This window comes from Anastrepha ludens, chromosome X, assembly GCF_028408465.1.
Source record: "Anastrepha ludens isolate Willacy chromosome X, idAnaLude1.1, whole genome shotgun sequence".
Taxonomy (NCBI): Eukaryota; Metazoa; Arthropoda; class Insecta; order Diptera; family Tephritidae; genus Anastrepha; species Anastrepha ludens.
The window spans coordinates 33,959,739-34,031,827 of NC_071503.1; positions in this window are offsets into that span (position 1 = coordinate 33,959,739).

The window sequence follows — 72,089 nt, forward strand, 5'->3', positions numbered from 1 at the left end:
CAAACGAAATTTCAGACAGAGTGACTCGTTGTCGTGTGACTTCTTCAACCTGATATTGGAAAGGCTCGTACGAGCCGCAGAACTTAATCGTTCAGCCACAATATTTTATAAGAAAGTACAATTGTTGGCGCATGTTGATGACATTGTCATCATCGGCCTTAACAGCCTTTCCAAACTGGATGAAAAAGCAAAGCGAATGGGTCTGGTGGTGAACGAGGACAAAACGAAGTAGCTCCTGTCATCAAAGAAACAGTCGGCGGACTCGCGTATCGGCACCCACGTCACTGTTGACAGCTATGATTTCGAGGTTGTAAAAGAATTCGTATATTTAGGAACCAGCATTAACACCGATAAAAAGGTCAGCTCAGAAATCCAACTTAGATTCTCACTTGCCAACAAATGCTACTTTGGACTAAGTAGGCAATTGCATAGTAAATTCCTCTCTCAACGAACGAAGCTAAAACCTTACAAGGCTATAATCATGCCCGTCCTAACGAATGGTGCAGAAGCGTGGACGATGACATTATCCGATGAAGCGTCGATTGGAGTGGTTGAGAAAAAGATTTTACGGAAGATTTTTGGACCTTTACACGTTGAGGACGTCGAGTATCGCAGGCGATGGAGCGATAAGCTGTATGAGCTTTACGACGACATAGACATAGGGCAGCGAATGAAGATCCAGCGGCTGCATTGGCTGGGTCATGCCGTCCGAATAAATACAAACACGCCGGCTCTGAAAGTATTCGATGCGGTACAATCATGTGTACATATACATACAATATTATTAAAATGTGTAAAATGCCTTTGCTAAAGGAGGGCTGAATCATAAATTCGCTTTGATGACGACAGCAGATGGCGAGACAGGGCACGCTTTCTGGGTATACCGCGAGATGAAGTCAACAGGTGACTAGTAAACTGCTGCTACAACAAAATTCACCAGGAGATACGAGCTGCCACTCTACACTCCGACTGCCGACTGTAATGAGTCTGGCAAGGCGTCTCTGCTTTGCGCGTGCTTTCTCCAATTTGGGACACCAAGGGATGATCCATCGGAGGCATGGTCTTCCCCTGCGTTGTTGTGCCCTAGCTTGGCAACACCCAACACCTTCTTTCCTGGAGCTTCTGCTTCCATACGCTCGACGTAGCCCAGCCAGCGCACGTGGAATATTTATGTGCTTCACTACGTCTACATCGTTGCGGAGCTCACATATGGTAGCTCGTGGTTCATTCGACGGTAGAAGTTATCGCTAAGCCGAAAAGGACCGAAGATTTTCCGAAGTATCTCTCGAATGCTCCAAGAGCTGCTGCATCAGTCTACGACACAACCCATGCTTCAAAGCCGTAGAGTAGCCCCGGCAAGATGAGCGTCTTGTAGAATGTTAGTTTTGTAGGGCGAGAGAGGTCTACGCTACACATTTGCTCACTGAGATAGTAACCTACTAGCAAGCGTGATTCCTCGGTTTATCTCTTCAAGCTGACATCGTTTGTTTTTGTGACGGCGGTGCCAAGATATTATGTATAAATTTCCTGAGGATAGTATAGTTGTCCGCTGAAATCCTGGATCCAAAACGCCGTATATCTTTCCTAGTGGACAGCATAGCTTTTCCATAGCGGAATATAGTGGTTCTCCTTGTCTGAAACCTCGCTTGGTATTAAAAGGTCCGGAGGTCTTTTTCTACCTTGACATAGGTGAGCATGTTGCTCAATGTCGTTATGCAAAGCTGAATCAGTTTTGCGGGAATACCGGACTCAGACATTATGGTGATCTCTTATCGGGCTATAATCGACAAAGAGATGATGAGTTATGTGCTTATCTTTCTCATGAGTTTTTTCCAGGATTTGGCGTAGTGTGAAGATCTGGCCGATGGTGGACTTTCCAGGTCTAAACCCATATTGAGCCTTTCCCATAATATGCTCGACAAAATCGTATATGAGATGGCGACTAGACCCGGTAGCTGGCGCATATAGTAGGATCGGATATGATAAAGAACTCTCAGATTCCAATCATTGGGCAGTATTCTCCTAGCCATATTTTACTCATAGCTGATGCCTGCACCGAATCAGCTCATTGCCGCCGGGCTTGAAGAGTTCTCCCGATGATTTATTGTTCTTCAGTCGGTGAAAAGCAAGTCTGATCTCGTGACAGCTATGTTGGGGAATATCCACCCCGTCGTCTTCAAATGGTGGTACCGGGTTCATTTCCCTAGCGGCAGTATTGATGGTACTATCTTCTTCTGTTTTGCTTATTCGTTTACGAATGTATATGCATATAGCGATCATACTATACAATATTTTATGTATTTTTGTGTCTTAACTACATTACTCAAAACAAGGCGTTTTTCAATAGGTGCGCTTCAACTTTTTTCCGATAGGGAGGGCGAACGACGCAATATTTTTTATTTTTCGCTTGTCATTTGTAAACTTCATTAGTATACATTTCATCATGAAACGCTACACACTTGAGCAACGATTGCAAATCGTGCAAATTTTTTATGAAAATAATCGTTCTGTTTCTGATACTTTAAATCCAAATAATTCCAAAAAATCATCTTCAGTGATGAAGCTCACTTTTGGCTCAATGGCTTTGTCAACAAGCAAAATATGCGTTACTGGGCAGAAAGCAATCCACACGTGATTCATGAGGCACCGTTGCATCCCGAAAAAATCACTGTTTGGTGCGGTTTACATGCCGGCGGCGTAATTGGCCCATATTTTTTCGTTGACGAGAACGATCGCCACGTTACTGTGAATGGAAATCGATACCGCGACATGATAAACGATTATTTTTGGCCGTAATTGAATAGTATGGAGTTAGACGACATGTGGTTTCTACAGGACGGGGCCACAAGTCACACAGCACACGCTACAATTGATTTGTTGAAGAGTGAGTTCGATGAGCGCATTATTTCCAGAAATGGACCGGTCGAATGGCCGCCGCGCTCGTGTGATTTGATGCCTCTAGACTATTTTCTTTGGGGTTATGTGAAGTCATTGGTGTAGAGTAACAAGCCGGCGACGATTTGTGAGCTCAGAGCCAATATTGAACGCGAAATTGCTGGAATTTCGGCCGATTTATGCAAAAGAGTGGTCGAAAATTGGGTTCAACGATTGGACTTCGTAAAGCGAGCACGCGGGGATAATGCAAAAGAAATCGAATTTCATACTTAAATGTATATGTTCAAGCTCGATAATAAAAAAAAAATTAGTTAAAAAAGTCAAACCGTTTGTGTTTTATTCAAAAAAAAAAGTTGAAGCGCTCTTACTGAAAAACGCTTTATATTAATTTATATTATTTATGATTTCTTTATAAATACCTCTATTTTTAGCTGCATCCCATAACTCTGAAACATTGCATATGTCCGTATGTATTTCGTAACCAAGATAACTGCTTCCGGCCAACATATCGTCTCCATACAATTTTTCTTTCCAGTATTAATTGTAACATGTGGTATTCGGTGTTTCTCATGATATGTCCAAGATAACCTGTCTTGCAACGTTCCATTGTTTGTAGAAGTTCACTTCCTCGCTTAACTGGTCGTAGAACTTCTAAGTTAGAAACCAGATCGGTACACGGAATTTTCAAAATTCGCCTAAAAATCCACATTTCGAAGGCCTCGAGTCTGTTCATGTCAGAGACTTTGAGTGACCAACATTCCATGCCATATAAGAGCAGAGACCACACATAACACTTTGCAAAACGAGTTTTAAGATTCATATCGAAGTCATGGCAGCTTAAGATCTCTCTAAATTTGCAAAGTGTAGTTAGCACTATCACCAGCCAGCAATTTAGAGAAATGTTGCCTCGATAATCTCAGTGTTAGGTCCGCGTCTGTAACAAGACTTCCATTTTCATCTCTACAAAAGGATACTCTGGGCATTTAACCTTTGGTCAGTCTCTGACCTGTGATACAATGTTTTGGCAATATTTCTGTCGCGGTACACTTCGAGTACCTCTCGCTCACGCTCTTCTTGCTCGCGCTTTTTCCAGGTGCATATTCTTAAATATGGAAATTACGATAGTTATTAAGCATATGTGTATAAGCCCAGGTGCATCCGCATGGAGTATTCATTTGGAAATTGAACTTGTAAGCGAATAAATGAAAAGTAATAGTCAGTCTTAAGCTAAGCTTGTACACTTAAAGTAAAGCAGTTAAACGTTGGAAATAAGGTAAAGCAAGCATGTTACCATTATTTTGTGCTTTTATTTAACAATCTAGTGACCGAACTTAAAGGAGTTATAGTAAGAGATTTATTTGAATTTTATCGTAAGAAAATTCGTAACAATATTTATTCAAAAATTATACTATTATAAAATAATAATATTTATTCAGAACAATGAAAAAAAAAGCTGTAATGAATGGGACATAGGTATCCCAAGCCATACTTTACTATGATGGTAACCATAAAGCAGAGAACCAACTGGTGTGGCCAAAATACGGCCAATTTGTGTCACAAGTGGGATTGTTGAATAAAGTTCCAAGAACAGGATCGTAAAAATTGTAAAGTTGAGCCAACTCACGCTTCAGCGGCTTAAGAAATAATTGGAACAGCGTGCCTTGCTAACTCCTGGGAACAAGGCAGAGTAGAGTACGGCTACACGAGGCTATGAAGGTAGAGGGTGGTGATGTAGACGAAGATATGTTCCAGACAGAAGCTAAGCAGTCATCGTCAATAATGGAAAAAAGGCAGAGCCTACAGGGCCTTCACCAGGTATAGGCATGGAGTGATTATGGCTGGATTTTCGCAAATAGAGTAGAAAATTTCTCAAATATCAGTGGAAATGGCATCGCAGGTGTCACAAATGTCAGCCGAGTTGTCGTTGAAGTTAGAAGCGCAATAGTTGAAGTGAGAAGCTGAGAAAACAGGATGCTGTGAAGACGAATAAGAGGTCGGGATTGGAATCGATTTAGACTTAGGTAGATGCAATGAAGACTCGCCTTTGTAAATTGCAATTGAATCGTCCGAAACAACAACAAATCACTAGAGTACTTCAGACAAAGTTGCTGCGATGGTTGTCTCGCAGAAGGATTCCGCCGCCGAAGTACTGCAGGTAGTTCCAAAATCTGATCGGGGCAGACTTCGTTGAGAAGCTGAAGTGCCAGGTATTCATAAGAGGTAGACGTGATCCGGGCACGAAACAGGCTGCGTACTCAAGTGGTGTTTGCTGAAACAGTGTCATTTGCGCTGATACAGGAAATAGAAGCTATCTTAAGTAAGCCAGCGCACAAAGTCCGATTAATGTTGAAGAGCCTATCTGGATGAAGGGAACCATGAGGAAAGTAATAAGAGAGTCCTTTTCTCAGCTTATCAGCATGTGCTGAGAAGACTCCACTGGAAAACATGTTTGACCTATCTGGATGAAATCATCATTATGGGTGAAAATTTTAGCGATCATCTGAAAAATTTGAAAAAGTCTCTCGTCGCACTGCCTCCGCGGGATTGCGACTGAATCCAAAGGTAACAACCGAGGGCATCAAGACGAACAAGGAGAAAATAAATGCAGTAAAAGATTGGCCACCACCAGGAAATGCGCGCGAAGTGCGAAGCTTCGTCGGCCTGTGCTCGTATTACCTTCCTTTTGTTCCAGGACTCGCAAGTGTTGCCCGGTTTCTCCACAATCTCAGTAAGAATATTTGTACGTTTCTGTGCAGGAACAGGTGGAAGCGTTTCAGCTATTGAAAGAGCTTCTTTGTACTGCGTCTATGATAGCGTATCTGGTCGCGTGAGAAAAGTTCGTTGTGGATACAGATGCTAACTCATACTGTCACAGATCATAAATGGGTAAGAAAAAGTGATCGGACACTACAGCAGAATCCTCGGAAAGCCGGAGGTGAATTACTGCGTGACCAGGCGAGAACTGTTAGTTGTGGTTGAGTCCGTAAAATACTTGTACTGTCAACGATCCCAGTTATAAGCAGACCACGCAGCATTCAGATGGTTACACCAGTTCCAGCATCTAGAAGGACAAATTGCACGGATGTTGTCGTTGTTATGGACTACCTCAGTAAGTGGCCAGTAGTGTACTCTCTACCAAACTACGAGGACAAAACCATTGCTGAGATTTTTGTGTAGAATTGGGTGACTCGGTTTGGAGTACATACTGAGTTGCATTCAGCCCATAGAAGGAACTTCGTTTCTGCAATGGACGAAGGTAAACACTGCAGTATGACATGGAATAAATACAGAATACATAAAGAGTAAAAAGATAAAGGACAAATTTGACCGTGCTGTGAACTCCTAAGGATTCAGCGAGGGTTACTTGGTACTTCTTATAATCCGCAAAGAAAGAAAGGGGTTGCTCCAAGCGTCATGCGAAAGTCTATATAAGGTAATTAAAAGATTAAATGATGTGGCAATGCAAAACTGGCCAGAGACAAGACAAAGTAGTGCATTTGGAAAGTTTTACTCCATTTAGATCGTACGATTTGGTCTCTGATTGGGACGATCAGACTTAAGCGGAAGGCAGTGTTGCAATAGCGAAGTCTCGCGAACCGACTGGCAACAATAGCGAACAAGAGGTCAAAACAAATTCATGAATTCGCTTATAAGGTTCTAGCGAGTGTATTGGGTGAAAATCTGAAGCCCACCATCAACCAACTGATTGGACCTTATGGCTTAGACCTGGAAAATTCACCATCGACCAAATATTCGCAATGCGGTAAGTTGTGGAAAATACTCATGAAAGGAGAATCGACACAACCCTCCTGCATTCGACAGCATGAAAAGAAATTTCTTATATGGCGCAATGCCTGAATTTGCCCGCAAAACTAAGCAAAGTGACCTTGCTCAATACCAGTAGCGTCGTCAGAATTCAGAAGGACCTCTCCGAACCATTTGATACCAAACGATATTTCAGACAGAGTGACTCGCTGTCGTGTACCTACTTTCAACTGATGCTGGAAAAAATCGTGCAAGCCGTAGAACTTAATAGGTCAGGCACAATTTTTCATAAGAGCGTACAATTGTTGGCATATGCCAATTTTTTCAAACTGGATAAAGTAGCAAAGCGAATGGGTCTAGTGGGGGACGAGGACAAAATGAAGTACTTCTTGCCATCAAACAAACCGTCGGCACAATCGTGTATCGGCACCCCCGCCAGGGTTGACAGCTATGATTTCGAGGTTGTAAAACTCTTCGTTTATTTAGGAATCAGCATTAACACCGATAATAATGTCAGCCTTGAAGTCCAACGTAGAATCTCTCTTGCCAACAAATGCTACTTTGGACTAAGTAGGCAATTGAGTAGTAAAGTTCTCTCGACGACGAACGAAACCAACACTTTATAAGGCTCTCATCAGACATCGTAACGTAAGGCGCAGAAGAGTGGACGATGACAACATTCAATGAGGCGTCACTTGGAGTGTTTGAGAGAAAGATTCTGCGGAAGATTTTGCATGTTAGCGACGGCGAATATCCACAGGCGATGACAGCTTTACGACGACATAGACATAGGGCAGCGAATAAAGATCCAGAGGCTACGCTGGCTGTGTCATGTCGTCCGAATGGATACAAACGCTCCGGCTCTGAAAGTATTCGATGCGGTACCAGCTGGGGGTAGCAGAGGAAGAGGAAGGCCTTCTCTGCGTTGGAAAGATCAGGCGGGGAAGGACTTGGCTTCACTTGGTGTTTCAACAGGGACCGGTTACTACGAGATAGAAACGGCCGGCGCGATTTGTTAAACTCGGCCAAAATCGCTTAAGCGATTATCGCACCAATCAAGAAGAAGAGGATGGTATCATGATAACTTCGGCGAATTTCTGATGCATAGGTATATAACATACTTAAAGCTGAAGCACTTGTTAAATAAACTGGTCGAATTGACAATGCAATTTTTTGGCAGATTACGATGGACTTCCACCGTGTTTAAAAAAAATCTTTTTAAGCTTCTTTTTGTTTATGTTACCAACATATTCTGGTGTAACTGGAGTGATATATTCATCGTACTGAGGGCAGTTTCCAATAGGTTCCACTTCATCAGTGCCTTCATAAGGGCTTTAGGGCCTTTCCCAATGCTCAGCGACTAGATTCGATTTTTGCTCGCGTGTCTTAGCGCAGTTTCTCTCGTGAATTTTAACAGAAGCGATGTGTTGCATTGGTCTATTCACAAATGTAGTCTCTTTCCACAAGGCAAAATGTTTCATCTTAATGATGTTTTTATGTATTTCTGATTCAAGTAGTGCTTCCACCCCTTGTGTAATTTTCAGGAGGTATGGTACAAGGAGTAGTTTTTAAAATTCAAATACGCTTCTTTCGTGAAATGAGCCTCAGTGATTAAAGCAATGTCGATGTTTCGTTATGAAGAAATAATTCTAGCTGATTTTTGTGCTTGGATAACCATTAGGAAGCTTATTCGATTTCTGAATAACTGAAACTGAATAGAAGTGTCATACGCTTTCGGAAAGATTAATTTTCAATGAATTCCAAAATTTCAATTTGCTAATTTGACTAGAGTCCTACAGTTACATGGTGTTCCTGATTTTTAAGAAAAAAAAGCTGCAGAAAATAATGTGGAAAGTGAAAATAGTATAATAAATTTTGGAAATATGAGTATTCTGAACATTCTTAAAAGCTGATATAAACTCTAAACATAAAACTTCAGAAGTTAGAAATAATGGAAATAATATAAGATTACATCAAATAAGGATTTGGTAGTTATATATCACAGTTTGTGAAATAAAACATTTCATTTATAAAAAATAAAAATATTAATTGTCTACTTATCTGATTTTTCCAGTACTGAGGACATCGGTGATTATTAGAGTTGATGAGTTCCTAATAACAAAATTTAGAGGTTTTATGTTTACCAATGAAGAGTTAATGATAGCAACAATCAAACTGCTCGATTATTAGCACTGAGGCGCATATGATGACAACAATAATCATAGAAATTATTAGTTGCTTTGTTTTTAGAGCAGTATGTACATATTTCGTACTTACATACTCGTATATGAATTTCTTGAAGCAGTATTGCAATACCATAGGTCAGCTGAGGCACTCATATATTTTTTAATTCGCTTCAACATGACATGTGTAATAGAATAATTTAGCAACATCGGCAACAAATTTCAAATAAACTTCGATAGTAAAAAAAAACAAGAGTATTCGATTTTAATTCACACTCTGCTGGCTTAGCTACATAAAAGCTGATATTTCGAGTTGGATCACGCGCAAGCTAAAACAAATTAATATTATTGCACACTTTTTTTCTTTGCGGGATGTTGCTCTTCACCGAATGCACAGAGTAAAAGGAAGAGGTTTAAGAAATAGTCCTCCGCATTCTACTATCCTGACTCCAGTGGCAGACTGGGAGTATCATTCGAGCGTGGTAGGAAAAGGCGATAGCGGGGAAGAGGTGCTGACGGAGATCCAGAGGATGCGAAAAAATTCGAAGACCTCGAGATAATCACAATTTAAAGCACATATCACTTCGAAACTGCACGCATCAAATTTTTTTGAGTAATTTGGTCAAGAATGTGTCTGGATCAAACTTATGTTTCATGCTGAAGTTAAAAATTAAATAATTGTCCTGGTAGTTAACTGAGTGGACATCATTCCACGATTCACACACAACTCAGTGTACTAAGAGTGTCAAAAGTTGAAGTAGTTGAAGAGTTACGTGACGGAAGCAGTATATGACTTGATTGAGCATATTCTCACAACTAATGTGTTCCTAGTGGCATAGAGTAAGCTTTAACAAATTTTGGGTGTGCTTGGATACTTCAAAGTTCCTTAGTTTGACAGCTTTGAGTAGCCAATATGTTTTCTCATAGAGTAAATTATATGTCGGAAGTTATTCTTGGACTGCGCACATTTGGCTAACTCATATTCAATTGGGTGAACTCGAGCCCATAACTGCCAGGGAATGGATTAAAAAAAAATAAAAATAAATAAATAATTGGCGCGTACACTTCTGTTAGGTGTTTGGCCGAGCTCCCCCTCCTATTTGTGGTGTGCGTCTTGATGTTGTTCCACAAATGGAGGGACCTACAGTTTCAAGCCGACTCCGAACGGCAGATATTTTTATGAGGAGCTTTTTCATGGCAGAAATACACTCGGAGGTTTGCCATTGCCTGCCGAGGGGCGACCGCTATTAGAAAAATGTTTTTATTAATTTTGCTTTCACAGAGATTCGAACCAACGACCTCTCTGTGAATTCCGAATGGTAATCACGCACCAACCCATTCGGCTACGGCGGCCGAAATCATGAAATCAGACAATGATTTTCCCACACTCAGTGAGATCTTGACGTTTTTAGACAAAACATGGATCATGTTAGAAGCTGTAATATTGATAAATATGACACATACGGGAAGGCGCAGTTAAGGCAGAGAACGTAAATTCATAGAGAAGGTGCAGCCCGGCCCGTTCCTCATTTTAGGCTCTAACAAAACACGGTTAAGAAATTCAACTCAGAAATTACTTCACCACAAGTTAACAGTAGGAAATTAATTAATATGGCTGCCGGCGAGAAATGAGAGGGAAAGAGTGATAAGCAAGTGTGAAAAAATGTAGTTTACATTAGCTTACATTTGCTTGCGTGGGGCATATAATTTGTATGCATATTTACATATTAGATTTGTTCTTTTTGGTTTTTTTATGACAATTGCGTGAAATTGTATGTATGCATGTTTACACATATATTAGCATACGACATACATAGTATCTATATTTGGTATATGGTAAATATTACCACACATTTTTTCGTTCATATATATTATAATAATAAATTAATAATAAAAATCTTAAAATAACTGGTATTATTAACAACTTGTCACTAATTATAAATTCGGTAAAGATGATGATGATACATTGGTTTTATTTTAAATTCTTCAAGCATACCAAATTAATAATCCTCATAAAAAAATGATTCAGGCACACAGGAAGATGGCAAATGCCAATACAAATATGTGATTTTGTATGTATTCATGTGCGCATATATATATGATGTGTGTATGTATGTATGTGCCCTTGCCACAGCAAAAAATATCACTATATTATAAAGGTTGTCAAAAAAGTCTTGCGGTATTTTTATTGAATTTTCAATTATTCATAAAATTGGTTATAATAATGCGATTTAAGTCAAATATGCGCCGTTTTGTTCGATGACGAGTTCCCAACGAGATGCCAACTTCATAATGCCTCTTATAGAAGCTCGCTTCCCTATTGTCAAAAAACTCGGAGAGCCAATTTTCACAGGACTCTCTTGTGGACAACTTCCGACTACCAAGCTCGTTCGCCATGGACAGAAATAGGTGGTAATCACTTGGTGCGAGATCCGGACTATACGGTGGATGCAAAAGGACCTCCCATACGAGCTCCCGGAGCTTCTGGCGCGTCACCAAAGATGTGTGTGGCCTGGCGTGATGGAAGACAATTCGGCCTCTGTTGATCAAAGATGGCCTCTTCTGCATGAGTGCTGCATTCAAGCGGTCCAGTTGTTGGCAATACAGGTCCGAATTGAGCGTTTGGCCATAGGGGAGCAGCTCATAGTGGATGATTCCCTGCCAATCCCACCAAACACACAGAAGAACCTTCCTGGCAGTCAATCCAGGTTTGGCCACCGTCTGGGCAGCTTCACCGCTTTTCGACCACGACCGTTTGCGCTTCACGTTGTCGTAAGTGACCCACTTTTCATCACCAGTCACCATCCGCTTCAAAAACGGGTCGATTTTGTTGCGATTCAGATGCGATTCGCATGCAAGTTAAGATATCAGATATCATTTCTGCTCTCGCAAAATATTTTGCGCTCCCATGAATTTTTGCTAACGTAGTAACCAGTCAAATTTTCGTTCCCACAATGTGACTGCATTCCTTTCTTGAATGCAACGTGACTTTATGCTATAATTATGATTTTTGATAACAAATGAAGGGCAGTGCTAAACGGACTATTGTAACCTGCAGACGAATTGAATTAATAAAGGTGAACAAATCTTAATAATGTGTTTTTTTTAATAAACAAACAAATAAAACAATTAACTGGGGGCTCAACCGGGATGCCCTACCGTGTAATATCCTGAAAACAAAAAAAGTAAGGATTCGGTAGAGACGCCAAAAAAAAAGAAATAAGTATCCCAATCAGTGGAGAAAAAAAATAAAAAATAAAAAAAATAAATATTACTTTGGCTGAGAATAATAAATCTCAGCGCCACTTAAGAAAAAAATTAAAAGTTAAAGATTCAAAGTGTGTGTGTGTGTGCCAACTTATCGCGCCACGCCAAAACGGATTACGGGCGACTAACGTACATTGGGATTATCAACAAAAATACAATAAAACCACAACAGCAAGAATAAAGTTATTTTGCAGTGATTTGGAAACTGTAAAACTGTGAACGATTTTTGGCAAACCAAAAAAAAACAAAAAACAACACAGAAACAGAAATTAACAAAAAACTGCATAACACTGTGTGTCAGTGAAAGCCAATTGAAAAGCCGTAGAAGGATGACCTAGTGTGGCCAAGACACTAGCAACGAGTGAAATAGACGGGACGAACATCGCAGGAGCCTGGAGAAAATAAGTATAAGACTATTTAAGTAAGTTCACTATTTATTAGAAGAAGAATTAGATTTGCCACCAGACAAAGTTTAACTTTTAATCAAAGGAAGAATGGCTACTCATGAAATCATAGGTAGGCTAATAGAAAGCTAGTTAGGTCCCTTGCAAAATAAGATAGACGAGCTAACTAGGGAACTAGAGAAGTTAACCAGCATAAACACTGTTTGCGAATATCAAACACAATCGATTGACGATTCGATTAGATGTGACGAGACGTTAGATGTGATTAAATCACTACCTATATTTGATGGAAAAAATTCTTATGTCAGTTGGCGCGAAGCTGCTAACAGCAGTATGCTATTATATAATAAAGGAAGTCGGAAATATTACGCCGCATTAACAATCTTGAGGAATAAGATTATAGCAGACGCTAATGACATGCTGACTAACCATGGGACAGTCCTTAACTTTGACGCTATCCTCAGCAGATTGGACTTTGCCTATGCGGACAAAAGACCATTGCATATAATAGAACAGGAATTAAGTGTAATGAGGCAGGGGTCGCTTTCCATAATCGATTATTACAATGAAGTCAATAAAAAACTGACTTCACTTATTAATAAAACAATTATGACTCACGGGTCACGGTCAGAGCTCACAAATGAGCTGAATAAAAAGAACAGGCAATATGCGCTTAGAGTTTTTATTACTGGACTGAATCCACCACTTGCAAATATTATTTTTTCACTATCCCCAAGCGATTTGCCGAACGCACTAGCTAAGGCACAGGAGTTAGATGCAAATAATGTAAGAGCAAATTTCGCGTTCCAATTCAACAGAAATAATTTGAATAGAAATCAAAATCACTTAAGATCTCCCCAAAATAATTTCCCAAGAATACGAAATAACCAACCGATACACATTGAAGCAAAACCTGAGCTAATGGAATTAGGAAGTTCTGCCAACATAATTCAGAAACCTCCCCAAAATAATGGATTCCGAAGTAATTTCCGGCCATTCGCACACCATCAAACATTCTCGAACGGAAACTATCGACAACCATTTACAAGCAACAATAGGCCAAATTTTATCAATTTTCAACAAGGCATAAAACGCCAATTTCCAGGTAGTAAACAATTAAGCTATCAACCTGAGGTTAAAGCCCAAAGAATAAATAATCTGAATGAAGACGTTTTTTTAGAAGAGGGATCGAGCAGCCCTACATTTGGATGACAGCCTCATCAGGAAGAAAATGTAGGATTCTAATTGATAGTGGCGCTACTAGCTGCTATTGTAGCCCTGGAGTCCTTACAAACAGAAAGAAGTTAGTTATTAAGAAGAGGGTAAAAACCATCAACGGTTTCACCATCATTAACTTTTATTATGAAGCATCTATCTTTGGGATAAAAGAAAGATTTTATGAAGTTCCGAATCTTGATGCAGACATACTCTTAGGGTATAATTTTATGAGGAAAGCAGATGTAAAGTTGAATTTTAAGGAAGGTACTCTGACGTGTGGAAAACACGTTGAAAAATTTGTAGACTTTGAATCAGAGAATTTGAAGCATGAAAATGAAAATAGCGAAAACTTTTTGAGTAATATGGAAAATGAACAAATTAATTTTACCAGTGAAAGTGAAGAAACCTTGAAATTATTAAAAGCAAATGTAGTTAAGAATGTAGAAGAACTACATTCAAATATAAATTTAAACTTACCGTTTAGGACGGACATTAAAGCGGAAATTCGCACAATTGTTGAAGCGCCAATATGGAGCAAGCAGTATCCCTACCCGCTTTCTGCAAATAGTTTTATTAACAATGAGATCAAAAAGTTATTGCAGGACGAGATAATTCGTCCTAGTAAAAGCCCCTTTTAATTCACCCATATGGGTAGTTCCAAAAAAGGGAACTAATGACGATGGCTCGCAAAAATTACGTATGGTCATTGATTATAAAAAATTAAATGAGCAAACAATACCCGATAAATACCCTATTCCGGAATGTAACGTTATTTTATCAAACCTTGGCACAGCCAAATACTTCTCAACAATTGACCTCGAATCTGGATTCCATCAGATTCTTATGAGTGAGAAAGATATTGAAAAGACAGCATTTTCCGTCAATAACGGGAAATACGAATTTCTCAGGATGCCATTCGGACTTAAAAATGCGCCGAGTATTTTCCAAAGAGCCATGGATAATATATTACGTGACTATATAGGAAAGATATGTCATGTCTACATTGATGACATCATCGCATACTCAGGAACTTTGGAAGATCATTTCAACCATCTTGAAATTATAATTAATACGCTCAAAGAAGCTAACATGAAAATTTCTTTAGAAAAATCAAAATTTTATGGCAAAGAAATCGACTTTCTAGGTTACGTTGTAGGTCATAAGGTAATTAAAACTGACCCAAAAAAAATAGAAGCAATACAGAATTATCCCTTACCTCAAACTTTAAGACAACTAAGGAGTTTTCTAGGAGTTGTAGGATATTATCGCAAATTTATTAAAAACTACGCAAATATAGCCAAACCGTTGACGAAATATTTGGCAGGCGATAATGGCAAAGTATCGCAATATATGTCCAAAAAAATTTAAATACGTCTTGACGAAGAAGGTATCCTTGCCTTTAATAAATTAAAAAGTTTATTGTCCGAACAGGTAGAACTGACCCAACCTGACTTTAATAAGAAATTCACATTAACGACTGATGCTTCGGCAGCCGCAATAGGAGCTGTTCTCAGTCAAGAAGGTAAGCCAATAACATTTATATCAAAAACATTAAATGAAACAGAACGAAAGTACGCAACAAACGAAAGGGAACTTTTTGCGATAGTCTGGGCTCTAAGGACGTTAACTAACTACCTTTACGGTACAACTAATCTTGAAATTCATACAGATCACCAACCATTAACAGGTGCAATCTCCACAAAAAATCCAAATGCGAAAATTAAACGATGGCGCTCATTTATTGAAGAATTTTCACCAAAAATGGTTTACAAACCAGGCGCAAGCAATGTTGTTGCTGATGCTTTTTCGCGCCTGTGCCTAAACAACATTTCCGATGAAGACTCAATACGCAGTACCCAACATTCCACTGAATCAAGTGATGTTTCTAATATCTCTGAAACATCCAAACCTTTAAATGAATTCAAGCAACAAATACTTTTGAGCAAATCCAATTTTACAATTCATGAAATGATAGTGACATTTGGAAGGACAAGACATATCATTGAATTCGACACCAGAGAAAACCTAAAAACAATACTTTTAGAGTTTGTTCAACCAAACCTGGTTACCGCCTTGCACTGTACGCCAGAAGACCTTTACGATTTCAGAGAAACTGTTAAAGGAGTTTTCACAAATAAATTTGTTTACACCAGAATATTTCCTTTGGACATAACAAATGAGGATGATCGACAGGACATAGTACAATATACCCATTGTCGAGCTCATCGAAATTCCAAAGAAAATCATAAACAAATTTACAAACAATATTATTGGCCAAAGATGCTAAACTACTTTAAAGAATACATTAAACAATGCGATATTTGTAATAAGAACAAGTATAATCGTCACCCACAGAGAGTTCCAATTGGAGAGGCTCCAATTCCAAAGAAGGAGGGGGAGTACTTGAACATAGACATTTTTTTCGCAGAAAACCTAAAATTTATAACTTGCATCGATTCATATTCAAAATTCATGGTCATTAAAAATATAGAAGGAAAAACAAATTTAGGAGAAAAGGTTTTAGATGTGTTACAAAGTTTTTTGAATGCCAAGAAAATAACACTTGATAACGAGCCAGGATTTTTGAGTGCCCAATTTAAATCACTAATGCAAAGATTACGGATTGAATATATTATTGTACTCCACGACATAGTAACACAAATGGCCAAATTGAAAGAGCCCACTCAACTTTAGCAGAAATAGCTAGATGTCTAAAAGAAGAAGCCCATCTAATAGACAATGTTGAAACATTCTACAGAGCAGTTACACTCTACAATCATACAATTCACTCAGTTACACAGAATAAACCCGTAGACATTTTCTTTAATAAGACCCCACACAATTTAGTTGAAATTTTGAAAAAAGCACAAGACCAAATGATTTTAAAAAATAGTCCAAGCAATATAAAAACTTACCAGCCAGGAGATGTTATTTACGAAAAAATCATAGGACAAAGGAATAAACTACTGCCACGTTACAGGAAACATAAAGTCAAAGAAGATTTAGGCAACAAAGTCAAAATACAATTCCGTGACAGAATAATTCATAAGGAAAATATTAAATAGGTTTTACCATTCCTTCCTCTACAGGAAATGACGAACGTTTTTGTAATACTTCTTGCAATTCTTAATATCTGCAATTCGGAAGTTCAAATATTGGACTACTCACATTCACAACTAATTTCAATTCACCTCGAACAAGCGCGACTACAAAACGGAAACTTTAAGCTTATTCATGTTTTAGAGTTGACCGGGTACAAAAGGACTATTGACGACATAGAACTTGAAATTCAAGAAAAAGTACTGGGAAACAGCACCGTATTGCCTTTTCTTTTATATGACATAAAGCAGCTTAGAGATGCTCTAAAAAGGATTACTCCAAGGAAGAAACGTTCAATTGACATCCTTGGAACAGCGTGGAAATGGATAGCTGGCACCCCTGATCACGAAGATCACACTGTGGATGTCAAAAAAATTAAAGGTTTATTAGGTAACAACGAACGACAGAAAGTAATTAACAAGGACACCATCGACAGAATTAATTTACTAACTAACAGAACTAACAATATACTGAAGACATTACAATCACTTCAAGAAGTTAGAAGAACAATAGAGGAATCAATTGCCAATAAGATAAAAATTGTTAAAGACGAAATAGTCAACATCGAATACGCTCTACAGTGGGCTAAAGTAGGAGTTATTAATTCTTTTTTATTATCAGAAAAGGAAATGGGAGAAGGAAAAACGTTTCTAGATTTCGAAAAATTCCCCTAAAATAATTTAGAAGAAGCATTAGGTTTCGCTAGTATAAGAATAGCTACGAATGAAAACATGTTAATATATATTATAAATTTGCCAGCAATAGAGCAATTAATTTGTGCAAAATTGTTAATTAAGCCTGCAAAACGAAATAATGCAATATTGAAAATTGATTCAGAATATTTTTTAAAATGCAATAATGATTTATATGAAATCAAAAAACAATGTAATAAAGTTAATGAATTGACTATTTGTAATAGGGATAATTTACTAGAAGTAAGTAATTCTAATTGTGTGAAACGGATTCTGAATAGCAAAAATCATAATTGCACTATAATAAACAACCAACACGTACCTTCAGTACAAGAGCTTTTTCAAGGAACGATCTTTTTGAACCAATTCGAAGGGTTCGTAGAAATTTCAAGGAATAAATCGTACCAACTTTCGGGAACGTATCTACTTCAATTTCACAATGAAACCGTAACAATAGATAACAGAACTTACATTTCAAGAGAAATTTCATCTTTGAAACCACTCCCAGCCGTATTGCAATTGACAGCAAATAAATCTAATATTGAAGAAGTCCTCTCTTTGGGGATGATGAAAGAACTTCACTTAAATAATATAGAAGAAATAAACTCAATACCCACTAAAGAAAATTTAACACTGTCATTTAATTTGATCATGTCAGTAATAATATACTACTTTCCTGTGTGTCCGCAATGTTCTACAAGTTGAGGACCAAACCAAAGTCAAAAGTTGAAATAACAAATATAGTTAACGAAGGATCAGAGATGAAGGCATTGAATCCTGATGAACCCTCTTGTCACAAGAGTAAATGCGGATTCCGCAGCATTAATGATTTACCGGTCTACTAACAATCGGGACGATTGATCTTACGGGGGGAGGAGTTAAGATATCAGATATCATTTCTGCTCTCGCAAAATATTTTGCGCTCCCACGAATTTTTGCTAACGTAGCAACCAGTCAAATTTTCGTTCCCACAATGTGACTGCATTCCTTTCTTGAATGCAACGTGACTTTATGCTATAATTATGATTTTTGATAACAGATGAAGGGCAGTGCTAAACGGACTATTGTAACCTGCAGACGAATTGAATTAATAAAGGTGAACAAATCTTAATGTGTTTTTTTTAATAAACAAACAAATAAAACAATTAACTTGCATCCATACGGGCAAAAATGTTTTTTTGCGTCAAGTCGTGTGGCACCCATACATCGAGCTTCTTTTTGAATCCAAGCTTCTTCAAATGGTTTATAACGGTTTGATGACTCATGCCCAGCTCTTGGCCGATGCTACGGCTGCTACTATGCCGGTCTCTTTCGATCAATTCAGCGATTTTATCGCAATTTTTGACGACAGGCCTTCCGGACCGTGGCGCATCTTCAATCACCTCTGCACCAGAACGAAAACGTTGAAACCATCGTTGTGCGGTGGAAATGGAAACTGTATCGGGTCCATAAACTGCACACATTTTATTGGCAGCATGAGATGCATTTTTGCCTTTATCGTAGTAGCAGAGAATGTTAATGCAATGAGAAGGAGCAAATGTTAAACGAGCTTTTTTCGAGTTCTAATTTGTAGATTCATAATAAGGTCATTTCAAATTCAACTTTGCTCACGAGTGGCGAATTGCAGATATTTACCACGCGAGTGGCGCGAGTGGAGGGTTTCTATATTTACTTACCACGCTAGGACAGAAATTCAGATTTTTTCTGCGTTTACCATACTACTGAGGAAGTTCTTAAGATTTTTCGGCACACTACTAAGGAAATCGAAGCGAATAAATTTGCGATTAAGAAGGCCGTGCGGCAGTTAATTTGTGGTGCGGAAGCTAAAGTCGGCGGAGTTATTCGTTTTGTTTTTTGGCACGTATTTAATTCAGGTTCAAGTCCTGAAGTCGAATTTTTTTTTCTTGCACATTTTATTTTACAATTCAAACCAGGAAAGTTTGGTAAAATTTTTGAGTTTATTTTAATTAAAATTTCTTTAAAATACTGTATTTTTTGTATTTTATAAATGGAAATTTCTTTTCGGTATAAAATAGTTCATACTGGATATGACCTGATTTTTATATAAATCAATCAAAACAGAAAATATGTACATATGTCTATAATCTATTTCATCAAATCCAAATTATATTGATGAGAAAATATCATTCTAATATCCGTCCAGAAAGCCAAACGCGCAAACACACATACATATGCATATAATTACGCATACAAACTTTCAACTAACGCAGAATATGTGCATATAAAACTGCGAATCGAATAAATGAGTGATTTAGAAAAGATCATTAATAATTGTAGATTAGCGCAATCGTTAAAGACGTGTCGTGTAGGCAGTACATCGTCTCATATTTGACTCAGGTTCAAATCCTGTGCACAGTGTTTTGTTCGATATTTTTATTTCATTTTTTATATTTGGTTTAATTAGAATTGATTTAAAATAGTGTATTCAGGTTTTTCTAATACCTGTTATTTAGAAATTTATTTTCTATATAACATTATTCATACTTCATTTGAATTAATTTATATGTAAAACAGCCATAAAGCCAATCATATGAATATGCATTCCTATATTTAATCTCTTCAGTCAAATCTGAACTACTTACATACACATATTGATGAGAAAATATTCTAATATCCATCCAGGAAGCCTAACGCGCATACTCACATATGTGTATAAATATATGTACAAACTACCACCATTCTAACAAACCCAGAACACAAGCTTCTGCGCACACTTGACACATGGGATATGTATACCCTATGAGCAAAAAGAACCGGGAAGGTGATGTTGACTGTTTCCTTCGATTGCCAAGGCATAGTCCACCATGAGTACCTTCCATCGGGCCAGACAGTCAATAGAGAATATTATTTATCCGTTTTGAAACCTTAGAGAGATGCTGTGTGTTGCAAACCGCCGGAAATGTGAGCAACCAATCCTCAGATTTTGCATGATGATAACGAGCCATCGCACTGATCAAAGAGAATACAAATCGGCCTGCCGGGGGTGTTTGGAGGACTGGGTTAAACGTTGGCACATGTGTGTTGCTTCAGACGGGTCATATTTTGAAGGAGATAATATAAATTTGCCCTAAATTTAACTCTGTTTTGTTTAATTTAAACATTCCCGGTACTTTCTGATCATAAGGTACATACATGCGGCTTTGCGGACAGCAATGTGTGATTCGCTGGAAGTCGCATTAACTCGCGACTGTCGCACAGTTAGAAGACATATTTACATACATATAAGGCTGCATACATACATACGGAGCCGCGGCCACTCGACATGACAAAAATTTAAGATTTATCAAATATTGGCAAATAATTCCACGCGAAATATTCCAATATTGACTATTTTCGAATGGTCGCGAAAATTGGCATATGGGCGGCTCGTTTTATGAATGAAATTGAAATATGAGCTCTAACTTATGAATGAACTCCTTGTTTTTGTTCTAAATTGTTCAGCGCCGTCGCTGATAGAATCATGGCCGCTGCGACTGCATCTACGAATGTATTTTGTTTTTGTAGTCGCTAGGCTTAGATTTTAGCTTTGGGCGACATGCGCATGTGAGGTATGTATGTGTTTTTGTTGTGTTCTAGAACATTTTAGAATGTGTGGTGGCAAAGCGGCCATCGCGTTGTGCTTGCTGTTGCTTTTGCGTCTATCAAAGTATTGTGTTTTTGTAAGTACAATATTAGGAATATCGACTGGTGAAAGACAAAAGTACACGGAAGCAAGAAGGGAGCGTTGTGCTCGCGCATATGTATATGTATGCTTGAATGTATGAAGGTGCATGGATGTAGTAACATATGAATACAATTATTTTGTAGGAAGTTTAGAAGGCAAGTAGGTATATATGTATGTATGTATCTATGCTAGGACATAAAGTCGGTATATATGCATACATAGAGCAGAATTGTTTTTGCACTTGTTAGGAAGAAACTCGTTCACTAGTGCGTATGTGTATTTGATTTCTTGTAAGAATGTGATGTGGTATGACATGTGTACATACATAAGTCAAGGTTATTTGGGCATACTTGCATATGTGATATGATGTTCTTGCGCTTGTGCATTATTGTTTTTCATATACAAATGTACATACATACATATGTATGTAAATGCTGTCGAATACATAAACTATACATTGACATACAATATAAAATAAGTGTTGATTTATCTTAAACCGTTCTTTTTTTCTGAATGCAAATACCTCCTATTGACATGTACATACATATTATGTACTTATGTATATTTCATATACCATCATTTATTTACATATGAAGTATACGTTCATTTATGTACATATGTGTGTAATGAAAAATGAAGTGAATTACTTTCAGAACTTTATTAAAATTTATTCGCGTCGCGCGCATGCACAAAACCTTTTGTTCACAGGCGCAGAAATAAACGCTCTGCGTATTTATCCTCCCCACGTGACTCGCCATCAATTCTCGGCACAAATTTTTTTTTTCGTTTTTAATTTTTTTTTTTTTTAATGTAATCGTAAAAAAATTTGTAATACATTTTATGAATCCGCTTATCATTTCAAAAGTAACAAAATGGTCAAAAAATAAGCAGTCGAAGAAATAAACGCACCGCCTATTTTTCCTCGCCACATGTTAGACTCGAGTTCAATTCCCGGCGCAAACTTTTTTTTATAAATTTTTATTTTTAAATCGTTTTTCTTTTTAATGTAATTGAAAAAAAAAAATATGTAATAAATTTTACGTATTCGCTTATTATTTCAAAAATACGAAAATAGTAAAAATTTAATTGGTTTAATGTCGAGGTGAGAAATGTGTTGTGTGTTGAGGTGAAAAATGTGTGGTGTTTCTAATTTTTGTGTGGGCAAAAGTCAGTGAGGTGTCTATAAACTCGGTGTGCTAAATGACCTTACTACAAATCTTTCAAATCTCAATTGTACTAAAAAAAGCTCACAGTAACATTTGCACCTTCTCATTGCATTAACATTCTCTGCTAGAACTACGCGCTTGCAAAGACAAGCTTGCGGAAATACCGCAAGACTTTTTTGACAACCTATATTAGCATTCACACATTATCGCCAAATATAACTAGCGAAAACTGTTCGTTTTTGCTTAATGGAGATATTACGCGATTGAAATGCTTATAATTATTTATCTTATGATTAACTTAATTGAAACATAATAATTTAATTTGAATGGAGTTTGTAGAATTTTCCAAAGCTTTTTATATCCTCTTCGGCTTCTACTTTTACTTCGCCTTGTATATACTGAATACATTTTACATACATGTAATTTTATCAAAAACTGTGTGTTGGTTTATGTTTGTAAATTAGTATATATGTAAGTATTTCATGGTTAAAAAGTGTAGATAAGGGAATTGAATTGGAGGTTGAAATATTTTGCAATCATACTTAACTATATTTAGGTCATACAAAATTGAAGGTTATCTGTTTTAGCTTTATTCTTATATTAAAAATTAAAATAACTTATGTATTTATTTATACATTCTTGAGTTTATTACTTAATTATTATTATATAGTATTTGTATATCAATTTTGAATAATTCTACAATATTTAAAATTTTTTTTATTTTTAATGTATTTTATGCTGATTGTGCTTCTTTTTATTATATGTAGGTGTTCCTATACGGGTTATATAAAGCTACTGGGCAACCGCAGACTATACACTAGCCTCAATGGTGGTGTGGAAACTAAAAATTCCCAATTTTTGTTTATAAAATACCCGTTGAATGTTTTTCCGGTTGCATTACTGGCGAATGAATAAAAAATTCACATTTTTCAGCGCTCTCACGAGAAAAAGAGTTTCGCATCTAGTCATCTATGGGCACAGCATTGTATGCACAGTAACCTTCAAATATGTACAGTAACCTTCAAATACTCTGATTTCAGAGTAAGTTTCTAACCTTGCAGATATATGCATATGTTTTTGTACACTTTTTATCAATTGAAGAACTACATACGTAAAGTAATATAATAATTAACTATTTGCCTACTATCTCTTAACATAAAATAATTGTTTCGAAATTTTTGACCTAGGATTGAAATGTCCGACATAGAACTTTTTTATAAGCTATTTACATATGTAATATATATTATTTTTTAGTAGGTTTAAAGTGTAGGTTTATCTGAATTTGTTTATTAACTGTTTCAATAACGATGTGATTATTTTCATCCGTAACTTTTAAATGCTGTAAAATTTCTTGACAGTCATCGTCGCCCATTGTGCCAAATAGCCATTTATTTGTTGTCCCGACAATATTTAAAAGTCCTCTTTTTGAATCGGTTGAATCTATTAAATGTATTACGGTAATTGTTTCGTTTATTACTTCCACTTCTCTTAATTTAATTTGAGTGTAACCTGTTTCTTCCAATATTTTGTTGACTTGCAATGTCCCTTGAGTCCCTGTTACCAATATCGCTATCACCAGTACGAATGTTGCCACCTGAAAATTTGTTTGGCCTTTTGATATTGGATGTATGAATATTTTGCGATTTCCTTTTTATAAATTTAGGTTCTTCTTTATGCCTCAAACTTTTGTAATTTTTTATAAATCCTTCCAGTCGATTCTCTGAATAGTTTTCCCGTTTTTGGTGTTGTTTATAAATTGTGGTTAACTTTGATCTTTCATTTCGATTTTTTATTAATTTGTGATCAACTTTGTAATTTTGAACTTCTTGTGGAGTAGTTTTTATTGTACTATGGAAAGAATTGTTATACAATTTTATGGCCTTCTGCATTTGAGTTATAACTGGGAGTTTTTCCTCTAGGTTTAATATTCGAATGCGTTCTGTTAGAGTGTTATTTAGTCTCTCAATATCAGCATTTCCTGTATGACTGTTTGGTTTAGTTACGTGAAACTCAATTCCTTCCCTAGTTAAAAAATCTCTAACATTTTTGGAATTAAATGAGTGTCAAACACAAACTTTTCAATTGAACCCTTAATTGAGAAAAATTCGTTTATTTTGCCAATAATAGTTTGATTTTTCCTTTCGGGTAGGTAAAAAGCCACAGCATGTTTTGAAAATTTGTGAAGAAAAATTATAAATGAGTGTTTACTATTAACATAAGTATCGACATGAACAATTTTATTAGTAGAAGTAGGAGTCTGGGTTAAATGGAATTTATTTTTTATTGGATTTCTATCATATTTTCCTCCAGAGCATATGTCACAGTTATTTATAATTTCATGTATTTTTATTTTTAGTTGAGGATGATAAACCTTGTGCTTCATGCCCTCGTAAGTTACTAATATTCCAGAATGCCGAGTTTCGCACTTATGAAACAGAGATATTTGCTTTCTTAACTCGCTTTCATCCTGAATGTACTGTGCTAAAGAGCTACATCTTACAAATCATAACCGTTCACTACTTAAGAAATTGTTAATTAAAATTTGCTGTGATTTGTTGTATTCAGGATCATTAATTTGGGAAAATATCGCCACTTTTCCTTTATCAAAATTTCTTCGGACTATATTAGTTACATTGTCAGAGTCAATATCTTGTTTATCGATAAAGATTCTTTTGTTTTTGAAAATTTTCATGACCTCAACTTCCTTGTTATTTACTAAAATTAGTTGGTTTTTGAACCTATTTACTATTGTATCTAAAATAGAAATATGATGATTGAAATTCTCTGCCTGAGAATGTACGGTTTCAAGGGAATGGTTGGATTGAACTTCTAGAGATATTATATATCAGATTGATTTGATGATTCTTCAGCATTTAGATTTTTTATTATAAAAGTTTCGTTAAGAGTGATTCCTAAATCATCAGAATCTAACGCGTTTATTTCACACTTTTCGCAATTAATGCGGCTGAGAATAGCAAAATTGCTGGCGTCAGAGATAAGCTTAAAGCGCTTATTAAAATTTGGATATTTTAAAATAGGCGGATTTGTTATTATACCCTTTAGTTTTTCAAAAGCTATAATATAATTTGGGTCTCTTATGTTGATTTTAGCAATTTTCTTTAAATATGCGATTATGGGGTAAGCTACTTTAGAATAGTCTTTTATAAATTTTCGGTAGAAACCTGTTATTCCTAAAAATGATTTAATCTGCTTTTGTGTTGTCGGAAGCTTCAATTTTTGAAGCTACATTTACCAGTTTTAAGTCCTGCTGTTTTCAAAGTTTGAAATATTATTGTAATATTTTGTATATGTTCTGATAAAGAAGTACTTAATATTAAAATGTCGTCTAAATAGACAACACAAATTTTATTTATATACTGCCGAAGGACTGAATCCATAAGTCGCTGGAAAGTCGAAGGGGCATTTTTAAGCCCAAATGGGATTCTTATGAATTCGTAATGGCCAAAAGGTGTAGAAAAGGCAGTTTTCTTTCGATCATTTTCATCTACAACAATTTGATGAAAACCTTTGGCAAGATCAATAGAAGAGAAGTATTGAGCTTTGCCCAATTTATCAAGAATTCCTTCCATATTGGGAATTGGAAATTTATCATTAACAGTAATTTCATTTAGCTTCCGATAATCTACAACAATTCGCCATTTTTGGATGCCAGAATTGTCGATCTTCTTTGGCACTACCCATAAAACACTATTATAAGGTGAATTGCTTTCCTTAATTATGTTTTGCTCTAACATTTCTTTGGTTTGTTTCTTTATTTCTTCTTCGTGAATTTGGGGGTAAAATTTTTGAATATACAGCTCTATCAGTTGATGTAATTATTTCATGTTTAATTTCATGGGTTGCAGAAAGCTTATCACCCTCTTTATAAAATAAATCTTTGAAACTGTGCAATAACCTCGTTATCAATTGGGTTTCTTCCGAATTTAGATGCCTCAGATTCAATTTTTCTAGGTCGCTGTGTTCAAATGAGCAAATTTCTACACTATTGTATGGATTGTAATTTCTAAACGGTATATGTTTATCTAGAATAGTAATAAAATTATTCTCTACATCAATCTTAGCTTTAAGAGCGATGAGAAAATTTTGACTATTATTGCTGAATAAATTTTGCTATGGAAATCAATAACCTTCCAAGAGAAGGTACCAGAGATATTAAATTCTCTAGGTATTGGGGTAACTAATTTGTGTGTCACTTGGTTTATTCCGTTATGGTTCTGTAAAAAAGGGGCGAATTGAGTTGTTGAGTGGGAAAAGTGTTCCCAAGGACATTAGGTTCAATTATGCTTGTTTCTGATCCGGTGTCTATGAGACATCTAATTTTACAATTTCCAATTGTTACTAATATTATGGGCAATTTTGTGGAGAAGCCGTCATATAAAAATTTACGTCCTCCTCATCTTTTTAATTACTGATGTCCGTTGGCTCTGGTTCTTGTTGATACGCATTAGTTTGGCGTTGTTGCCTACTATGATAAGATTTTCTAGTTTGGGAAGTATTTGGTTGATTGTACTGAAATAATTTACTGGAATTTAATTGCTGTGTTGAATTTCTGCTGTAATTTTCAACTGGAAAATTATTGATTAATCTGTATTGTGACCTGTGGTAAGGGTCTGAATTCTGCCAGTTGAAATTTCGGGTTTGAATGCTACTATTCGGTTTAAAGTTGCCATTTTGGAAGTTATTATTTGGCTTCGATTTTTGCCAATTTGTATTTTGAAAACAATTATTAGTATTCCAATTGTTGCTATGAAAACTATTACTTGGCTTTAATGATTGCTAATTGTTGTTTGTTTTTCGTTCACTTTGTATATTAACCCTATGGTTAAATGCAATGGCCCTTGTGTCATCTAATAGTTTCAATTTGGTATATTTTGTAATTATCTCATTCAAAGACGCATTTTCACTTAAATGAGCCCTAATTGGTCCGTCAATTGTTTTTAATAATATGTCTACCAGGTCCCTGTCTACATTTTCTGGTCGGTAGATACCAGGTTTTAATGGGTCAGACAAGTATACATCATCGTCATGTTAAAATTAAATTCCTGTTGTTGCTGTTGTGTTTGCTGTTGTTGCTGTTGTGTTTGTTGTTGTTGCTGCTGCTGTATTAAGCGTTGCTGCTGCAGTTGTAATTTTTGTAACTCCGCTTCTTGTCTGCGGATGACCTCCAGTAGTTCTTCTACGTCGTGCTGGTTCGCCGTTATTAAATTTCTGTTTCGGGCGAAAATTTCACTTCGTCGCATAGAAATTTCACTTCGTTGTTCTTTAAATATTCCTTCGGGAATATCCTACCGACTGCGCCACTAATGAGTTTTAAGTCTTTGGACTTAAATTAAAACACCAAAGTTAATTTTTTTCACAATTTTTATATTTAAACAAATTCAACCTTCTTGGTTGTTGCGAATCTACAGACTAACTTCAAATAATTTCCTTAATTCTAATAACAATTGTTTTGCGCTCACTTTATGCAGTACTTTATGCTTATTAAGAGCATAACTGCATTGAGCGAAAAACGTGTCGGTGTAGTTTTACATACTAAGCAAATCTTTTGGTGGGAACCTTTACTTGTGAAATCTTAGTATCTTAGCATTTAAATAGTTTGGTGTATGATTCCAATTTCATTAAATGTAAGACAATACTCTCACAACTCAAAAAAGAGAAATAAATAGATAGGGTGGTGGAGTGATGGTACGTAACTCGCGCGCACTTGACGCACAGCACCTGCGGTTGTCGAGCATTTAGAAAGACATATTTGCATACATATGTTGATGCATACATATGTACGGAGCCGCGGACACGTACATAGGCTAGGGCATCAAGTGTACATAGGCACATACAAAACTGTATGATACATGCATATGCAAAAGATAATGGTTTTAGCATTTGTTAGGCAGGAATTCGACATTCGGGGATTTAATCCCTAATTATTGCATGAAATATAAGGCGTTACGCGTGAGGTAGGTCATGGTTGTCTCAGTACATACATATGCGTGCAACACTATATTTAATGAAGATGCAATTGAACTTAGTTGTCCCATATATGCAAATACGTTTCTTTGAAGTGTTCCTTTATTTATTTCAAAGTTTTATACTATCTAGAAAATGCATGCATTCAAATGTATGTACATATATTATTACCTGTAATAAAATGTAAATTGAAAAGATTTCGTTTGCCAAAGGAACAGAAAAATGCATATTCAAATGTAAATATGATAAGGCGATTCGTCGTGAGATAGGACATATGTACAGTTCGTATGCACATGTGTACATATGTAGCACTATAAGAATTGAAGATCCAATTGAACTGTTGCACAAACATAACTAATATAATATATGTATGTATATATTGATATACATATACATACATATGTCAATATACCAAAACACTTGTATGCTCTATTAATTAATTTCGACTCAAAAAATTAGTAAAAATTTTCATCAAATTTGTATACAGCGCACGCTCGATAACGTGAACGCTCTAAAGCGTGAACACCCCACTCTAAAACGTGAACAAGCCCAAAAAGCTCTATAACATGAACAATAAACGTTAGAATTGTTTACATTTTATTCGTAATTGCATGTAAGGAGTAAAATATTTCAGTCGCGGTTTTGGTTTCGCAAAGAGTGTTTCATCTTATGTTTTCTGGTGAAAATGAGTTCTAAAAAACCCGTGTGCTTGACATTAAAACAGAAGGCTAAAATTCTCGGCTTTTTTTTAAAAAGGCTCATCTGTGACGATTTTAGCAAAGAAACATAATGTTGCTAAAACAACAATTTGTAGCATTAAAGGGAAAAAGCAAGTGATTTTAAAATGCGTAAACAACACGTATTGTGGACCTGGAATTAGAAAAACACTGCGTTCTTCAGAGTTGCCCTAAATGGAGAGAGCTCTTTATCGTTGGTTTATCCGAATGCGAGATAAAAACTGGCCAGTAAGTGTTCCAATGTTGAAAGAAAAGGCAAAAACACTGCATGCAAAATTTAAAGAAAATGAAGCAAACTTCTTCGCTAATGATGGATGGCTCCAAGGATTCAAGAAGATGTACGGTATTCGTCTTCTTAAAATATCAGGCGAAAAACTGTCTTCGCAACCTCAGCTGGTGGATCCGTTTAAAGAAAATCTTAAAGCTACAATGGCCGATATGGAGTTGAGCAACAATCAGTTAGATAATGTTGATGAGTCGGGGTTATTCTGGAGATTTTTGCCAGAGAAAACGTACGTGTCAAGTTTGGAGAAAAGAGCCCCAGGGGTAAAGTCCGAGAAGCAGCGAATCCCGTTTTTATGCTGTTCAAACGCCACTGGCTCCCACAAGCTTAAGCTTTTGGTAATTGGAAAGGCGAAAAATCCACTCTGCTTTAAAAACTTTCAGTGTTTCACCGACTATAAGAGCTCGAAATCCGCCTGAATGACGTCGGCTATTTTCAAGCAATGTTTTCATAAGTAATTTGTTCCACAGGTGAATATTCCTTTTAAGTTTTGTCCGATTTTTAAGGTTAACTGATTGTTTTTTAAGTTACATCGTTTTTAAAGGAGAAAGCCTTACCAATTAAAGCTCTCCTCCTAATCGACAACGCTCCTCTCACCCAAATGAAGCTGAACTGACAACGAAGGATGGGCAAATTTCGGCAATGTTTGTGCCACTAAACGTTACACCCCTCATTCAACCGATGGATCAGAATGCAATAAAAATCACTAAGTTTCATTACAGAAACAACCTTCTAGCTTCAATAGCAGCGACAAAGTCTGATTTGCCCGAGCCGTTGAAAAAAATTAATGTAAAAACAGTTATAAATTTTTTGGATGCGGCTTGGTTTCGTGTTCGTGAAGCAACATTAGCTATGTGCTGGTACAGTATTATAGATTTTGCGGTAAACAATGATGATCCCGAAGATAATGTTCCATTGGCGGTTTTAAAAGAAAAATGGGAAGGTGAACTTCGCACCTTGATGAGCAACACCGTCGATCTCCTTAGTAGTTTAAATCCTGAGGTTCATTCGTGTTCGCAGAGCAACACCGTCGATCTACTTAGTAGTTTAACTCCTGAGGTTCATTTGTGTTCGCAGATATGCTCAAAGATATGTATGTGGGTTATTGAAAAAACTTTTTCTTTTTTTTTTTTTTTTAATTTCAGATTGAATTACCGTTACCAGCCATTCATGAATGGAACGAAGATATCGAGGACGGCAATGTAGATGACGATCATCAACAAGAGGACGAATCCAATGATGACAGCGTATCGGAGCAACTGGAGAAAATTAAACCGACTGAGCAGTTTCAACAAGACGTTAATAAGGGCTGGTCATGAACACGTCGATCGAAATTATATGAGTGTGCTTAGACGGTTAAGGGAGAAAGCTGTGTCAAGATTTAGAAAACCAGAAGATACAAAACAAAGATTACTGATTTTTTAAAACAAAACCATCGTATGACTTAATTTTCAATTAAAATGTAACGAAAACAAGAATAAAAGGTGAATTTAAATGTGAAAAAATATATTTACTTAGTGTTTTTGGGTATTCCAAAACGTGGACACTTGTGTTAACGTGAACTGCCTTGGTTTAAATTAGTTCACGTTATCGAGCGAGCGCTGTAGTTTTAAATTTACTAAAACGCACGTACCAAAATGTGAGAAGTCGTTTTATAATGTATTCTTTTAAATTAAATCAAAACATTAAAGTTACTTTGATTTGAAATTTGACGCATATAATAAATACTCAATTCATTCATCAATAATCATTTAGTAAGTTTGTTTGAAAACATAAATTGAATAAATTTTCGTTTATCAAGGGAACATAAAAATGCATAAGCAAATTCCTTGCAAAATGCCGGCTACTCGTCATTTTGATTTCCTACAGAAGCCAAAAACTGTGCAGAGCCAATACACTAAAGAGAGAATTCGGTGTAATCAGCTCTGTTAAAAGTTTCACCACACTCCGTCTGTGGTTAGACTTCATTTTTGACAATTCACACTATTCGTAGCTCGTGAGACTTCTTTATACATTAACGATCTCTGAACCTTCTCTATGAGTTTACGTTCTCTGGTTAAGGTACACTAAATATTGGTAAATATGCAAGTGAAAAGTCTAAATACGTAACATGAGTTACATCAGTGCAATAAATATCTTAATATGAGAATTTGTGGTCACCAAACGCATATGCTACAATTAATTAGCTATTACTTTTCTTGACAATGAAAGAGCCTCCGAGAAAATTGTGGGTTTTATCCAAATGCCCAGGAAATTTCAAAATGAGTGAGTGATGATGCAATTTTCACTAAAAGTTTAGTGTTAATGCAATATTTTTTCACCATCACTAAATATTCAGTGACAATGAAATTCGTGTTTTAACTCCAACTGTAGAAGTAGTGGCAGTGAAACGCTTATTGTATTAATTTTTTTGCGCATTATGACACTATGGCCTATTTACTACCCAATGGCGCACTTAGTCCAAAGTAGCACTTGTTCACGAAAGAGATTCTCCGTTAAATTTCGAAGCTGACATTATAGTATTATAAATGGTAATTCTGGTTCATAAATTAACGAAGTTTCTTATTACTTCAAACTGCCAACAGTAACGTGGGCGCCGATACATGAGTATGCCGACTTAGTCCAAAGTAGCACTTGTTGGCAAGAAAGATTCCCCGTTGGCTTTCAAGGCTGACCTTATTATCGGCATTAATGCTGGTTCCTAGATAAACGAAGTCTCTTACAACTTGGAAATCATAACTGTCAGCAATGGCGTGGCTGCCGATATGCGAGGGCGCTGAATCCTGTGTGATGACAGGAGGTATTCGTCTTGTCGTCGTTCACCACCATATGCATTCACCTCGCTTTTTTAGCCACCCAAGAAAAGCAGTAGCTAACAGCGGGATTAAGTTCGATAATGTTAATATCATAGGGGGTGAAGTGCGTTGTGCTTCTAGTGGTAGAGGCAGTGCACCCGGAGGTGTGTGGTAGTAATTTCCTAATGCCTAAAGACAGTCCATTGCGGTGGTATCCCACGCCTGCGCGAGGTACCCCTGCTTTTGACTGAAAAGGGCGGATCTAGAGAGGAAAAATTGAAAAAACCTTAATCATAGGTGTCACAGGCGGCGAATGCCCGACTCTGCTAGCGCGCGAATCGAGATGGAAGTTGACGAAATGGACCAAGGACCAATGTGAAAATATCCGCTTTATGAAACTCCTTACTTTTCTCTTGACCGGGGGAAATGAAACACCGGTTCGGTAGAAGTGGGAGAGAAAATCGTACGCCTCAGTGGAACCGCCAGAAAACGGCTTAGGTACCTATTGGGTCAAGGACACTTCATAGAGGAAACGAGACAACCTGCTCATCAGACAATGAAGCTGAAGCGACAGTGCACTAGCTGCACCATTCTTAAGCAAAACTCCCCCGAAAGAGCTAACTTGGGGGAAAAAGCATTTGTCACAAAGGCGACAATGCCTAACTCAGAGGTGGAAGATAGTACAGCAAAAATGTCCTACAAGTATGCTGCATGTACGACTGAGCTGGGTATCATGCCACCTTATTATCTAGTAACGATTCGCCCTGGAATAAGATGCAATATGATCGAAGCAGACCGGCAATGCTAAGCCAATTTTCAATAGCTGCACTTTCCGTTCAGGATATTTAGTTGTATCATAACTACAACTGTGGAAGTATGCGCTATTAAAGGTCGTCTTGGAAGAGGTTCTGATGTTTATTGGCCACTTCCCGGAGCTGGATAGCGCATCTACATTCTTAACCTCTTGGATGGGGAAAACTCTAGCCAAAGTGTTCGCGGTTGGCGGGTACTTAACAGAGTACGAAATGGCTCGGTGAGGGAGATAACCATCACTATCGATCCAATATCGGCCGAAGTGAACGAAAGTAACCAATTATGGTTGAACTATGGGTTTAGCAAAATTCAACTTAGAGCTAAAGCCAAAAGCGTGTAGAAAAAGCTGAACCAACAGAGGCATCTAATTCTTAGGCATCGCATCAGCCTGCAGAAATACCCGGTTTTTACGGCTTCGGTAATTGCACTGACTGCAAAGTAAACTGACGAGCTCTAAGTGCACACCGCACGCCAAAGACAAATACGCAAAACGTAGCAGAAGGCATAAGAATGCGACTTTCGCTTCATACCGACAGGAAATCAATGGTCCTGACCGAACCAGAAAAGGCGAACGTAACTCTGCTGAGGAGGCAGCCTTGCTTGGAAGCAACAGAGGCAGGAAAAAGTCAGTTATTGCCAAAAAACTTAACCTCTAATGCCTAAAGTCACCCCAGCACCAGCAAAAAAGCAACTCCGAGGTGGAAATACTTGATATTATTCTATGCAGTCGCGCCATAGTCTTATTAGGTTTGATATATTTAGGTGTTACCATACCGTATATGACAATTTACAAAAAGAAATCCAAGAAATGAGCCACAATCTGCCTTTCATGAAAGGTGCCAAAAAACACTGTTCCCTGGTGGAACAGTACGCTTTCTAGCGTTCGCCCTGCAACTAGAATAGTATGGAATACAGCAAAAGAAACAGGGGATTAAGCCTCCTACTCAAACGCTTAAACCAAATTCCACAAAGAGTTGAGGAACTCTAAAAGGGTACCTGAAAAAGTCAGATAGTAGTTACACAAAAAATACAGAGGAAACCAGTCAACTTTCACTGGACATTCATTTCCGAAATGTCATGCTTCATATGAGTCTCCAATTCCGGTAGAAATTTTCATTTCTGTTGACGCTGGCAAATAAGCTATTCTTAGAAAATCAGGTACCATGGATTATATCTGCATTCAGCCCATACAAATCTCCTGAACCTGAAAAAATATTCCCTTGCATTTTGCAACAGGGATTCCAATACCCTGTTCATTTTATATAAAACAAGTCTACTCCTAGGACATATGTATACCTACGAAATGGGTTGATGTCAAGATTGTATCAATTCTTCGAATAATTGCTTATGTCTTACAGACCGATTAGTCTTACCTCATTTTTCCTCAAAACAGTGGAAAAAATCTTGGATAATAATATAAGGGAGGATGGAATAAATAAGGGAGAGCAACTTAGTTAGCTTCCCACTGCATCAACTTTAATTTGCCTACTAGCAAAGCACATCTACCGAGACTGCAATACACAGTCTTATAACTGTAGACTATAGGTCTAAATAAATATCACCTCACGCTTTTATTGACATATGAGAAGCTTCCGATAATACATCCTATGAGGCAATCAACAATGTTTTATCTCAAAAGGACGTACCCAAACCCATCATAAGACGGTTTATGTCGATGCTGGAATATAGAACAATTTATGCAGAAAAAGGAGGAGCAATAATATCTAGCCTTCGATTGTACTTCTGCCATGAAAAAGCTGGTCATAAAAAAACCATTTGCCTTGCGGAGTCGGCTTAAAGCTGTAGGGCCTTCCATTTGCGAAACAACACTAAGACGCACGCCACAAATAGGAGGAGAAACTCGTCCACACATCTTAAAAGGGCGGCATTTTATATGTATAAATCAAGGCCACAAGAGGTGGGCCTCAAGGAGTCCTCAACGCAAGGGTATACAAGAGGTAGTCTCTCCTCTTCTGTGGACAATAGTAATAGATAAACTTCTTCCTAAACTGAATAATATAGTTTTCCATACTCCAGGTTATGCTGATGATATGTAGTATACAAAGTAGGCTGGTCATGAAGAAACCATTTCTAACCGCGTGCAACATGCCCTCCTCAAAGGGATCTTTATTAACCCATCTGAAACTGCACTAGTATCGTTCACTAGGAAAAAGAACATCAACATTAAATGTCCTGTGCTAAATGAATCGACTCTTTAGCTCTTCATAGACTCAAACTATCATAGCATCAATCTTGATAAATCGAATAGTTGGAACTCTTATCTTGAGAAAATTACTGCAAAAGCCACAAGATCATTCTTCGTCTGCACAAGGCTGCTTGGAAAAACATAAAAACTGAGCTACAGAATGGCTTACTAGACATTGACTACAGTTGTTAAACGTATAGCCACTTACACTTCGGTAGCATGGTGGCATAAAGTTAAACAAAGAAAGGCACAAAATGAACTTAGCAAAGTCTACCGCCCCGTGTGGGTCAGCATAACAGGAGCAGTAAAACCATGACATGTGGGCTATTACGCATACCAATGCTTCCCATTTTAATGGAAAAAGAAGCCCGTTTGAGCGCTTTAAGATTAAAAGGCGTCTCCGATCTAAAAAGAAGGCATATAAAAGGACGTTTAAAGATCTAAGAAGATTTTCGACGTACTCCTTTTCTTCATGGGGTTGTTACATTCTATCCCAAGCCCATTCTGTTCAGGAACTTTTAAGTTCCTATCAATTAACGTATGGCCTGGATAATAATTCAATCCTGGCTCCCAGATTCTTTTTACTGATGGGTCGCAATTGGAAGTAGGTGGAAAAAAGGCGGGAATCGTATTTTCCGCCTGAAAGTTCATACGAGCAGTACAAAGCGCATGTTCACATAGTAAAGGGTTTTCCAATAACAGGTGTTATTTTGAAGTACCCGCTATTTCCGTAGATGTCACTTTTGAAGCAGTCATTTTTTGATATTTGACAAGTAGAAACTACGCCATTAATAAAAATGGAACCATACAGGCTTAAACAACGCACTGAAATTATTAAAATTCACTATAAAAAATGTGAAAATTTGGCAGAGACGGTTCGTAAAACTCGAACATTTTTGGGTAATCGTGAAGCACCTTGTCGGACAGCAATACAGAAATTGGTGAAAAAATTCGAGCTGTTGGGACAAGTTAGTGATGTAAAGAATAAAACCCGTGCACGTCGCTCAAGAAAAGCCGAAAATATTGCTGTTGTAGCCGAAAGTGTTGAGATAACACAGGTTTGTACATTCCTCGTCGTTCTTTGGAATCAGGCATTCCACAAATGTCCCTACATCGTATTTTGCATAAAGGTTTGGGTCTGAAGGCTTATAAAGTCCAGTTAACACAAGTTCGAAATTGAAGCTGGAGCAACATAAATGATTAATAATTTTGTATGGCCGGAATTGGATGGTATTGAAGTTGTCCAGGTTTATTTTCAACAAGACGGCGCTACGTGCACACAAGCAACGAAACCATTGATCTTTTATCAAAATAACACCTCTTATTTGAAAACCCTTTATATCTAGTCTTGAATAAACTTAATGACAATCTTTCATTAGGTGATTTCAACTTAAGTAAGATAAATTGGTGTACTAGTGTATCCAACTATATTCACACACCAAATAATGTTACTGCAAATCATGAGTTATACTTTATTGATAATATTTTTAGTCTTAATTTATTTCAAATGAATAATTTTGTTAATTTTCTGAATAGAACCTTGGACCTTATATTTGTAAATGATAGCATAAGCTACAAGTTCAATGAATGTTTGAATACCATAACTCTTAAAGATAAGCATGATTTACCCTTAGTTCTCAAACTCGATTTTTAATGTTTTGCTACTGTTCCGTCTGATGCCAGGTTATCATATAATTATTCATTATGCGATTTTGACAATTTCAATGACTAATTATATATATTTGTCTATATCTATATATATATAATTGGCGCGTACACCCTTTTTGGGTGTTTGGCCGAGCTCCTCTTCCTATTTGTGGTGTGCGTCTTGATGTTGTTCCACACAAATGGAGGGACCTACAGTTTCAAACCGACTCCGAACGGCAGATATTTGTGTGAGGAGCTTTTTCATGGCAGAAATACACTCGGAGGTTTGCCATTGCTTGCCGAGGGGCGACTGCTATTGGAAAAATGCTTTTTTTTTAATTTTGGTGTTATCACCGAGATTCGAACCAACGTTCTCTCTGTGAATTCCGAAAGGTAGTTGCATACTAACCCATTCGGCTACGGCGGCCGCCTTGCTGGACATTAATTGGGATAATTTATTTCCTGTACTCTACGCATCTAGTAGTTTTTCTGCCTTTAAGTCCATGTTGTCCAAACTCTGCTTGCTTCAATAACATTCCGCTCAGAGAGAAAAAGCCTTATTAATTAACCTGGTATTCTAAGGCTTTGAAAAAGCTTAAAAATCTTAAAAATAATTTTTTCAAGAAGTTTAAATCTGCGAAAAATCATTTGTATTTCGTTAAATATAAGGAAACGTTAAACGAAACGTGCACGATTTTTGAAATATTAGAGAAATTTGTTTGTATCGAACATAAATGAAGCACGGTTTCAAAAATTTTGCACAACTTATAAAGCTTTTAATGAAGATGAGCCTTTCCAAAAACAATTAAGAAATTGTGATCCTTCTTTATTGCTTCCGTGTAAAGTAGAATTAGACCAACATATTTTAAGAGCGCAATATATATGTAGTATTAGGCGAAATGCGTCTTCGCGATTTCCGACATCTTTAACTTCCGACAGAAATGGATGGCGACGAAATATCGATGCACTTGAATTTCATTGGTTTGATGGAGACTGCATGCCGCAATTAGTTTTTGATGCTGTAATTAATCAAAACCTTGATGAAATCGACGAAAGTATAACTACTGGTGAGCTCAAATATATATTTTTCACTATTGCGATATTTGTTATTTTGTAATGAATTAAATAATCATGTGTTACTATTTACAGATCAAGCAGAAGATGATCAATTCGGAAAAGAAGAAGAAGAAGCGGAAGAAGATGATGAGTATTTCAGATTTGACGCTGAGTTTTCAGAAGATGAAGAATCACGAAATTCTTTCTTAGAATAAAAAAGGAAATTTTTATACTTTTATGATATATTATTTTCTATAAATTAATTAAAATAATAATTTTATAATTAATAATAGTTTGCTCATTTATATTGACCCTCGAAGAAAATTTATATTTTTATATATAGACTAGCGGACCCTCACCCGCTTCGCTGGGTGAAAGAAAAATATAAATGAAAAGTGTTCTTGGTTTTTTTCTTGTTTCATCATTTAATTCATGCTCGGCCATTATTTTGTGACTTATTCTAATAACAATGTTTTATTTATTTTAGTGACTTACTTTAATGATTGTAAACTAACAACTTATTCTAAAGACTTCTGATACACAAAATGTTTGGTTTTATTTTCATGCGGTGTATAAATATAAAGTAACGATGGTTTCCCTACTCGAGAACATCCTACATACAGTTGCCCATGTCCAAAGCATGGATAAGTTAGGTCAATTCCACATAATTGAAGTGTTTGACCTTGAGACTTATTGATTGTAATAGCAAAAGCAAGGCGAATGGGAAATTGAAGTCGCTTAAAATCAAAAGGCAAATCTGTTGAAATCATTGGAATGCGCGGAATAAAAACATCTTCACCTTTAAATTTTCCCTTCAAAATTGTTGCTTCAATTACGTTGTTCATTGTCCGTTTCAGTGCTAATCTTGTCCCATTGCATAGTTTCGGCTGATTGATATTTCGCAACATAATGATCACTGCGCCGACTTTCAATTGCAAACGATGTGGTGGCAAGCCAGACAAATTAAGTGAATTCAAAAATTCAATTGGATAATTCACTACATCGTCGGGATTAGTGATTGAATCAATTGATGTATAGGTGACAACTTCACCTGGAATTTGAGTCAAAATACTGGCATTGATTTCATTGACATCGACATTTTTGGCAGCTAATATAGCTCTCTCGCTTAGCCAATCTTTATTTCGATAGTTTTGTGCAATATTTGGGAATACATTTTGCACTAATTGTACTCTTGATTCTGTTACGGTACAAAAATTAGTTGGAAGTGTGATCATGCCTGTATTCTTATCAATTGGCCTTCGCCCATTTCCAATTTGCAACAAATGTTCGGAAAATTCAGCAGCTGTTGGATCATTCAGTAACTGCACACGAACATTAGTAGTTAATGTGAGTTTTTGAACATATCTCCACAGATTAGAAGATTTAAGGCACGCTCTCAATTCATCAGCTGCTGTTGATTTGGGAATAACAGGCAAAGTTTGTCGAAAATCTCCGGCCAATAGAATTAGTGCACCACCAAATATGTTTGTGTTATTTCGAAAATCTTTCAGTGTTCTATTTAAAGCTTCCAGTGATTTTTTATGAGCCATCGTACATTCATCCCATACAATAATTTTACATGTTTGTAAAACCTTTCCCATTCCAGAATTTTTAGAAATGTTGCAAGTTGGTTCTTCATTTACTTGCATATTTAATGGTAACTTTAATGCAGAATGTGCAGTGCGACCGCCGTCCAATAAAGTTGCCGATATTCCAGATGATGCCAAAGCCTATGCAATATTATTCTGTGATCGAATGGTGGCCCAAATTAACGACAACAAAAACGTTTTTCCAGTCCCACCTGGTGCATCTAAGAAGAATATTCCTCCTCTTTCATTTGCAACATTGTCTATAATTGTGTCACATGCCTGCCTTTGTTCTGTGTTTAATTTTGGTAGGTTTGTTGTTACAAATGTGTTCAGATCATTTCGATCATATTATTTTTCACGTCTTAATTCTGTATTGTATGCATCGTGCATCGGACGATTTGGTGCGATCATACCTTACTCACTCAGAGTTTTATTTGCAATCATCAGGCAAAAGTCTTCGATTTTAATTAATGCCTCATTATATAATTCATCTGTATAATTCAAATTTGGATTTGCAGTAATGCGACGTACTTGATGTAGAATATCTTCTGCCATGAATTCTTGATAAGTACTCCATAATTCTTTTGGGTTTGCTGGGAAACATGTAGCAATAATGATGGCAAATAGTGTTCTTATTTGGTGTGGAGAACTTGTTGCACATACATCCATAAGAGTTGCATCCCAATGATTATCATTTTCAAGCAAATTCAAATCTTTGCCTGCTTGCTGATAAGTACAACAAAGATGACCATTAACTCGTTTCAAACTTTCGAATGATCTTGGGCCGGGAATATCAACTAAGAGTAAACGTAAATAGAAACATTCCACTTTACTTGGATGCACAGTGTAAAGTCGTCCGATTGCATCACCCAAATGAACACTTGGATATCCATCTACAGGTATTCCTCGTTGCCTTCGTACCCAGGACCTTGATGATGCATTCTAAGTATAATATTTAGGAACATTTGAATAAAGCAATGTTCTTGCAAATGAATCTGTTTCACATAAGTTGAAAAGTGCAGTTAGTGTTGTTGCTGGTGATCGTTCGGCCATTTGTTGTGCAGTATTTTCAGTGAAATAAACACTTTGTTCATTTTCTAAATGGACTGACAAATGAATAACAGCTGGATGGCGATCATGAATCGGAAATGATAATATTCTCCAAACTGCTTCGTTGCTACTAATGTATCTTCCCATTTGGTAATTAGTAATTTCATCATTTCGATTTACAACTCCAAATACTGCCATGTCACTTCCTTTATTGATATATTTGGATATGTATTTGATGGATTTTACGGAGTTACAATATTCAACATTTAGATGTGTGTTAAATGTTTTCGATAATAATTTGGAATACGGAACTATCCAACGGTTATCGATCTCCATATCTTGATTATTTATCCGTCATTTCCAGTCATTGTTTCAGCAATTAATTGCCTTGGGTAGTTTTTTGAACATTTACCATCAACCATACATGGAGAATTTTGATTTAAGGTACCACACGGTCCATGAATCATGTTTTTGGTTACAGTAGTATGTAATTCTGGATCTTCATTTATATCTGGAATTTCAGCACATATAATATGATCAATTTTATCTGTGGTTAGTTTTTGTTTTAACCAAATGAAAATATGCGCATGAGGCAAGCCTCTTTTTTGCCATTCCACAGAATACATGAAACATTGTACATCTCCGTAAACTTTATGTTTTACAATGAAATCCATTAGAGACTGTAGCTTTCGTCTAAACACTCTTGCAGTAATGTCATGCCTATCAGTAGCTGATTGCCCAGTATATAAATGATTCTTAATATCATCCCATTTCGGATTGCATGTGAAAGTTATGAATAAGTCGGGTCGACCATGATTTCTGACATAACACATTGCATCTTGGGCGTATTCATGCATATGCCTTGGACTGCCTGTATACGATGAAGGTAATATTACCATTTGACCAATGTTATTAACGTTGGTATCGTTGTTAATTGCATCTCGTAAATGTATGTATTCGTCACAGCGTAATTTTCTTTGGTTGAATCTAATGTAATTCAATCGTTCTCTTTCTATTTTCGCATACATGTCGACAATATACTGATGAAATGATGTACGACATTTTAAAATGTGATTCTCTTGATTTTCTCTTATCATGATTCTGTATGCATAATAATTCATTGCGCTTACAGTTTTATTTGTTTCTTGACCATTTGCTGGATTTATTTGTTTTATATCAATCGAGTAACCATCTTCACCACGACAGACCATAAGAGGATATTGTAATGCATCATATTTTCGATGCGTTTCATTAACACGTTGCAGTGTATCATTTCTTCTTTGCAAAACAATATCTCTTGGTTGAAATTCATCTCCAGATATAACAATTGCAACCTCGTTGCTTGAAGTTGGTTGATTGTATCTTCCACGATGTTCGCCGGCAGGCGATTTATTTGCATCAATTTTAATTTTATGATTATCAGATGACATGCTTTCGATTGTTGTTTTAAAACTTTGCACCAAAACATTGTGTGTGTAATAAATCTTGTAACTCTCTCATAATGAGTCTGTTAATATTTCTGGAAAATGCACACCGTGCTTCAAGTTCATCATCGTTGCCATTAATGAAATAAATTTGCAAAAATTTTGACTCTTGATCGGGTAGTGGTAGTAATGAACCTATTAAGTGATATGCTTGCCCTTGAATCTGAAAAAAGTCATAATCAGTGTCCATAAAATCTAATGATTCATTAGATGTGTCAGCGAATGTTGTTGAACATTGAAGTTTATGTATTACCTTGAACGTTGGCATGAAGTTATCGGTTATAATTTTTCCAGCACCAAAAGATGTCATTTGAAAACATGAATTAAGTGTGGAAATTTTTTCAAGAAAATGTTTGGAATCGGGTGATGTTCCCGATAATAATGGAGCTAATGGTTCGGGCGGATATTGTATATCTGGTAAACGAACTTTTCCTGCAGCGCAACACATGCCTGGTGTTTCAGTTTTGAATTTCAATGCTTGACAAAATCCGCAAATTTTATCCATACTTCCAATGACAACGTATTTGTGAGATGAATAATCAAGTTGTGGATTATATTGAAATGCTGCACCATTCAAATTTACAGAATTGATATTTATTGGCCGATTTTGAGAACGTGACCTAGTACGGTCTTTTTGTTGACTTAATCTATCAGCAAGATTTTCCTCACTTTCCTTTTTTTCTGTGATTTTGCAATTAGCATGTCTTCTACCTCTTGGCATTTCTTTTACCGAATCAAAGTGGTCTTCTTTATGTCACTCTGAGCTCTTGATTGCTACTTTTCTTGTTTTTAAACTGGAATTCAAATTAACATACTGTTAGCGCCATCTTTTAAAAATATAATTGAATTGTGAGCACGCGTTGAATGAAAATTACACAGAACAGAAATGGGAAATGTTCAGCAAAAATAATATATATTTTTGAAATTTTTTCTTGAAAATATCTACGGAAAGTGTGAAAACAATCTCTTTTCTTAAATATCTTAAGTAAAAACTTCTAAAATATTAATTATTTTTGCCGATTCCTGTTGTGTGTATTTTTCACACCATTTATTTACTGTTTCACTTGTTATCAATCATTTGCAAAATTAATATATATTCTGTAAATTTTTCGTGAAAATATCGTTGGAAATGTCGTGGTCTTAAATATTTCTGACGCACTTTTTAATCTCTTTGGTTGATGCCTGGAAACTGCTTCACTTGAACACTTTACCAAATAAAACACTTTCTTGTTAGTTTTAACACTTACTTTCACTATGCACTCTTACTGATAACCTTTGGTAATCTTCTAAGAAAACGGCCTTGCTTAAGTACTTTTTTAGCGACGACCTGTTCAGGCTCGTTGAGCTAATGGTTTTGCTTCGGTTATCCCGAAGTGTGGGTGTAAAGATGAAGTATTTAAGCAAAGTGTTAAGTTAGTCACAGCAGCATTGTGTTACGATTAATTATTGCAGGCGGTCAGCTACAGCTGTGCCTGCTAATTTGTATGTTTCTATTCTATGCGAATGCAGGCATGCAGCCACTGCTGTATGAATATATGCATATGTATTTATGTTTGCATTCCATTGAAATGTATGTAATGGAATGAAAATTTAGGCATAAATACTGCTGCGTTAACTTGTACATATGTGAGTAAAATGTACGCTCCATGTAACCGTTCACAATAACAACCACATGCGTAAAAAGAACGCTGCCTCATGTATACTGTGTGTTGACGAAGAAGTAAAGGAGATTTTAACCAAACATAGTTACAAACCTTCTCCACATGTGTCTCTTCAATGTGGCAAAGTTTGGTTAAAATCGGTTGAGCCATTCTCCGTAAAGTTCATCACAACGTGAAAAACGGCTGAATTTATATATATATAGATATATAAATGATTAACGTGTACTGATTTCATACGAAGATCAATGTATTAAAATTACGATTTTGAATAAAATTACAATTTTGAATAAAATTACAATTTAATATCTTTTAACTACTCCAAAACTCCGACTAGCAACAGCATGGGTACTGTACGTCACATGGTCTTACCTCAGCCAATAGCGCCGCAGCATTGAGGGACGCAAGCAGCTGCCGATATACGCGCTCCCTCACACTGCGACCTACCTATAGCACTGCTCACTCACACTCATTTCTAACTCTCTCGATCACCTGGCAGGTAAAAAATCCCACCAGAATGATCTGTCTTTTTATTAATACTTATTTTTCATCGCTAATACTATGCTGTTAAATTTTCAGCGTGCCTCAAATACATCTTTTTTAATTTTCCGTAAAATATTTTGCAATTGTCTGGCAAATTATTTGGCTCGACTAAATAATCTGGCTTATTTATTTTTCACTCTTTGAGTATAACATTTTCAAATATAAAAATTACAGAGTGCATCAAAAACATTTTTTGTCAAAAAAATATTATTGTTTCTGAAATATAAGGGTCCGTTTTGCTCCGGTACCTGACAGCCAAGTTTTCATCGTGACTCAAATACCTACCCAGAAATGTTCACCAGCTCTCTTACTATATGCTCAGCAGAATTCCTGGACAACCCACAAGCTTTCGACAAGGGTTGGCATGTCGGTTTAAATAACAAACTAAATAGCTGCCTTTCAAATGATTTTTGCACCCTCCCAAAGTCGTATCTGAGCGAACGCTTCTTTCGCATTAAACAATAGAACGAATACTCCAACCTTGATGAAATAAATGCTGGTTTGCCGCAAGGAAGCATTCTTGAGCCGCTCTTATACCGTTTACATACCAGGGACTTGCCGATACCCCCGAATAGCTTGACAGTGCCATCCTAGCAATTGGAAAAAGTGCTGAAGAAGCTGCAGCCAAACTTCAAATTGCAACAAACGCTATTGAAGAATAGACGAAGACTTCCCGCATAAAGTTGAATAATGCCAAGGCAGTTCATGCAAACTTTTTCAACAAAAACTACACTGCAAAATACCTTGGCATAAAACTTGATGCTAAGCTTCGATGTAAGGAGCATATAAAACTTGAACGACGTGCAATGCATCTGAAAATAATAAAAATTAAATGGCTAATTGGACGAAGATCAAAGCAATCCCTATATAACAAAATATCTATATATAAACAAATTATGAAGCCTGTGTGGTCTTGTGGCGCGCAACTATGGGGTTGCGCCAGTCAAAGTAATATAAATATATTTCAACGACTGCAGAATAAAATCCTTCGAGATATTCTCAACTCCCCTTCGTTCGTTCGCAATAAAGATATTCATCGTGACCTCAAGATACCTACCGACGCTAAAAAAATAAAAAAACAAGCAGAAGCTCACTCCCACAGGCTTCAAGGGCACGTGGATGAAGAAGCTATCAAATTCCTCAACACCTCAGGCTTAACCCGACGACTCCATCGAATCAAACCACATGATCTAGCATGAAAATCTCTTTACAAAATTCTCTGTATGTTACTAAAATTGTATTGCTCGTTAGTTCATGAGTAACTAGTTGCAGTGTCAACATACAGTGTTATGTATTTTATTTTGTACCTATGTTTGTATTACAAAAAAAAACAACTATTTGTCAAATTACATTGTAGAATTTTCAACAATTGAATTACCACAGCACGTCGGGGGAAGAAATACATCCGCGGTAAGGCATGCTTGTGGTAAGAGGCGACTAAAATCAGGCAGGAGAGGAAGGCGCTCTGCTCGAAAGGCCTCATATACCCCGAATACCTCCAGCGGCAGGGTTGTAAGGCTCATCGGGATCGAGACCAGTAAGATCCTGATTACTCTATACTGGAAAATATTTTAGACTATACTGTCTATGGGCTGGTGAAAGTAGTATTCGATCACCTCAGGTCAGGAGGGTGACACCTCACCGAAACGGCTGATAGGCTAATGCTACAATCACTTCCGTCACGTTAAAACTCTGGCAAGCCTTCGGGTGCGTTCCTTACTCGTCACCATTAAGTAGGTAGTGCAGGATCAGCGCAGAAATCCTAACTAGTTCCTGTTCTGGCTTTGAACTCTATTGCCCAAGAAGCATGCCTCGCATTGCCTTCCTGCTTGCATTGATGACCATGGGGAAACTTTCGTGTAAGGATAGCGGCCAGAAGTCGGGACTCCAAAGAACTGAATATGAATACCCAAAATCAGAAACCAACCACCGAGCAAAAAACAGAATAACATGGATCCAAGTGCAGCCTTCAGACGAAGAAGCTTACTGCTAAGAGCCCCCCCAGCAAAGATCGCACCAATTCTGAATGCACCTGGAAGCGGACCAGCCCGTACTGCGTTCAAAAATGTTCAAGCTGATAGCCCCGCAAACGGCAGCGGGCACAGTAGCATCAGTTTTCAGTTGTAGGATGCTTCTAGTACCGCCATTGGAGGGCTACACCCAGCGCCATATATGCCAACCAGCACCCTTGCAGCGGCAGAACGGCTCGTCACTCCCATTCCAGCGAATGGCAACACAAAAACGATCCCTATAAAAGAAAGCGCGTCAATCGACGCTTTTGAAATGCTGTACTACACACCAGACGGCCAAAAAACAAGAGCAGTTACGTCGGGCCCATCTCAAGGATCTATATTCTGGGTCTCGACCTCTGGAATCTGAGCTACGACAGGATATTGAGCTTGGAAATGCCAGAAGATAAATATTTATTTATTTATTTATTTACTAAGCCAAAGAATATAGTAGATTATTACAGGCTAAGTGGACATATTTTAAGGTAAATAGGCAATAAAAAAAGAAAATATAAATTATTTATAATAAATGTTCAAAGATTTTAATAGGTGATCTTTTGAAAATGAAAAACCTATCTCAATATATTTAGAGATTTTATTAAACTCAGTTAAGATGCTAGTAATAGGAGCATTCTGAGCATAAAGGGATTTTGAAAGACCAACATAGAAGAACTCCGAGCTACGCAGAACTCTGTCCGGAATATTAAAGAAAATTCTCTCAAGAAGCACCGGAGAGTCAAGAGCACCACCGATTAAGTCAAAAATGAAAGATAAAGATAGAATTATTCTCCTGCTCTGCAATGATTTTAAGTTGATCAATAAGCATCGCACGTCATATGTAGGGATAGGATCCAAAATGCGTAAATTACGCAACGCGAAACGTAGGAATACCTTGGATTCGTTCAATTCTAGCAGCATGGCACGTATAGTACGGAGACCAAATGAGTGATGCGTACTCCAGTTTGGAACGCACAAACGCCGTATACAAATGATTCAGATTATAAAGGTCGGAGAAATCGAAGCTGTGACGCCTAACAAAAAGCATGCCGTAAGATTTGGCAATAATTAAATTTATATGACTAGTAAAAGTAAGCTTCGATTGAAATGTTACACCCAAGTCTTTAATTTCACTTACACGTGACAGGGGTGTTCTTTATATGTGATAAGGGGAGTCTATAACAGTGGCACGTTTGGAAAAGGTAATTTGGAAGCACTTATTTAAGTTGAGCGATAGAAAATTATTGATACACCAGTTGCTGAAATTACAATATCTAAATCAATTTGCAAAAATTCAGAGTCCAGGGAGCTAGTAATCGTCGAATAAGTCTTAACGTAGTCTGCATAAAGCAGGAATTTTCCTGACGAGAAGCAAGAGCGAATATCATTGATAAACAGAACAAAAAGAAGCGGGCCAAGAATACTAACTTGTGGAATCCCAGAGCAAGCAACAAAAAGAAGAGGCCGAATATTGTCGACGACGACTAAACAATGGCGATTTTGCAAGTAAGAGGAGATAAAACTTAAGAAAGCTTGGTGGAATCCAATGCAGGCTATTTTTTATTAATATGATATGGAAAACCCGATCAAAGGCCTTAGAGAAGTCGGTATAAACAGTGTCAACTTGTTTTCCTGATTGGAAGGTAGCGATACAAGCATCCGAAAATACAGCTAAGCTAGACACTGTTGAAGGGCCCGGAAAGAAGTTATGCTGGGATACGCAAGCGATATAGCGGCGGTCATACCAGCCCGAGACACTGAGAACGCTAGGAAGAAGCTATGATAAGGACATAAATATGGCTTGAGGACTACGGCCTGGAACTCGCCAAGCATCGCGCCGAAGTCAACCTTATGACACGAGATCACATGCTACTCGAGGCCGGTATGCAAATAGGCGGCACGTCCTTAGTGACCCAAAAAGTAGTGAAAAACCTAGGTATTCAACTTGACTGCAAGCTTACTTTCTGGACTCAGATACGAAGTGCATATGCTAAGTACATTAATAGCAAACATCGATGGGCCAATACAGAGCAAAACAAAGCTTATTATGGCTGACACAAACTCAGTTCTCCTGTGCGGAAGCGAAGTATGGTGAATAGTGCTAAACTTCAAAGCCAAGCGCATAGCACTGGAGGCTGTTCAACGAGCAGCGTCAATCAGAGTTGCCTCAGATTACCGCACTTTCCCTGGTGCTGACATCTTTGGGATCAGCGGGGAGATACCCGTCGACCTCTTCGAACGAATGGATGCGTTTTTTGTTTTTTTTTTTTTGCAGAGGAGGTTAAAATAGAAAATGTCAGAAACATCATCAAAGTTGCCGTCACACCAGTGGTATGTGGGACATGCTCCCACTAACCCTATAACATTCCTCCCCTCTCGGCTGATTACACCATGAGACTGATAAAACCAATTTCATCAAGGTGGAGCCGTGTTTATGCATTTTAAACACACCAGGTAGCTGCGTCCAGGTTCCTCTCTTAAATCCGTATTGGGGTTATACGTGGTCAGCATTTGCGTTAGAAGATTTTCTGGTGTGGGGACGACGCCGAGGACTTTTGCGAGCTCGAATTGCTCTTCCAAAAATCTGGCGCAGTGAAAAGTCACGTGATCTGCACTCTCATCTTCGCAGTGGCCCTCTGACAGGTCGAATTATCTGCTAAATTAAAACGGTGGATGTACGCAAGAAAGCCACAATGTCCACTGAGGATTTGGGTTAGATAGTAATCCTTTTCGCCGTGATTTCTGCTTATCCAATCATCCTTTGAACGTCTCGTTCGTCCTCCTGACCATACTGGGGCGGCGTATAGGAGAATAGAGTCAGTAACTATTGAAAGAATCTTTCTTGGAGCTCTCCAGCGATTGGTAGCATACGCATGAGCGCGTTATTCACTCTCATTGCCTTGTTCTTCTTAATCCGCGCGATAACCGCTTACGTAATTATGGCCGAGTTTAACAAAGAGCGCCAGTCGTTTCTTTCTCGTGCTAACCGGCGCCAATTGGACACACCAAGTCAAGCCAAGTACTTCTTCATCTGATCTCTCCAACGCAGAGGAGGCGTTCCTCTTCCTCTACTACCACCAGCTGGTACCGCATCGAATACTTTCAAAGCCGGAGCGTTTGAATCCATTCGGACGACATGACCCAGCCAACGTAGCCGCTGCATCTTTATTCGCTGCGCTATGTCTATGCCCTCGTAAAGCTCATACAGCTCATCGTTCCATTGTCTGCGATATTCGCCGTTGCCAACGTGCAAAGGTCCAAAAATCTTACGCAGAATATTTCTCTCGAACACTCCAAGCGTCGCTTCATCGGATGTGGTCATCGTCCACGCTTCTGCGCCATACGTTAGGACGGGCATGATGAGAGTCTTGTAGAGTGTTAGTTTTGTTCGTCGAGAGAGGACTTTACTACTCAGTTGCCTACTTAGTCCAAAGTAGCAATTGTTGGCAAAAGAGATTCTACGTTGGATTTCAAGGCTGACATTGTTATCGGTGTCAGTGCTGGACGAAAAGATGGTGTGTGTCGATTCTCCTTTCGTGGGTCTTTCCCAAGATTTGGCGTATTGTAAATATTTGGTCGATGGTGGACTTTCCAGGTCTAAAGCCACACTGATAAGGTCGAATCTGTTGGTTGCCGGTGGGCTTCAGCCTTTCACACAATACGCTCGCTAGAACCTTATAGACGATATTGAGAAGACTTATCCCGCGGTAATTGGCACAGATTGCAGGATTCCCCTTCTTATGGATTGGGAAGAGCGCACTTAAATTCCAATCGGCAGGCATGCTTTCATCCGACCATATTTTGCATAGGAGCTGATGCATGCACCTTACCAGCTCCTCGCCGCTATGTTTGAATAGCTCAGCCGGCAGTCCGTCGGCACCTGCGGCTTTGTTGTTCTTTAGCCGCGTTATCGCTGTTCTCACCTCGTCATGGTCGGGTAGCGGAACGTCAATTCCGTCGTCTTCGATTGGGGTATCGAGATCTTCACATTCTCTGTGACATGGGCAGCTGTCACTGTTTAACAGGCTCGAGAAGTGCTCCCTCCATAATTTAAGATTGGTCTGGATGTCAGTCACCAGTTCGCCGTTTTTGTTCTTACAGGAAAACGCCCCGGTCTGAAAACCTTCTGTAAGCCGCCGAACTTTCTGGTAGAATTTTCGGGCGTTGTTCCTGTTGGCCAGCATCTCAAGCTCCTCCCACTCACGTATTTCGGCCTCTTGTTTCTTCTGTCGGATAATACGTCTCTCTTCCTTTTTCAGCTCTCTGTAGCGATCCCACATGGCTCGCGTTGCGCCCGATCGCAGCGTAGCTCTATAGGCGGCATCCTTTCTTTCTGCGGCAGCATGACATTCCTCGTCGTACCAATTGTTTTTTCGGGCTCGCCGGAATCCGATTTCTTCTTCGGCGGCGGTACGTAGAGAACGAGAAATGTTGCTCCATTGCTCGTGCAAGCCGGTTTGTGGGGCAGTGCTCTCTGAGAGCAGGAGTGAGAGTCGAGTGTCGAATCTTCTGGCTGTCTGTTGTGATTACAGCTTTTCGATGTCGAACATTCTTTGCGTAGGTAGGTTTACGGTTTTTGCTGCACAGAGGCGTGTGCGCAGTTTAGCTGCAACAAGGTTATGATCCGAGTCAATGTTGGGTCCTCGGATCGTACGTACATCTAATACACTAGAAGCGTGTCTTCCATCTATCACAACATGATCAATCTGGTTTCACGTTTTTCGATCAGGGGACAGCCAGGTAGCTTGATGGATTTTTTTATGCTGGAATCTGCTGCTGCAGACTACCATGTTTCGGGCCCCGGCGAAGTCGATCAGCCTCTGTCCGTTACCGGATGTTTCGTTGTGCAGGCTGAATTTTCACTTTAACTCACTCCCGAACGGGTGTTCGGAAGCTACCCAGAGGATACTTGGGCTAATCCCGGGAGCTGTGAGCTGCTAGAACCATATGCAGAAGAATCGTCTTGGCCACTCCCAAGTGATGGCGATCAGTAACTTTCACCACTTGCGTGGACTTCTACATATGGAACCATCCTCTCATTGCCTTGCTACTGGTTATTTTTAGATGCTCCTTGAATGTTAGCTTCTCATCAATGTGTACTCCAAGATAATGTACCCAAAGTAGCACTTGTTGGTAAGAGAGATACTGCGTTGGATTTCAAGGCTGACTTTGTTATGTTATGTTAATGCTGGTTCCTATACGAAATCCTTTACAACCTCGAAATCATAACTGTAAACAGTGACTTGGGGCCCGATACGCAAGTGCCCCGACTGTTTGATTACCGGAGATACTTCGTTTTGTCCTCGTTCACCACCAGACCCGTTCGCTTTGCCCCTTTATCCAGTTTGGAGAAGGCAGAACTAACAGCGCGGTTGTTAAGGCCGATGATGTCGATATCATTGGCATACGCCAACAACTGTACGCTCTAATAAATAATTGTGCCTGAGCGATTAAGTTCTGCGGCTCGTACGATCCTCTCCAACATCAGGTTAAAGAAGTCACACGACAGCGAGTCACCATGTCTGAAACCTCGTTTGGTATCAAACGGCATTGAGAGGTCCTTCCCAATTCTGACTGCGCTGCTGGTGTTGAGCAACGTAATTTTGCATAGCCGTATTAGTTTTGCGGGGATACCAAATTCCGACATCGCGGCATACAAGTGACTCCTTTTCGTCATGTCAAATGCAGTTTTGAAGCCTACGAAAAGATGGTGCGTGTCGATTCTGTTTTCATGGGTATTTTCCAAGATTTGGCGTATTGTGAATATTTGTTCGATGGTAGACTTTCCAGGACTAAAGCCACACTGATAAGGTCCAATCAGTTGATGGACTTCAGCCTTTCGCCCAATACGTTCGCTAGAACCATAAAGGCGATATTTAAAAGACTAAACCCGCGGTAATTGACACAGGTTACAGGATCATCCTTCTTATGGATTGGGCAGAGCAAACTTAAATTCCAATCGTCAGGCATGCTCTCATCCGACCATATTTTGCATAGGAGGTGATGCATGCAACTTACCAGCTCCTCGCCGCCATGTTTGAATAGCTGGGGCTCGCCGGAATCCGATTTCTTGTTCAGCGGCGGTACGTAGAGAACGAGAAATGTTGCTCCATTGCTCGAACATGCCGGTTTGTTGGGCAGTACTCTCTGAGAGCAGGAGTGAGGGTCGAGTGGTAATCTTCTGGCTGTATGTTGTTATTACAGCTATTCGATGTCGAACATTCTTTGCGTAGTTAGATGAACGCTTTTTGCTGCCCAGAGGCGTGTGCGCAGTTTAGCTGCAACAAGTTAATGATCCGAGCCGCTGTTGGGTCCTCGGATCATACGGTCATATAATACACTATAAGCGTGTTTTCCATCTATCACAACATGATCAATCTGGTTTCGCGTTTTTCGATCAGGGGACAGCCAGGTAGCTTGGTGTATCTTTTTATGCTGGAATCTGCTGCTGCAGACTACCATCTTTCGGGCCCCGGCGAAGTCGATAAACCTCTGTCCGTTACTGGATGTTTCGTTGTGCAGGCTGAATTTTCCGACTGTGGGAACAAAAATTCCCTCCTTGCCCACCCTGGCGTTGAAGTCGCCAAGCACGATTTTTATCGCGTGGAGGGGGCAGCGCTCATCGACCTTCTCTTCCGTCGGAGCGTGGGCGCAAATTAGTGATATGTTAAAAAAACGGGCTTCGATGCGGATTGTTGCGAGACGCTCGTCCACCGGAGTAAACGACAGTACTTGGCGACGAAGTTTCTTTCCCTCTACAAATCCGACACTGAATTTGCGCTCCTTTACATGGCAGTTGTAGTAGACGTCGCAGGGTCCTATGGTTTTCTTGCCTTGCTCCATCCATCGCATCTCTTGGATGGTAGTGGTGTCAGCCTTTACTCTCACGAGGACATCAACCAGCCGGGCAGAGCCACCTTCCCCATTAAGGGACCGGACATTCCAGGTGCATGCCCTCAAATCGTATTCCTTATTTCGTTTGCAGGGGTCGTCATTAGTGTTGGAAGTTCTCATTCCGGGGCTTTTGTGTATGTTTTCATTAGGGAAGGTTTTTAAGTGGCGGGTCCCAAACCCATCGCGCAATCAGCTATCCTGAAATATTTCGCCTTCTCACTTTAACTCACTCCCGAACGAGTGTTCGGAAGCTACCCAGAGGATACTTGGGCTAATCCCGGGAGCTGTGAGCTGCTAGAACCATATGCAGAAGAATCGTCTTGGCCACTCCCAAGTGATGGCGATCAGTAACTTTCCCCACTTGCGTGGACTTCTACATATGGAACCATCCTCTCATTGCCTTGCTACTGGTTATTTTTAGATGCTCCTTGAATGTTAGCTTCTCATCAATGTGTACTCCAAGATAATGTACCCATGTTTAGGATGCAATGTCATGCCCTCCAACCGATATAGTGAGGCTGTCGAATAGGGCATGTTGGAGATATAAAATCTTTAACGTTTGCCATCACCACTTTTTACGCGAGACCCGTGCATTGTCATCAGCGCCATCTTTTTAAAGCACTTGGTTTTACTCGCTTCATTGCCTGTTCTTCGTTTTCGGCGTTGCGCTCGGATTTCTTCGTGAAGTTGTTCGAAAAACGGTCTGTCCCTTGCTTTCTGGTATATCCTTCTCGCCTTTTTGCATATTTCGCGCGGATCTGCTATTTCATCTGACCACCACTACACTGGTTGTCTCCTGTTATGAGATTTGCATCTGGGCATTGCTGGAGCACATGCTGCCACTAGTCGCTTCTCTATCCTCCTATTTCCACCTAACTTTTAATACAGTCCCACGATCTTCAAAGGCTAAATCAATAACAGATTGCTCTCTCCCATTGTCGAATGTGTGTACTGGGGGATCGTTAACAAGTACAATATTCCTGCTAGCGAATGCTTCTTCGGTAGCCGTTCCTCTTGCGTTGGTGTGTTAACTTCCCCATGGGATAGACCAGTTGAAGTCTCCAGAAATTATTACTGGTCGTTTTCCGCTCAGTTCTGTTTCCAAAAGTGATAGCATTCATTCAAATTGTTTGATTGTCCAGCGAAGTGGCGCATGAATCCTTTTCTCTGTCACCAATTGGTCTAAGAGTCCCTGTGCCGTTTTGCAGTGTTGGATATTAAGCTGCAGTGGTTTCATGCTTCGAGTTCTCACAGCCTCATGGTAAAGCGGATACTTTGCACTTCCGGCTGCATAGGCGCCTTTGGATATGCACTTTCCCTTTTTTCTGCAGTCTACCGCTTTGGGACCTTCTTCACCGCACTTTCTGCACGGTTTAGTGCGATCAGGCTACTTGCAGGTTGTGGCAACGTGTCCATATCCCCAAAATCTATAGCAGTGCTTGGGTGACATTACTTCCGAGACCCAACATCTTATCCAGCCACCTCTTAGATGCCCCAGACCTAGGGTCTTCTTAGCATCTTCTGCCGGAAGCTGGATGTAAACGGCGTGCGTACCTCCATATACTGCTCTGATACTCTCTACAGCACCTCTGTTTGGCGTTTTAATATGCGCTTGCTCCACCATGGAATCCAATAATTCGTCTCTCAAGCTTAGTTCCAATATGAGGTTTCTAATATGCACTGTGACCGTGTGGATACGCAGAATGACCGAAGAGAAAGAGAAAGTTTTTTCAATTACTAACGTCCTTTTTGTGTTGGCCGAATCGTTCTCACCTCTTTACTTAATTCTTTGAGCTCGGAGTTGGATTTTACTGTCTTCAATATGTCCGCGTAGCAAAATACCATCAGACTTTTTTGCGATTATAAAGGCATTTGCCTTTGGTTTTATTGCTATTGCCTTTTTGTCCTTCTTCTGCCTGCGAACTTTCGTCCACTCTTGCTCCTTTTGTGTTGACCTCATCAATTGCTCGTGTTTCTCCGATGAGGCTGCAGCTCTCCCTTTTTTTGACATGATGTCTTCTGCTCCGCCTCCACTTGAATAACTAGCTCCGTATGCCAGTGCTTAATTATGCAGCACCGTTTTTTGATATCGTAATGCACGTTGTGCCGCGGTTCACAGAAACGGACGAGCTGAACTTTTTCAGAACCCAACTTGCCGACGAGATCCCTGAGCTTCTTATTTTGCGTTGGTAGTACCATTTTGTTTGTCTCAACTTATTTGCAGCTCAGGAAGCTCGTCAGAAGTCTTGCTGGCTTTACTGTTGCCTTTTCCACGGGAACAGGGTCTGGTTTGCCTCTGTTTTGGATCAAATTTGGCGTAGCTTGGTAAATGAAAGTAGGTGTCTCCGTTGGCGTTAGCGACATGCTATTTCCGTGCCCTGCGGCTGCCGCCACTAGGTTCGTTGTTCCGCCTGTTGCTATATTGCTTCAGTTATCTTTAATCGAACTTCTCCTTAAGATATTTGCCTGCTCATCTGGTGTTTGTTTGTGGTTTTGTGTTTTTGTGTTTTGTGTGGATAGCTGAGTGGGACTCCACGAAAAAACCCGTCGTCACTAGCGTCGCGGAACGGAGATGCCATACCATGCTGCGGTGACAAAGCAGATACTTCCGGAGATACCTATTCTGGATGAGCATGGCAAGCGATTCCAAGTGCGTATAATGCGAAGCGCCGAGCAATGACGCTAAACACACGTTTTTTAGTTGTGACAGCTGGCTCGCGGAAAGAAATGCTCTGAGAAAGCAGATTGCGACATCGCACAGTGGGACAGAAATTTCCAAACCGTCTCAAAAATAGGTTTTGTGAATTTTCGATATTGAATATTTTGTTTATGTAATATACATATGTGACTAAATGTCCAATACATATTATATTGTGTTTAAACAATATTATTTAAATTATTTTTGTAAAAAAACATGACTTGCAAGTTGATGCATAAAATAGTGTCGATTATGATGCACATTATACTAGCAGTTTACATGGTCATATTTTGATTATCTTCGATGCAAATCTATAAGTGTTATATGTTGTTTGAAAGATCATTCAATTTACTATTAAAAAAGTATTTAAATTTTATTTTTTGCAAAACTTGGAAAGGCATACATTTTTTTTAAAGAATACCTTATTTTGTATGCGTATTAGAAACTTCAAATGGACTTTTGACAGTTAGTTCCGTTTGGCTCTCTCGTAATTTTAATATCATAACATAAAGTAACTTATGTAGAAGTAAAATCAAAAAGAAAATTTTGCCCCAACCTGCCCCAAAATTAATTAGACACCAAATTTCTCTTTAAGAAAAGGAAAACAATTTTCAAAAAATTTTAGTAAAATTTGAATTAAAGATCAATCAAAAATATATCTAAATAAATAAACACATAATCTTTTAGTTTGGTTGACATATCTATAGAAACAACACATTTTTTCATATTAAAACCCTTTGACCTTTGACCTCCAAATTAACCCCCTTCCACGCGAAGTATCACAAAAAGATCATCTTATAGTACGATGAAGTTATTAAATCTCTGTTGTTTGAAAGTAAAGTTCTTAATAATTAACGAATTCTTGGAATAACGATTTTACTGTGCGCTTCTGCTAGATTGCGTAAACTTATTGTTGGTAAGTAGTGCATACATATGAATATACAACATGCACGCGCACGTTTGATCATGCGTTTGCAGCTCAAGAACAGTGACGAATTTTTGCGTATATTTGAAAGACATAAATAGTTACAAAGTAAGTGCCAAATACTTAACAAAATGAGTGAATTTGTGGTGCCTCGACGAGAATTGTGCGTATTTTTCATTGACCACGGAACAACACCAGATGCTATAAAAAATTACTTAGAAGAACAATATAATTTGAACTCATTTAAAAGCGAATTTGTTTTGAAAAGTATTCAAAAACTGCTCTTATCAAAGTTCAACGATCGCTGGAGCAAATCTAGCCGAACAAAACAACGTTTTCTTCTTAATAACTCGACATGGTTGGAAAGTGAATTTAAGGTACAATTCCAGGAAGTACCAATTGATATTACACCTAGAGCGTCTGGAGAACGTGGACGGCCACCAAAGTCTTATGATCATCTATCAGAGAAATCTAGAAAAAGGAAGCATATGGAATTGGTTCAAGAATATGGACTCGAGTATATACATAACGCATATGTCCAAGGATTGCGGTCTGAAGGAGAGTTCGATGAAGCTTCTGTTGTAGAAATGATGCGAAAGAGCGATAAAAAAGAAAAAAAGATTACAAGTTCTGCAGCTGTGTGCACGGTATGTAATTCTAAGCCAAGCGAGATGAATAATTTGGAAAGAATAGATACAAAGCCAGTTAACATAAATGCATACGAGTACGGCTTGTCTACATTGCATGCTTGGATTAGATGCATGGAGTTAATTTTGCATATTTCATATAATCTCTCATTTGAAAAATGGACTGCAAGAACTTCGGAAGACAAAAAAAGTAAGGAAGACAAGAAGAAACTTGTGCAAAGTTTATTTCGAAGCCGGATGGGATTAAATATTGACAAACCCCGGCAAGGTACCGGAAACAGCAATGATGGCAATACAGCTCGACGGTTTTTTGAAAACTACAGTTGTTCTTCGGAAATTACAGGAGTTGATAAGAACCTCATTAAAAGATTTTATATAATTCTTCAAACTTTGGCATCAGGCCTTGCAATTAATCCGGAAAAATTTGGAGCATATACTCGAGCTACAGCGGAATTATACGTCACGAAGTATATGTGGTATAATATGCCATCTTCCGTTCACAAAATTTTAATACATGGCGAAAGTATCATTAAACATTTTGCTGTTTTGCCTATTGGCCATTTATCTGAAGATGCCCAAGAGTCTCGCAACAAAGATTACAAAAATATAAGATTGAATCACGCTAGAAAGTGCTCTAGGTCAGCAACAAATGAAGATGTATTTAATGGACTTCTTTTTACATCAGATCCATACACCTCTAGTATTAGAAAAGCACCTATAAATATTGAAAAACAATTATTAGATGAAGCCAAGAGCTTAGTATTTATGTAAATAGCAGTATTATATTTTCTTTTATTATTTTTTTTCTTTAAGTTTCAAGTATAGGTATTAAGTATTTTCACTTTTAGAATTTAATTTGAAGTGTAGTATGGTAAAATATTATGATTTTGCTGATGTTGTTATGCAAAATATTTGTTTGTATGACAATATACATTTTTTGTAGTATTATAAACATAAAATAATACACCAAGTGTCCTTTTATTCTATAGTATAAACATTCTAGATATTACATAAAAATTTTCAGTTCGTTACTCCAATTAGGAACAAAGTTACAGATTTTTGAGACGGTACGCACGGTTCTGTCCCACAGTGCATCGCCCTGAGCAACATAATCAGCAAAATGTTCGAACGCGAGGACAGCTGGAATGCGGTAAAGAGATGCATCGAGAACGTACTACGAAAAAAAGATTGACCTCGGCACAGTGCAACAAAATTAAGCCGCACAAATAGAGACACAAGAAGACGAGCCTATAGCATGAAAGCTGTCTAAAGTTATGGTGGAGCCAGACGTGGGTGAATCGAATTGGTCCTTTATGAATGCCGTTCTGGGCGCTACCGAATTAATACAGAAAGTAGTCCCGGGAAGGGTGTCTCCGAAGAAGAAGAGGAGGGATTGTTTTGTGGCCACACCACTCCGCACAGTAGACGACAGTCGCTGTAAGTGCGAAGGCATTTTGAACCCTACCTCACCACCAAAAAACAAAACAAAATAAATCACAAATTTTTGCGTCTATGTTATCTTCTATTAACACTAAAACACCATGGTGGATTCCCTTTCGACACCATGATTGAAAGTTTGTCAAATTTCATTGTCGGTATATTATTCCGCCTTTCCAGTGATTATATTGGCTGCCTCCACACTGGATCTATCGTTGTAACACAGCACGAGTTTAGTCGAAGGAGTTTGGTATGTCAAAGGATTTTCTTGACCAATCGCAGTTATAAAACATTTTATTAAAACATCCTACAAAAAATGAATAGGCAAATCAAAAAATTGCTTTACAAAAAATAAAAAAAATACCATGAAATATAATAAATATATAAAAAACTCGGTAACTTCTAGGTACATATATACATACGAGGTGTGTTCAAAAAATAAGGCAAATTGTGACTTTTGCGGGCTACGTACATTCGACTTTGGATTATTCTTATTTTTATGTTGGTACACTCGTCTCGAAGATGTGTTCATGGATTTAGCAGTATAGCATGTTTAGTTTCTTTGTGAAAGACATAAATAAGACAATAGTTTTTCGTGTTGGGCGATTTTCTGCTATCGCTCGCAATAAAAGTGTAATTCAAGGCTTATGATTCGTGTACAATTGCCCGTCGTACAATTGGTTCACGTTACAATATATGTACGACGTTTACGTGAATCCCCAAAGGAAGATTTGATTCCAATGTTCAGATTAGAACTTTTCAATTTTCAAAACATCGAAAATTTGCACGAAGTATAGAGAAAGGATCATAGACCTTACACCTTCAACATTCGAATCGTGCAAACAGTTAAGTTTAACGATTACAATTTGCGTAAAAATTTCTGTAAGACAATGTTAGCAATTTCTCACGGTAAACATTATTTTCCACTTGCCTCGGAAGTGTAAATTAGCAAACTTGTCGTTATTGGTCACTATGAGGGCGGCCCTACGTTTACAAATCTACAGCCACTTCATAGTCCCAAAGTGAGGGTTTGATGTGCAGTGCGGAGCAGTGGAATAATTGGACCATCTCTTTTTTTGAAAATCGTCAAGGGCAAGCAATTTCTGTGAACGGTGTCTTTTACCGGCGTATGCTAAATTATTACTTTCTGTCAATAATGAGAGAGCATCCTTCTTTCAGTATAAAAACATGGTTTGAACCATATGGCGCCACGATGCACATGACCAGAGAGAGATCATGGCGATACTGCGTTATCTCTTCCCGTTTCGGAGATATCATGGCCGCTAAAATCGCCCTATCTTAAACCTATGCACTTTTTTCTGTGGGGGTACCTCAGTCTGGGAGTACCAATGTCTATGAAAAAATCCCAGCGACCACCTTACCACTAAAAGAAAATATCGTCCACGAGGCTAATGTCATCCCCACCTCACTTCTCCAGCAAGTGACATCGAGCTGACTTCTTTTAATAATTATTGAAATAAACTTTCATCATAAGTAATATAATTATTTTTAATTCAGTCACCGGAAACCCTGTGTAAACTAATGAGCATAGTATTGTTGGAAGTTTCGGATAGAAGTATATATATTATGTGCATTAATTCTATGTTAGGACATCCTGTTGTGCATACGTACATACATACATACATATATAAGTATATACAATAAATACGAGTAAACGTGCCGCTTAGATGAGAATTGTTTCTTGCAGTTGTTAAGAAAAAATTAGATCATTTGTGGATTTACTTTTAAATTATTGTATACAGGCAAGCAAAAACAATTTGTTGTGGTTGTCATGGTTGCTTCAGTACATATGTATGTAATTGAATGAAATTTGGTATATGATTAAAGGATGTATTGAGCTTGTCACATAAGGAATGTGCATAATGTAATATGCCGATGACAAATGAGTTTAACACAGTGAATGAAATTGCTACGCTATTTCATCATTAGAAAATAACTTAGAATTTCCTTAGGGTTTTCCAGTGTGTGACTGTCCTGTTTCTTCAAGTGTTAATCCTTTTTTTGTCGCGATTTCACTCGCCTACCTGCTACATTTCGTGACAATTGTTCAACTCCTTTGAGTTATCTGCAAGCGAAAACCATAATGAATAAACTAAAATCTAGTGTAGCTCATCTGCACTTGGTCATGAATCATAGTCTGCGACCTTGACAGTCTTTTTGAAACCCGAAGGGTGACGTCCCCTAGCTTGGAGCTTGAACTTATCTCATCATAAGCCTTCTGACTTGATTTCTGATCACGGAGCTGCTGGTGGGTGTATTCTGTCACCTGAGTAAGTAGAGGTAAAGCTCAACAGAGCCCGTCGTAATTGAGTCGGCGATGTAGGGGCGGTTCAGATGACCTCCGTCTTTGCGTCCGGTCTGACTCTCAACGTATGCCTCATAAGAGCATGCGTCAACCCTCGGATGGCCTTCAGGCCGTGGTATAGGCAACCATGAGACTTTTAAGACATGACTACACTCTACCGGTCTTCGATAGCGGCTTCAAGAGGGGATTTTTTTCAACTGAAACCACGAATAATAATACAACAAAAAAAAATTACAAAACATTTCAAATGGTAGCGGGAATCCGAAGCCGAACCCCAAAATCACCTCTTTTAAGATAAGAGGAGTGAAATTGGGTCGAAGTATTTAGTATTTTCTTGGAATTACCAAGAAAGGTAATAACCGAGGGGGCCCTGAGGGAAGTCGGAACCGATTTCCCATCTGGGAGAAATAACAGAGAACTCACTTTTGATAGGTAACGGACTGCAGACAGAAAAGTTTGCGGGTTCAAGTTTAGTGGTACTACATGGAGTAGCCACCACCAGTAAGTGCTCCCCTCTTAGTTTTCTAGGGAATTTTCAGCTATCTGAGAAGCTATTTCGGAAGAGGCACAGGATTGTTGGCGAAGTCGATAAACAGGCAGGTTCTATTATTCTTGGGGTAACGGCGCTGTTTCCAGGCGCTGTTATACCGAATCCCCGATAGTAAAGTAGTGTTGTACGCTGATGATGTGGTACTAATGGCATCAGGACTGTGTCCGAACACGATCGGCGGGATCATTCAAAGGGTGCTAGGCGAGCTAAACTCTTCGGCCGTAGGCTACTTACCACCAGATATAAGGAACCAATTTTTACCCTACCAAATATTAACGGACAAACTCTTTCAATTTCAACCAATGCAATGTACCTAGGAGTAATGCTGGACTCCAAATTTAGCTGGAAATCAAACAGTGAGGAACGGGCAGAAATTGCTTTATATGCTTGTGAACGTATGCTAGGAAGAAGATGGGGTCTTTAACCCAAGAATACATTATGGTTGAATAAGGCGGTTATACGATAAATTTTATGGTTTGATGAAAAACTCAAGAAAGAGAGTACAACATCAAATTACTTGGCAGAATACATATATTAATCTGTGCAAAAGCAGTCAGTGCAATCAGATCATGTTCTAGCGAGGCTCTTAACGCACTGACACACGTTATTCCGGTAGATCTACATATCAAGAAGATGGCAACCATGAGTGCATTTAGGTTAAATGAAACGGGTCGCTGGAAACAAAAAACGTATGGCCATGCCAGTTTATTATTACAAAAAGCTCAGTATACCTCGGGGAGGACTGATTATATCATCCCAACGGCAACATTATATTATCCCAACGGTACTGGACGCAAGGCGACTGCTTGAGAAGCAAAAACTCAAAATCGGCTGGCCGGTATGCCGCATAAAAGAAAAGCCTGACTTGAGGAGATGCTACAGATGCCTGGACTATAGACACCTAGTGAGGGCATGTACAAACGAAGACGACAGAAGCCAGAACTGTCTCAAATGTGGAGAAAAGAGTCACCAAGTGAAGGTATGCGAGAAAAAGCCCTTTTGCGGAGCTTGTAAAAGAAATGGAAGAGAAGATACAAGCCATCAGATTGGAAGCAGAAAATGTCCCCTGTATCAAGCGGCATATATTAAAACGAAAAAATGAAGATTAAGCAGATCAATCTGAACCATTCCGAGGCTGCACAAGAGCTCCTTAAACAAAGGGTATACGAAAATAAGGTGGATGTTGTGCTAGTCAGCGACCAGAATAAAAGCCTAAACGTCGGAACGTGGGTCTCGGACAGGAAAAGTAAAGCTAATATTTGGGCCTGGGGAGGAAATACCCTGCAGGACAAACCGCACACCGACAGTGATTACTATACCCGAGCAAAAATATGTGGCATATATTTCTACAGTTGCTACGCGGCACCGAAACTGACGCAAGCAGAGTTCGAAAACCTACTGGATGAACTTGTGCAAAACTCTCGCGGTAGCACACCAACGTGATTGCAGGTGATTTCAATGCGTGGGCCTTGGAATGGGGTAGCAAATACACCAATAAAAGGGGAGATGCCCTGATTAAGACAATCTCACTGCTTGATTCGGTTCTGCTAAACACTGGGGGGAAAACACAATTTCGAGGTGAATGGTCGTGCATCAATAATCGACATCACTTATGCCAGCAGGGCTCTAGTACTATCAGCAAGCTGGCAAGTGAGTGATTTTTACACAGGCAGTGACCACCTTGCCATTAAGGTGGACTTTTCGCATGGAAAAGAAGCCGTACAGAAAAAACAGAATATGGGTTGGAGGGTGGAGACGCTAGATGAAGAAATGTTCGAAATCATGCTAGAAAAGAACCCACCTAGCACCAACGATGTGGAACTACAGGCGGAGCTGCTGGTAAAGCATGTTAGCAGAGCTTGCGATGCCGCTATGTGCAGGAAAAGACAAAGCGCTCCCAGAAAGCCTGTATACTGGTGGAACGAGGAGATCAGCACCCAAAGAAGCGAATTTTTTTTTTTTTTTTTTTTATTATTGCAACTAGTTCATAAATATTTACAAATGACTAACAAGCAACTTAATTATGATAACATTACACAATTTTCACTCTACATGACATAATGCATTTCTATGGAGGTATGAGATCGCTAGGTTTAGTGCGTCTGAGCTTTCGTATTAATCCGTTGGTTTCAATTAAATTAAGTGCTTCTTCATTGATGTGGTTTAATAGTCTTTCTTTGTGGGCAACTGCAATCTTTGCGATTTCAGTGTTAACGGAGTTTATTTTAAGGTCGCGCTCAATGTCGGAACTTCTGCAGTACCATGGTGCTTTGACAATGCACCTAAGGACCTTATTTTGGAAGTGTTGGATTTCGTTTTTCGTACTTTGACTGGCGCACCCCCATAGCTGCGCACCATAACTCCATACTGGCCTTAGTATCTGCTTGTAAATTAACAGCTTGTTTTCTATCGTGAGAGCTGATCTGCTACCCATGAGCCATTGCATGTTTTTGAGTTTGATGTCCAATTCTTGCCTCTTTTTCTTGACATGCTCTTTCCATCGAAGTTTGCAGTCAAGTGTCATACCTAGGTTCTTCGCATAGTTTGAGTATGGGACTTGTTGATCATCTATGTATAGTGGTATATGTTGTATTTAAGTGTTTGTGAAAACTAAGTGTACAGATTTTGTTTGGTTAAGTTTAATTTTCCATGTATTAGTCCACTGGCAGATCTTATTTAACGCGGTTTGTAATGTGGCTGTCGATTCGTTTTCAGTTTTACCAACTGCAATCAAGGCGGTGTCATCTGCAAACGTTGCTGTGACGTAATTAGGATCAGACGGTAGGTCATGTGTAAAGATAAGGTACAACAGAAGCCCAAGAACGCTGCCTTGAGGTACTCCTGCATTTATTTGTCCAAGACATGAATAAGCATCATCTTGCTTGACTCGAAAATAGCGATCTGATAAGTACGACTCCAAGATTTCGTAGCATTGCTTAGGAAGTATTAATTTTAGTTTAAAAAGCAAACCTGTGTGACAAACTTTATCGAATGCCTTTGCCACATCGAGGAATACGCCAGAACATACTTTTTTATTTTCGAGTGGTTTTTCTATTTCGTGCGTGATCCTGTGTACCTGGTCGATTGTAGAATGTTTACTTCGAAAACCAAATTGATGTGTTGTAATTATTTTTTTTTCGTTCTATTATTTTATTGAGTCTTTTAATCAACAGCTTTTCAAACAGCTTTGAGATCACTGGTAGGAGTGATATAGGTCTATACGATGAAACTTCGTGTCCAGGTTTGCCTGGTTTTTGGAGCATAATAACCTCCACAGTTTTCCAGAGAATAGGAACGTAATGAAACTTAAAAGATGCATTCATTATGATAGTGAGAATTTGGATGCTTTTAGGGGGAAGCTGCTTGAGTATTTCTGCAGTGATTATATCGAAACCAGGGGATTTTTTATTTTTTAGCATTTTAATTTCTCTTTTTAGTTCGGCGCGCTCGTGACTCGTGGAATTTCTTCAAACTCTTGGAGCACGGATCTAGTCAGGCTTTCGGATGTTGCCTCATGAGGTGTAAAAATATCAGCTAGATAATCTGCATATAGTTCTGCTTTCTGGGAATTGTTATTAGCCCATTTTCCTTCTTTTATCTTGAGTGGAGGACAGTGCATTTGTGGTCTTTTTAAGTACTTTGTGCATTTCCATAAAGAGTGATCCACACGACGATCGTTGGACAATGAATGCAAGTAACGAGAAAACCCATCATTTTTAAACTTCTTTATTTTCTGACTGAGGTCTTTGGTCATTTTGTTTAGCCTAGTTTTATCTATTGGTGCTCGTGTTTGATGCCACTTACTGCGAAGTTTTCTCTTTTGTGAAATAAGATCTCTGATGTCCTTTGGGTATTGAGTAATGACTGCGGTTTTTTTAATAGTTGGAGTACTTTTCCATGCGGCAAGTTGCACGTTGGACGTAAAACTTTGAACTTCACTATCTAATTGTTCCTCATTAACTATATGTGCTGCATTATTTTTGCAATTTTGTAGAATTTTCTTGAAGTGATGCCAATCCATGAATCGGTTACTCAATTTGTCCATATGTTCTTTAAAATTCAATTTCTAGAAAGTTTCGAGATATTTTGTTAACTATGAAGAAATCGATTAGGTCAGGCATTTTTTTGGAATCAGTTGGCCAGTACGTTGGTTCGCATGTTGTGACCGCATCACATCCAGCAAGTTGCATTGCCTTATGTAATTCTCTTCCTTTCGTTGTAGTTAGTCTTGAACCCCAGTATACGTTTTTAGCGTTAAAGTCTCCACCCATGATGAATCTATTTTTATATCTTTTTAATAGTTTATAATATTGTTCACATTTGATCTGGTATCTTGGGGGGCTGTATAGTGCGATAAGCGAAAGGGGGTTTTGATCTTCATTAATGGTTACTGCTGTAACTTGGAACTCATCATCAGAAACTTTTTCTTCTTCGAAGTGCTTGATGCAGCTTCTTATTATTATTGCACTACCACCTCGGGCACAATTGCTTGGATGAATCACATGATAGGTTTCATAGTTTTTAAATATTTATGTATGCTTGCGTTGTGAAATGCGTTTCAGATATCATACAGACATCAACATTTTCCGAATTGAAAACAATCTCCAACTTTATGCTTTAGTAGTCCATTCGAGTTCCATAAAAGTATTTTTAGGGTTTTAGACATGGTCAGATTCGGATAAGAATATCTCAAGTTTAGATAAGCGTATTTCCAGTGCTTTATTGAAATCCATTTGCTCATTTAATTTCTGTAGTATCTGTGCTAGTGCATCGCCAGAGCAAGCAGTATTAGTAGTGTTTTGTTTTAGAACATGTGCGTAAGTAAGTTGTTGTGGGGTCTGTTTTTTTAATGTATATTTGCAAGCCATTGATTTCTCAGAATTTTCGTCATTAATTTGGTTGGATTTCGTTGTATAGGGAGCTGAAAGCTCTTTTTTTCCTGTCCAACTTTTTGACTGCGCATTTTTTGTAGTTCTTTTGGTACTACACACCCTCTATAACTGGCTGGATGGGCTTCTCCGCAGTTACAGCATTTTGGTTTTTCTTTTTCGGGTTTATTGCAGTCAATGCTTTTATGTTTTTGTGCACACTTAACACATCTTGGCTGTTTACCACAATCGTTTTGTGTATGACCGTAGGATTGACATAGTTTGCATTGTGGTATCAAATTTGATGATTTTACAGGTTCGATCGAGACAACTGAGTTTAAAATAGTTTAAATTTCGTATATCTTTTTTACATTTTCCATGGAGTCGAATGTTAACAGAAACATATCTAAAGGCTCCTTGGTTTTCCATTTTAGTTTATTGTGAGCACTTAGTGCATTAAGACCTTGTTGTCTTAAATCTTCTATGATTGCTTTGGCTTCACAGGAATGGTGTAGTTTTTTAACTACGACTTTAATTGGCCGCGTTTGTTTGTTCTCAAAACTATACCAGGAAATAATTATTTTTAGTGGAAAAAGTTTTTGATAATTTTCTATAGTCTTCAATTGAAAAGGTGTTGACTTTATATACACCATTATTCAAGAGTTTTATCGTAAAATTTTCTTTCGACTCAGTTTTTGTTAATGTATATAACTGTTGGTAATTACAATCTCCAGATACCATAATAGGTGGTGGGCGAGTGTTTCCTTTAGTTGGTTTAGACGGCAAGAGGTCTTCATCATTTGCTTTAGAAAGTTCCGGAGATGAATCTGCCTTTCTCTTCTTTGCTGGTCTCTTCTTCAAAATCCAGTCGGTTTCGCGAGTAAGTTCTTCCTCAAGTGTGCTATATCACTCGTTTGGAAATCCTTTGATTGGACGGATTTAAGTTTCGAATTTTCAGCTTTTAGCTCGATTATTTCTTTTGAAAGGTTTTTACACATTTCTTCCATTTTTTCTAATTTTTTGGTGAGTTCATTAATAGTGGCTCGATTTTGTGACGTATTTCCACCGCCTGGTGGGGGCGTTCTTTGTAAACTCATTTTTATCTAAATGGCAGCCTGGAATAGGGCTGGCGTTGATAATGCAGTTTGATAATATTTACAGATTTGATAGCGCATAGATGGCCCACCACACCAGTAATTTATTTTGATTTACAAGAACAGCTGGTAGCCGCTATCCTTGTTATGCCGAAAATGTTTCTGTTTGTTTGTTTGTTTTTGTATTTGTTTTGATTTTTGTATTTTACCTATCTATTTGGTTCTTTGCTGATCACCGCTCCCAATATAATGTCCAGGACGACTCTCCAATCGCTAGCACCTAGTCACGGTAACTTTTGGTTTAATTTAACACTTTAATATTGTTTTAAATATTTATTTTATCTAGAGCACAAGTCAGGCACGTCCACTCTCAATGACTAACTGTGTGTTGGGAGTGCAAAAAAGCAAGGCGCCTTTCCCAAAGGAGTTATGGGCTGGCAGAACACTACAGGCTCCGCGAGTACTATAAAAAGAAGCGGAAACCATTAAAGAAAGCCATAAAAAAGCAGCAAGGCAGCCAGCTTTAAAGAACTGTGCCAGAATGTGGACGAAAACCCGTGGGGTGATGGCTACAAACTCTTTATGGCCAAGGTCAAAGGAGGTAGAGGACAGGCGCCAACTTGCCCCATTCTTTTAGAAAAGATTGTACAGGCACTCTTTCCTAAGCAAGACATGCAACCAAGCCAGACCCAATTCCACGCGGCAGAAAATAGTGTAACAATCAGGTGATTTTGGCAACGGAAAGTTTTGGCAATGCTTAGGCTCCAGGACCTGACGGCATTCCGAACAGGGCGCTGAAGATCGCTATCAGGCGCAACGCAAAGCTATTTGCAGAACACTTCACCAAGTGTATAAATGAAGGCATGTTTCCGAAAGTATGGAAGAAGCAAAAACTAGTCCTACTTCAGAAACCAAATAAGCCAGCGGGTGTCCCAAGTTCTTATCGGCCACTCTGCATGATAGATACTATGGGTAAAATCTTGGAGAAACTAATCTGCACGCGCCTGGAACAGCGACTGGAGAAAGTGCCAGCTGAACTATCCGAACATCAGTTTGGTTTCCGAAAAGGTCGTTCAACCATCGACGCCGTCAGGAGGGTGCAAACATTTCAAGTAAGGCTATTGAGGGTGACAGGTGGATGCAAGGTAATAAAGAATACTGTGCTGTTGTTACTCTGGATGTCAAGAACGCCTTCAACTCGGCATACTGGCCCCATATTATAAAGGCTCTTGAAGAGAAAAAAACGCCAACATACTTAGTACGGGTTATAAACAGTTATCTGTCGGAAAGAGTACTTCTGTACAATACAGATGAAGGACCTAAGAGATATGCAGTGACGGGCGGAGTACCGCAGGGTTCTGCACTGGGCCCTATGATATGGAATGTATTATATGATGGGGTACTGCAACTCCCAATCCCGAGGGAAGTGCAAATAATAGGATACGCAGGCGACATTGCGTTCGTTGACCATAGTCGTCAAAACAATCCCTCAGATTCAGAGTATCTGCAGCGAGGGAACAACAAAGGTCAAACAATGTCTAACGGCGGTTAAACTCCAGCTAGCAGGGCAAAAAATAGAAGCAGTTCTCATTACGAGTAGAAAAAAGTTAGAAACGACCAAACTAAACATTGATGGGTTTAACGTCAGAACACAGGCGGCACTACGATATTTGGGTGTAATGATCGTTGCTCGACTAAGCTTCAGGGAGCACATTAAAAAGGCATGCGGCACTGTCAAGAATTATGGCCAACATCGGTGGTCCTACTCCGAGTAGAAGAGCGCTAAAGTTGCCCAGTCTACACTCATGTATGCAGAACCCATATGGGGTAAAGCCCTGATACAGAAAACATACGCGAAGAAGGCGGAAATAGTTTTTAGACTTATTTCCCTTAGAGTTGCCTGTGCTTTCAGAACAGAGTCGTTTGAGGACATGGTGACTCAGATTACTACCTATCACAGTTCCTGACGGGACATGGATGCTATAGAGAGTATCTCCAAACACTCGGCCACGAGGACGCAGCAGACTGCTCATTCTGCGGCAACGGTAGTGAGAACGTAGAGCAAGTCTTCTTCTCCTGCCCGAGATACGCATCCGAAAGAATGTCCATTGAAGAAATCATAAAAGAAAGAATAACCCCGAGCAACATTGTAGATCACGTGGTCAGCACAGAATGGTCCGCAAATGCGTTACAGGAACTGCGGAAAAAGGAATAGGAACGCAGTAAAGAAAGAATACAAAGAAGTAATGAAGGGTAGATGGAGACAGAAATATAAATGAATAGCCATAATGGTTAGCTTGGTCCTGCGATGCAATGCATAAACGGCGGGCAAACTCAAGCTACAGAGGTCGGAGTTAGGGTTTAGTACATAGGTGTACTGTTTCGCAAGTCCAGTTTAGTAGTAAAACTGACTGTGAGTGGACCCGAATGAGGTGCACCCTTAGCAATCAATATGAATCGTGCATGCCGTCTATATTGACGGTATCTATGTAAGATTCCCCGGATAATAAATAACAAAACAAAAAAAAAAAACTCTTCATCAAGGGAGAAATGGAGTAAGGGAGTTGCCTGATCTCCCATCGGGCGCGTCCCAGGTGGTGGATAGGGAGCCCTGGCATCACAAGAGTGGCCTTCCCTGATGGGGTGGGTTCAACACTCGTGTGATGACTCAAAGTTGGCATAGAATCAGGGCGCCATCCGCGAACCAAACTGGCTAGGGAGGAGTCCTGAACAAAAACCGAAAAGGTAATGGAAAACGATGGATTAACTACTCCAGGTGGAATCCACACAAGTGGCAATCCACCCACTTCGGCGGCAGGGGCATGGATTCTGGAGGCCCCAACCATTACCCAAGTCCTCGGCTCTACGAGCGAGAGCGCATCTTGGAGGAGACGGGGGTTGCTATCGCAATCTCCTCTCCTTCAGAGTCTGAAAAACGTTTCCCTGCTTCTGAGGGCCTGAGTTGTGAGGTCTCTTCGGTGGCTGCACGACCTCCCAAAGAAGCAGGGAAATCGAAGAGCACGGCAAGGAGGAAGAGAAGAAAGCGGCGGGCAGAGCTCATGCGGGAGAAATCCTCATGTGGCTCTGCCGGCCCTTCTGCGTCTGTGTCTTCCAAACGACCTCGGTCAGCGGAAGTGACACCCACGGAAGCTACCGAGTCTTCGGTGGGCACAGGCACTCCCAAGTTGTCTCGCTCTCGAGGCAAGCGGAGAAAGACGGCGGCTGAAAGCAGCACACCTCCCTGCCCTGCGGTTGCCGCCAATGACCGAGCCACGACCCCCCAAGGTACGAGCGCGGTCTTGGCGCCAGTCAATGTGGCGGGAAAAGATTCTGCTGAGCCACGCCCCTATCGGCGCCTCGACAAAATGTCCAGCACAGCTGTCTGCCCGGCGAAATCTTCGTCAGTGGAGGATCGGGAGCTGGACCTTCGCCCAAGCACTTCCAAGGGTGCGGCCAAGCCATCCTACAGCGAGAAGGCTGCCGGCCCACGACCTGTGGCTGTGATTGGAAAACTGGGGCCTGACCATCAGCTGACGGATGCAGAAATCAAATACTGCAAAAGCCAGCTGATGCGTTGGGTTATTGCCTCCGGTCCGGAAGCCAACGCGAAGGGCTATGAGACAAAGGACGGCACCATAAAGGTGACGTGCGCGTCTCTGGCCAACTTCGAGTGGATCAGGACCGTGGTCAATAACGTGCCCCCCATGGGGACCACTCGCTTCGCAGTCTACAGCGAGGAGAGTGCACCCCTCAGGAAGGCCATCTGCTGGATTCCGGATCCAGACCTGTCTACGGCGGATGTCCTATCCTGTCTACGTGCCCAGAATCCGGGCATCAACACGAGGCTTTGGCGAGTCGTCTCGTACACCAAGGGCAAAAACCGGGAAGGGAAGGAAGGGGCTGCTCTTGTGGTGCGAGTGGACGAGGCCAGTGTTGATGTCATGGGCTCACGGTACGGGAACCGTCTGAGTCTCTTCTTTGGGACGGTCAGCTTCCGTGTCTTTCCCAGATGACTGTCTCGGACGATTCCTATAGCTATCGTCCCTTGACGGTGACGCAAATTAACTTGCAGCATTCCAAAGCCGCTACTGCACTACTAAGTAGAAGGCTTTCCCAGCTGCACACATTACCCCACATAACAGCAGTGCAAGAGCCCTGGGTCTTTAGGGGCCGTCTCTGTGGCTTAAGTGCGCTGAAAGGGGCCACGTTATTATATGACAGGAGTTCTAGTAGACCTAGGACCGGTCTTATAGTTTCATCCCATCTCACTGTGACGGGTCTTGAGCAATTCTGTTGCCAAGACCTGGTAGCGGCTGAGGTGTGTTATAGATATAGACGCGGATGGTCGAAGTTTGTGATTGCATCTGCTTACTTTCCTTACGATGCTCTGGAAGGGCCACCACCCGGGAAGGCCACTAGTCTCG